Here is a 72089-nt window from a genome sequence, read left to right on the forward strand (position 1 = left end):
CAGCAGGGCGCACTTTCTGAGTTCTCCTCCGGATCTTGTTGCAAACGGGACCTATAACCCATCAAAGAACTTTTCGCTCATCACACAGAATAGCGGGGAGATTCGTGGATTACTTGAAGCTAAGAAGTACTTGAAGGTGCGCTAATTGGGTGAGCAGGGGAAGGAAAAAGAGGAGCGGAGTGAAAACGCCCGGCCAGCAGCGGCGGGAGAGCCCAGCCCCCAACGGAGCCTCAGCTGGCGGGGGCGAAAACCGAAAACCACTGTGCCAGGCACGCACAGGATCCCAGGGCGGAGCGGAGAGCGCGGGGACAAGGAGGTGGGCTCTTTCCCTGTGTTCCACGGATGATTTCTCCCGCCGGGAGGGCAGCTAGAGGGCCGTAGCGCAGACAAAGAACATAGCCTCCATACCTGGGCCCCTCCCCCACCCCGCTCTTCCAATCCTACCCCGCCCGTCCAGAGACTTAAACAGGAAGTCGCCGTGGAGCGCCACTGTGCCGGGCACGCACGGGATCCCAGGGCGGAGCGGAGAGCGCAGAGACCGGGGGTGGGCTCTTTCCCTGCGTCCCACGGCTGATTTCTCCCACCGGGAAGGCGGCGCGCCCTGCAGCTGACAGGTGGCACAGACTCCATTCCTGGGCCCCTCCCCCACCCCGCTCTCCCAATCCTACCCCGCCCGTCCAGAGACTTAAATGGGAAACCGCGGTGGAGCCCCACTGTGCCGGGCACACATGGGATCCCAGGGCGGAGCGGAGCGGAGAGCACAGAGACCGGGGGTGGGCTCTTTCCCTGCGTCCCACGGCTGATTTCTCCCGCCGCGAGTGAGGCCAGAGGGCCCTAGCGCAAAGAACATAGCCTCCATACCTGGGCCCCTGCCCCGCCCCGCTCTTCCAATCCTACTCCGCCCTTCCAGAGACTTAAACCGGCCCCTGAACTGAGGAGTGGTGTCAGATTACAGAGGAGCCTTAATGCTCAGGCTTTGGGAAGCCTGAAGGGCAGCCCTGATCCAGGGAGACTGGAAAGTGTGTGTGATTTTGGCTGCGCTAGGAGAGAAGAGACACCTCCACCCCCAGCCACCACCTTTTCTGGCCTGCGGGAAGAGGGCGACGCGCGGCTGGGCTGGGAGAGTGAAGACCCCTCCATCCCCAGCCCCCACCCTTCCTGGCTTGCCTAGGGCGGGGTGGATGCAGCTGCAGAGACACACCCGGAGATCAGCAGTGAGGCAGGCACAGCTCTGGGCTTTCAGCAGATCAGAAATCTCCCGCCCGCACTCACACACACACACACTGAAGAAGTGCCTTAAGTCTCAAGAGTACTGGACACGGATCTGGTGGTGCCACTCTCAGTGTGCATATGTGCAGGCAAGGGCAGAAACTGCACTGACATTGTAAAAACTATCATCCAGACCCCTCAGGCCCACTCATTTAAGTCTACAGTCCCAAAGTCTCTCTGGGCACCAGGTGACCGGCTCTGCCTGCGCAATAAGCAGGGGGGTCTTTGGTACAGCAGAGAACAACCTGGACATTGCTTGGTGGGCTTAGGCCGAGACTGTCACTGCTTTTTGTATTGCTTTGTTTTATTTTGTTTTGCTTTGTCTTTATATCTTTGATATCTTTGCCTCTGTCGAGTGGGGGTTATCAGATGGTTTTGCATGTGAACGTATTTGATATTTTTCTTTGTTGTTGTTGTTGCTGTTGTGCTTGGTGATTTGCTTTGTTCTGAAACTGCCCTGCCGGGGCCCAGCTTGTGAGGCACGGTCAGCAGATCAGAAATCTCCCGCCCGCACACATACACACACATTGAAGAAGTGCCCTAGGACTCTGGAGTTCTGGACAAGGGGCTGGTGGTGCTACTCTCAGTGTGCATACGTGCAGACAAGGGCAGAAACTGCACTGACTTTGTAAAAACTATCATCCAGACCCCTCAGTCCCACGCATTTAAGTCTGCAGTCCCAAAGTCTCTCTGCACACCAGGTGACCGGCTCTGCCTGCGCAATAAGCAGGGGGCTCTTTGGTACAGCAGAGGACAACCTGGTCATTGCTTGGTGGGCTCAGGCCGAGACGATCGCTGCTTTTTGTTTTGCTTTGTTTTGCTTTGCTTTGTTTTGTTTTGCTTTGTCTTTATATCTTTGATATCTTTGCCTGTGTCGAGCGGGGGTTATCAGCTGTTTTTTTTGCATGTGAATGTACTTGATTTTTTTCTTTGCTGTTGTCGTTGCTGTTGTGCTTGGTGATTTCCTTTGTTCTGAAACTGCCCTGCCGGGGCCCAGCTTGAGAGGCACGGGACTCAGCATATCCAGGGGCCAACTCCAGACCAAATCGGAGTGCAGCCGGGTATGACCTACAGGTCACACACCTAGAGGGGGTTCTCGGCAGGCTCTGGAGCCCATAGAGGCCAAATCACATTGGGGTGGTAAACCCTCACGCAGCAGAGTGCCCTGCGGGGGGCAGAGCCAAGTCTCACGGCAGGTCAGCCCAGGAGGTGACCCCACCTGCTCATTAGCGGGAAGCAATTAAAGATCTTCTTGAACGGGACAGTGTACACAACACAAGACTCACCTTTGGAGCACACGCAGAGGAGGACGACGTGGTGCGAGTCAAATATAAAGGACACATACTACATAAGATAACCTAGCAAGAACTAAGAACTCTAGGGGATCTACCTAATATATCAAAATAAACACAGTCAGCCAGAATGGGGAAACAAAGATACACGTCCCAAATAAAAGAACAGAAGAAGCTTCCACAACTGGAACCAAATGAAGCAGACGTAACCAACCTCTCAGAGACAGAGTTCAGAACACTGGTGATAAGAATGTTTAAGGAGCTTAGAGAAGACATAAAGAAGGATGTAGAAATCATAACAAACGAGCTTAGAGAAAACATAAAGAAGGATGTAGAAATCATAACGAAAAACCAGTTGGAACTAAAGAACACAATTACCAAAATTAAGAACTCACTTGAAGGAATTACCAGCAGGCTAGATGAAGCAGAGGATCGAATCAGCGACTTAGAAGACAAGGTAGCAGAGATCACCCAAACGGAACAACAAAAAGAAAAAAGAATAAAAAACAATGAAGATGGCCTAAGAGACCTCTGGGATAACATCAAGCGCAACAACATGCGCATCATAGGAATACCAGAAGGTGAAGAGAGCAAGCAAGGGATTGAGAACATATTTGAACTAATAATGTCTGAAAACTTCCCCAACCTGATGAAGGAAACCAACATACAAGTCCAGGAAGTGCAGAGAGTTCCAACCAGGATTAACCCAAACAGGTCCACACCAAGACACATTATAGTTAAAATGGCAAAGCTTAAAGACAAAGAGAGAATCCTAAAAGCAGCAAGAGAAAGACGGAGGGTTACATACAAGGGAACTCCCATAAGACTATCAAATGATTTTTCTACAGAAACATTGAAGGCCAGGAGGGAGTGGCAGGAGATACTTAAAGTGATGGAAAACAAAGGCCTACAACCTAGATTGCTTTATCCAGCAAGGCTATCATTTAAAGTTGATGGAGAGATAAAGAGCTTTCCAGAAAAAAATAAGCTAAAGGAATTTATTACCACCAAGCCAGCATTGCAAGAAATACTAAAAGGACTTCTGTAAATAGAAGAAAGATCAAAACAACCTAACTACAAATTTAAAAATGGCAATATCTATGTACCTATCAATAATCACTTTAAATGTAAATGGATTAAATGCTCCAATCAAGAGACATAGGGTGGCTGACTGGATAAGACAGCAAGACCCTTGTATATGCTGTATACAAGAGACTCACCTCAGAACAAAAGACACACACAGGCTGAAAGTGAAGGGTTGGAGTAAGATATTTCATGCAAATGGAAACGAGAAAAAAGCTGGAGTTGCAATACTTATTTCTGACAAAATAGACTTTAAAATGAAGAACATACTAAAAGATAAAGATGGGCACTATATAATAATAAAGGGATCGATCCGACAAGAGGACATAACCCTAGTAAACATCTATGCACCCAACATAGGAGCACCTAAATATATAAAACAGGTACTGACTGACATAAAGGCAGAGATCAACAGTAACACTATTATAGTCGGGGACTTCAACACACCTCTGACCACAAGGGACAGGTCTTCCAGACAGAAAATCAATATGGAAACAACAGCCTTAAATGATACATTGGACCACTTGGATTTAATCGATATTTTCAGAACATTTCACCCCAATGCTGCAAAATACACCTTCTTCTCAAGCGCACATGGAACATTTTCCAAGATAGATCATATGTTAGGCCACAAAACAAGTCTTGATAAATTTAAGAAAATTGAAATCATACCAATTGTCTTCTCTGATCACAATGCTATGAAATTAGAAATGAACTACAGGAAAATAACTGGAAGACACACCAATTCATGGAGGCTGAATAACTTATTACTAAATAATGAATGGGTCAAGCAGGAGATCGAGGAAGAAATCAAAAGATATTTCGAGATAAATGAAAATGAAAACACGACGACCCAAAATCTATGGGATGCCGCGAAAGCAGTCCTAAGAGGGAAATTCATAGCTTTGCAGGCCTACCTAAAGAAACAAGAAACATCACTAATCAACAGTTTATCTTCACATTTAAGGGATTTGGAAAAAGAACAGCAAAATAAGCCCAAAGGGAACACAAGGAAGGAGATAATAAAGATCAGAGCAGAAATAAATGAAATAGAAACCAGAAAAACAATACAAAAGATCAATGAATCCAAGAGTTGGTTCTTAGAGAAGATAAACAAAATCGACAAACCTTTAGCCAGACTCATTAAAAAAAAGAGAGAGAGGACCCAAATTAATAAAATCAGAAACGAAAGAGGAGAAGTGACAACGGACACTGCAGAAATACAAAGAGTTTTAAGAAGTTACTATGAGCAACTATATGCCAACAAATTTGACAATTTGGAAGAAATGGACAATTTTCTAGAGGCGTACAACCTTCCAAGGCTAACTCAAGAAGAAACAGAAAACCTGAATAGACTGATTACCACCACGGAAATTGAATCAGTAATCAACAGTCTCCCAACAAACAAAAGCCCTGGACCAGATGGCTTTACAGGTGAATTTTACAAAGCGTTCAAAAAAGAATTATCACCAATTCTCCTCAAGCTCTTCCAAAAAATCCAGAAGGAGGGAAGACTCCCAAACACTTTTTACGAAGCCACTATCACCCTGATCCCAAAATCAGACAAAGACACCACAAAAAAAGAAAACTACAGGCCGATATCTTTAATGAACATAGATGCAAAAATCCTCAACAAAATATTAGCAAACAGAATTCAGCAATACATTAAAAAGATCATTCACCACGATCAAGTGGGATTCATCTCTGGTATGCAGGGGTGGTTCAACATCCGCAAATCTATTAATGTGATACACCACATTAACAAAATGAAAAATAAAAATCACATGATCATATCAATAGATGCAGAAAAAGCATTTGATAAAATCCAACAGCCATTTATGATAAAAACCCTTAAGAAAGTGGGAATAGAGGGATCTTATCTCAACATAATAAAGGCCATATATGACAAACCCACAGCTAACATCATACTCAATGGGGAAAAGCTAAAACCATTCCCCCTAAGATCAGGAACAAGGCAAGGATGCCCACTGTCTCCGCTTCTATTCAACATAGTTCTGGAAATTCTTGCCACAGCAATCAGACAAGAAAAAGAAATAAAAGGCATCCAGATTGGTAAGGAGGAAGTAAAGTTATCATTGTATGCAGATGATATGATACTATATATAGAGAACCCTAAAGACTCCACCAAGAAGCTATTAGAGCTGATAGATGAATTTAGTAAAGTGGCAGGATACAAAATTAATATTCAGAAATCAGTTGCATTTGTATATACCAATAATAAAACATCAGAAGGAGAAATTAAAAAAACAATCCCATTTACAATCGCTCCAAAGACTATAAAATACCTGGGAATAAATTTAACCAAAGAAGTAAAAGATCTATACTCAGAAAATTATAAGACACTGAAGAAAGGAATGAAGAAAGATATAAATAGATGGAAACACATATCATGTTCATGGATAGGAAGAATTAATATAGTTAAAATGTCCATACTGCCTAAGGCAATATACATATTCAATGCAATTCCTATCAAACTGCCAACGTCGTTTTTCACAGAAATAGAACATATAATCCTAAAATTTATATGGGACCATAAAAGACCCCGAATAGCAAAGGCAATCTTGAGAAATAAGAACAAAGTGGGAGGTATAACAATACCTGACTTCAAATTATACTACAAGGCTACAGTAATCAAAACAGCATGGTACTGGCATAAAAACAGACACATAGATCAATGGAACAGAATAGAGAGTCCAGAAATAAATCCACGCCTATATGGCCATTTAATCTACGACAATGGAAGCAAGAATGTACGATGGAGTAATGACAGTCTATTCAATAAATGGTGCTGGGAAACCTGGACAGACACATGCAAAAAAATGAAGTTGGACCACCTCCTTACACCATATACAAAAATAAATTCAAAATGGCTTAAAGACTTAAATGTAAGGTCTGAAACCATAAAATACCTAGAAGAAAATATAGGAAGAAACTTCTCAGACATTACCCGGAGTAAGATTTTTACTGATATACACCCTCGCGCGAGGGAACTAAGAGAAAGAATAAACATGTGGGATTATATCAAACTAAAAAGTTTTTTCACAGCAAAGGAAACCATCAATAAAACAAGAAGGGATCCTACTGAATGGGAAAAGATATTTGCCAATGATATATCTGATAAGGGATTAATATCACAAATCTATGGAAAACTTACTCAACCCAACTCCAAAAAAACAAACGATCCAATTAAAAAATGGGCAGAGGACTTGAAGAGACATTTCTCTGAAAAGGACATACAGATGGCAAATAGACATATGAAGAAATGCTCAACCTCACTAACCATCAGAGAAATGCAAATAAAAACCACAATGAGATACCACCTCACCCCAGTCAGAATGGCTATCATCAATAAATCAACAAACAACAAGTGCTGGCGCGGATGTGGAGAAAAGGGAACGCTTGTGCACTGTTGGTGGGATTGCAGACTGGTGCAGCCGCTATGGAAAACAGTATGGAGGTATCTCAAAATTCTGAAAATGGAACTACCTTATGATCCAGTAATTCCACTCCTAGGTATCTATCCGGAGAAATCCAGAACTTCAATTCAAAAATCTCTGTGCACTCCTATGTTTATTGCAGCACTATACACAATAGCTAAGACATGGAAACAACCAAAATGCCCATCGGTAGATGACTGGATTAAGAAACTGTGGTACATTTATACAATGGAGTATTATACAGCCATAAGGAAGAAAGAAATCTTACCATTTGCAACAACATGGATGGATCTAGAGAACATTATGTTAAGTGAAATAAGTCAGACAGAGAAAGATAAGTACCATATGATCTCACTTATTTGCTGATTGTAAAGAAAAGAATAAGTGAATGAACTAATCAGAAACAGTTTGGGAGACAATGAGGAAAAACTGAGGGTTGCTAGATGGGCGGGGGGGGGGTGGGGGGTGCGGGGAGGGTGAGGGGATTGGAGGGCAGTCGGTGACCACAGGATGGCCACGGGGTTTGAAAATTAATCTGGGGAACGTAATTTGGTGGTTACCAGAGCGTAAGGGAGTTGGGGGGTGGGGGATGAGGGTGAGGGGGATCAAATGTACGGTGATGGAAGGGGAGCTGACTCTGGGTGGTGAACACACAGTGTGATTTATGGATGATGTGATACAGAATTGCACAACTGAAATCTATATAATTCTACTAACAATTGTCACCCCCAATAAATTAAAAATAAATTTAAAAAAAAAAAAAACTATCAATACATGGTCAATCTGTATTGATAGTGGTCCAGCTTCTTTCATCTATATCACCCCCCATTTTCCTCTCTGTGACAATTTTGAAGCAAATTCCAAACATCACATTTCATCTATAATATTTTTTTATATGTCTCTAAAAGAAAAGTACTCTTTTAAACCAAGCCACAATAGCATTACTATACAGAAAAAATTAACAGAAATCCTTTAATATCATCAAATATCCAGTCAATGTTTGCACTTTCCTGATTGTCTTATGATTTTTGAAAGTTTTTTCAAATAGGGATCCAAATAAAGCCTATAAATTGTGATTGATTCAAAAAAAAAAAAAAAGAAGAAGAAGAAAGAAATCTTACCATTTGCAACAACATGGATGGATCTAGAGAACATTATGTTAAGTGAAATAAGTCAGACAGAGAAAGATAAGTACCATATGATCTCACTTATTTGCGGATTCTAAAGAAAAGAATAAGTGAATGAACTAATCAGAAACAGTTTTGGAGACAATGAGGAAAAACAGGGTTGCTAGATGGGCGGGAGGGGTGGGGTGTGGGGGGGAGGGTGAGGGGATTGGAGGGCAGTCGGTGACCACAGGATGGCCACGGTTTTGAAAATTAATCTGGGGAACGTAATTTGGTGGTTACCAGAAGGTAAAGGGGTTGGGGGGTGGGGGATGAGGGTGAGGGGGATCAAATGTATGGTGATGGAAGGGGAGCTGACTCTGGGTGGTGAACGCACAGTGTGATTTATGGATGATGTGATACAGAATTGCACACCTGAAATCTATGTAATTTTACTAACAATTGTCACCCCAATGAATTAAAAAAAAAACCCACTTTTAGTCCAGTGGAGGCAATATATTGTTGTGAGGATTTGGGGAAACCAAGTTCAAACTAAGGCAATTATTTTCTAGGAAATAAGCACCAGAAAGAAAAAGCCTTTTTAGAATGTAGTTAGAGCCAGAAGTGTCATAAAGGAAAGAGAGGGGGGAAAAGGGGAAGAGAGAGAGAGAGAGAGAATTTATCTTGTCTAAGATCAAGTTTCACATAACGGCAGTTAGATTAGCATATACTGGTAGGATTATCTTTCTCCACCTACAAATAGTCTAACTACCCCCAAATCATAAAAATCAGAAAGAACTAAGCTGGACAGAGTATACTCCTTCCTGCTTCCCATCTCAGATCAGCTGTGTGATTTCCTTAGGATTTTGTTCCTGGAGCTAGGGATCAAAGCTCATTTATACACACAACAATCTGCAAGTCTCCAGTTTCTATTCTTCCTCCATTCCTCTGCTGTCCCCTCCCCCACTTGGCACCAGAGAAGCTAAACTTATGCGTGCTTTAAACAGTTTGAGGACTAATCCAAAAGAGGAAGAAGAATCTGTATACATTGGCTAGCGTATGTGCCCTGCCCTCTGACCTCTTAAAAATAGCAGCAACCCATCATTTCCAAGAAGCTTGCCTGAAGAGCAAGCACCCTGTGAATGGAGTGCACTTTCAGGACCCTCCAGAGTGTTCAGATTTACTGTGCAGCTCACTAACAACGGTTTGGCTCTCCAAGAAACAGGGAATTGGATTTACCGAAAACTTGGTGTTTGCTTCTGAGAGTGAATGTCAAAGGACCCTAAAGTGCCAGCCTTGAAGGTAGCAGGTAAGGAGATTCAATGCTAAGATGATTTTAGCAAATTCCCAGGAGTTTGGGTATCTGCCCTACCTGCTTTAATTTAGGCTGCTGGTATGAATTCGTTCTGCTTTATTTGTTGGCTAGTAAGTCTGTCAACAAGTATTGCTCAGTGCTTCTGCTAAGGGCTCAATGTGGCAAAATACAGAGGGGACATTCCCCCAAGCCTCCAGCACCTTTGTAATTAAGTTGGAATTGTAGGGCATATTTTAAAATCCTATTTTAAGGGCTTCATGTAGTTTCTCTAATCTGTAGTGGCAGTTTACTTCAATATGGAAAGAAAATATATAGTGACTGCTGAAGGTAAACCAGTGAAGAATAATCTGGTATTTTTACAAGGTAGTTTCACATTCATTATGCCACTTGAACCTGTCAATATCCTGCAATTTAGACAGGGTAAGTGTTAATATCCTTGTTTTGCAAATAAGGAAATAGACTCAAAGAGGTTAAGAAATTTTCTGGAAACATACCACACAACTAGAAATTGGAAAATTATGATTAGAGACTGCAAATAGAAAGCTCTCAGAACTATAAATAAATATAAAGGAATTGCATGATCTATTTAATAACTTAGACATATCTGACATAGATCAGGTTTACACAGAATCAACACTTTACACATTTTATTCAAAATATTTGGCGAGGAGCATTCTTCTATTTAGCAGCAAAGAAACTGTTTTCAAGGGTAAACAAATGGTTTGGTGGATTCCATCTCTAGCTAAAAAAAGAAAAATCCTTGAATCTTGAATTCAGTTGTTCTGCCTTCCCAGTGTTCTGATTGTCTTGAAACCTAGAGATAGGCCATGACACCATACATCTATCAGGTGATTATTCAAAAACAAAATGTAACTAAACCCGGACTTGGGACTGCGTTGTATGCCAAGCAGTCCCTGCAAATGAAATAAATCAGCCTGGGAGCCAGTGAAACCAAATAGAATGGTAGATTAAAGAAAGTTGGTAGATTGAATCTAGTCTGAATCCAGCATTTCAGTGTCTTCCTAACCCAGAGTCATCAATTTCATTTTTTACTACATTTTCCCTCCTACCCTTAATCAAACTTTTGATGTGTTTAGGAACTATTTATCTGGGCTAAACACAAATTTTTCCATGGTGCGGAAATTATAAATTTGCATTTGCTTTATCATTAGTTGATAATAAAGGATGAAAGGAACAACACCGATCCTTGAGGTATACATACCAGCCTTGTGAATTTAATGCCATGAAGGATAACTATAATAATCTCTCAAATAACATAGCTCTGCTTGGACTTCTACTTGGATCCATTTTGTTATTTCTTATGTTCTTGTTAAAATCTCTCAAATATGTTGTAATCCAGTTAAGCAAATGTGATTAAACTCAATATAGTATGTGAACAAAGCAAGGTAAGATATAGTTCCTGCCCTTGGGGAACTTACAGGTGTACCTGCAGGGTACACCAAGGAGCCTGATCTGGCTAGGATAAAGGGATTGAGTTGAGGAGTAACAGAAAATGAATTTGGATAGAAATTTAAGGCAAGATTATTAGACATTGAATTCCAGGCATTTTAATGGGAAATCTTATGAACAAACTTTGAATAAGCAAGGACATTGATGAAAAAAACATTTTAAGGAAATGAATCTGTCAGTTTCATAGTCCTGACTACATTTGGAAAAAACTGGAAAAAGGGAGACCACTTAAAGAGTAGAATAGAAGTTTAGGCTGTGAGCTAACAAGGTTAGTAACAAGAGACATGTAAATGGAATAATAAATAGAAGTTGGTGAGTGATTAGATACAGGCAGCATAGGAAAAGAATGTCAGAGACATCTCTAAAATTTTGAACCTATGAGGTTTGCGCAGTGATGCTAGTACTATTCATAGAAATAGGTAATATGGGGATACAAGTGGAAATGTAGGACATGATTAGTACTGTTTTTGACCTATTGAGTTTGAGGAGATGGCAAAAATTCCAAGAAGCAATGTCTGATGGGTGATTAGAAATAATGGCCCTGAATGTGAGTGTTGGATAAGAGGTGGAGGCTGAAGTTCAATATGGAGAGTGTAGTAGATAGCCAAGGCCATAAGAATGACTCAGCTTCAAGAAAGCAAATGTAAGAGATGACCAAGGACTGAAACTTGTGCAGTGCCTACATTTTCAGGCACGAGAAAGAAGAGGGTCTTAAGAAATAAGAGCCACAGAAATATACTTCTCCTCAAAAGATACCAAGAGTCTTGAGGGAAGTTATCAGGTTCTTTTAAAGCTTCACTGCCTAACAATAACCAGCACAGTGCCTCATACACACCATGAACACTCAATAAATATTAAGTTATTATAACATAAGCAAGGATAGAGATTTCTTACTTTGAGCAATCTTCTAGTTTGAACTCTGTCATAAACTCTGCAACCTAATAGTGGCTGCTCTAAACTACCTTGATGTATGGATTTCAAGGGAAAGGAAACTGGGCCTGGATAACTGGGAGGTCATCCTAGTTTTGCCTTTTAATCAGCTGTTTGTTCTTTAGCAAGTTACTGAACATCAGTATTTCTTGGTTTCCTCATGTATCAAATGTAGTAATGAGCTTATAAGAATATTTTGCAGATCTGTTAAAATAATAAATATAAATATGAAAGCAACTTGAAAATACAAACCACCATCCAAAGGGTTTTGTTTAAAGTCCATTCCAGGTAAATAAAATACACAACAAACTTGATTACATGTGGAAGAAGTAAGACCAGTTACTTTCTTCTCCCAATACTATACCTCTAGACCAGGGGCTTTAATCTAAGCATCAGTAATCTCATCCTCATTCTACTCCTAGGACCTGTCAGTAAGATCCAGTTTTCTGGTTACCACTAACTGTATAATTCCTGTGCAAGCCTCAATGTGAATTCTGGAAGGAATAAAATATTTAAGTAGTATTTAATAAATATTTCTGTGAAAACACTTTCTACCTTTTTTCATTAGCTATTAATTCCATTAAGTCCATTGTTCTAATGATTAAATGCTAAGTATCAAAACAATTTTTTACACCAAATTCTGAATGTAAAAAAATTTCCATTATTCTGTCCTAAAGCCACTTCTCCAATCGCAGATTTGGTTATAATGTAAATCATGCTCCCAAAACATATAAGTAGGTATAGTACATGTGTCTCTCCATAAAATACAAAGACCTAAGTCATTTTTATCTCTCACACCAATGTTATTTGGGTTTCAGGCTACAGAGATGTCTACATGGTAATGATTTAAAAGCCAGTGAGAAACAGCTTTTCCAGTTCTATCAGGCATGAGCAAACTCCAGGGAGACAGATTCACGCTGACTAATCCTACAAAAGCAATTCATGAGTCAGAATACCAATTTGTTGATTTGCATTGAGGAAATACAACTGTTAAGAAGTCTGGATAGACTCATAGCAGGTAGTGGCCCATCCTTTTCCTTACAGAAAAGGCAAGAGAGAAAGCCATTTAACTAGATTATAAATCCAAATACCTTAGGTCCATTAATTCATGTCACAATACTGGTGCTAAAACACTAGCAACTGACAATTACTTTTGCCCTCAATTGAGAATTCTTCATAGGTTTGTAGAGAAGACCACTGTTTAAATATAAGTTGTGCACCACAAAACTCTTCTATCTTGCTTCCTCATTCCATCCTATCCTACCATGATTCTTCTCTTCTTTGTGCCCCACAAGTTTGGCTTCTGGATTTAGGGGAGGAGTACATATGAGAGAAAAAAGAAAGAAAAATCTTTAAACGTTTGGGAGAAGCTAGAGAAGGGCCCTGGTAGAAATAGATAGGAGGAAAGAGACAAAACAGAAGAGTAGACATAGAGCCTTGAGCACTTAAACACAGAGTTAATTTTCCTTTTGATTAATAAAATGTCATTATCTTATTTAGAATGTTTATGGAATCAATACCTCCCTAACATTTGAGCTCCTACTGAAATGTAGCTGATAGAAAAGGAAAATGAGCTGAGATATAGAATGTGTCCCCTGGTAAATCCAGGCTTTCTTCTATTTTCCATCAATCCTTTTTCCCTAAAAAGGAAAAAAAAAATCCAGTTTGAAATCACATCTTGAGATGTCTAATATATGACTTGTTAAACTCTGGGTGGTGAACCCACAATGTGATATATAGATAATGTATTACAGAATTGTACACCCGAAACCTATGTAACTTTACTAACAATTGTCACCCCAATAAACTTTAATTTAAAAAAAAGATTAAAAAAATATTCCCTAGGTAACTTCATATCTCGTAAGTTTTCAGTCTCTTAGAACTCTTCAAAAAAGTCATCCTGCTATTCTAAAAAAAAAAAAAAAAAATCTCATCTATTTCATATGAACAGCCTTTGTTTTTATATATGTTGTCATGGATTCAACATTATACATGGAATTAAGCTAACAATTACAAAGCTCAAATATCTCTGACACATCTCTTGTACTTGTTCCAAAGTTCCTAGGAAGTTCAGGCCTCACAAGATATTAAAAGCTTCTTTTCATTCCAGATTGGTTACCCATTGTGTTTAACCTAAATTTGAATTCTTATTTAAGATGAAGGACTTCAATAGAAAGCAATCTCCCAGAGAATAACTATCTTGCTTCCAGGATCCAGGCATCTAAATACCAAGAAGTTAGAGGCTGAACTCAGAGTCAGCTGTGAGCATTGGCCTGAGAACTTAAAGGGATTCCGAGTTTCTGGTAATTAGAAACTTATACAGGTATCCCTGTGAAAATGTAGCCCCTCTAATTAGTGCTTCACAACAAGTTCAAATATAGGTAATCTGTCTGTAAAATGTTTCTACCACCCAGACCAAAAGTAGAGCTCTTCTCCCACTGTGCACCCCCACCCACATTCATGCACTACTCAGGATCCCTCTTGCCATTTTGTGACTTGCATTTCCCTTCAGGTGTGTTTTTATGAATTATTTTATTCTAATTACACAGGATAAACATCTGTGTCACAGTACTATGCAAGGGGCAGAATGTGCTATTGGCTCTGAATGCCACAGTCTAAGTTCCTTTTGGACTTGACAATATTCTGTGTTTGGAATTCAACTGTCTGACAACAGAGTGGCCCAATTTGATTAGTGTGCCATTCTCCTCTTAAGGACAAATAAGTTTCTGGAGAAGAAACATCTTAGAGCTGTCAGCAATGCAGTATCATCTCCCCCATAGTTTCTAATACCAGTGAGAATGCTGCTAAGCATATCTCTGAAAATACCAAGTAAAAAAGCTATTTATTGTGATAATAAGGCTACAGTGATGACAGGAGATCTTTCTACTCATTTCCCTGAGATTTTTTATTACCATAGAGGAAAGCCACTGGGATCATTAACACAAGCCTGGCTGTTTATAGATTAAAACCCCATGGAGGATGTGTAGCTTTGCTCCACTCGATCAACAACCAATCATTCAGTTAACATTTATTGCACATTTTTCCATGTGCCAAACATTGTGGTAGGTTAGGCTTTGGGTTCACAGAGCTTAAGGAAAAAAAAGAAGGCTAGATTTTTTTTTCTCTCCTGCCCTAGGGGAATTCACAATCTACCTAGGGGGACAAGATTCCTATACATTAAAAGATATAATATAAGGTCGTAGATGCTGACTGCCATATCATTGGTATAGACAATAAACATAATACAAGTTCAAAGAAGAGAGATATGAGGGTGGGGTATTCAAAGGTCAAAGTTGGTGTCAGGAAGTGGAACCTGAGCTCAGCCTAGTATGAGCAGGAAAGAGAACCATAAATATTTGCATTTGTATAGTGCTTTATAGTTTACAAAATACTCCTATTTGCTGATTTTTCAATTAATTCATGTATCCATTCAACAAACACCTGCTGTACCAAAAGATTAATAAAACATTTTATTAACAAGTTAACAGTTAGTTAGTTAACTTGGGGAGAATCCCTTCACAATGTAGACACATATGAAATCACATTGTACACTTTGAATATCTTATAATTTTGTATGTTGATTATACCTCAATAAAGTTGTAGGGGAAAAACATTGACCCTCACCTCCCTGAGTTCAGCTGTATAGGATGAACAGCACAGGTAACGTTTCTCGTTTGACAATAATTGGATATATGGAAGGGTCTCACTGAGCTGCCTAATGAAAACTAAGTTTCCTGCATCTTGCCACTGCTCAGCAGAAGTGGAGGAACTATCTGCCTTAGAAAGCTGAGCCCTGAGTTGCAACCTCCCCCACTTCCTCTTCTGCTTTGGCCCTGCCCTCATCACCCCACCCATGTTGGCAGTCCTCCAATACATGTAGACCATCCGGTAAAGTACTAACATTTACTGGAAAGGTAAAGGACGTCCTGGGGAGGCATTGAACTATTAAAATCATAAAACTATACCCAAATACTGATTTAATCTTTCAGTCTCTCCTTTTGGCTAAATTCAAAAATACCCATCATCAGTTTCACCCAGACCTTATAGTCAGACACATCCTTGGGTTGGGTGGTTGGAGTCTCATCAATCTCCGACCTGGGCCACATTTGAACTCTCCTTCAGCATCAGCAGAACACTTTTGCCTTTTTGTTTTAGTTTGTTTTAAGCTCTTTACCTTCTGTTTTTTCCTAAATGTGTGGATTCATCTACCCCACCTCCATTCCTTTCTTCACCAGTGATTTGTGAAGTGTCAATTCATGAGTGATGGTCCTCTATACGCTTTTTGATTTTTAAGTTTTCCTTTTAATAGACTCTACCCTCCTAGAGGTGTCCAAATTTCACTTCCACTTTACGCCATTATCTAGATTCTTGCACAACAGCCTCTGCATTTCCACATGAAAAAGATGCTCCTTCCTCCACCCCCTAGACCCCCACCCTTGGGAGTTAAATACTCTATTACTCAAAAGCACCTAATACTACACAGTTACTCTTCCAAAGTTGCTCAATTAGGAGAGGAAAAGAGCAAATCTGAATAAAGCAGACTCGTTGTCATTGAAGGGATCATCACCTAAATGGATATGACAGCCATGTAAGCAAAAAGAGTAACTACAGCACTGTAATAAGTAAGATAATAGAACCAAGAACAAGGAAGCATTTTAGAGAAACAAAGTAGAAAGAGAAAACTGAATTCTAATTGAACCATCAACCTGTGTTCAAGTGCTCTCCAAGGTTCTAACATCCTGAGAATATCCTGTACTTAGAATATCCTGCCTTACTAATTCTTCCTTCCATATCTAACCTTTCTACTAACCCTTTCCTCGTTGTGCCCTCTGGAATCCCCTTTCCATTATGAATAAGTTCCCTTACATCTTAAGCCTCTTCAAATAATTCTCCCACCACCTACTTGCCTTAAAAGAAACTTTGTCCTCCCCATCAAAAGTAAGCTGCTTATTTTTCTGCATCCCATGTATTCTAAGACCTAAAGAAAGAGTCTGTTTTATATCTTCTAGTTCCCGGTGACACTTCAAACCATTACTCTTCTGCCATTATGCAAAAAGCCATTTATCTATGCTACCCTCTAATCCTCCTTAGTAATGTCATCATCTATTGACCTCCTACTTCTTCCCTTATTCACTGAATATTTTGGCATTTGTCTTGCAATCTTCCTTTCTACCCCAAATCCTGCTATTACCTTGGTAACTTCATCTTCTATATGAACAACCAACCCAGGAAACTGACTTCAAATTTTTCTTGATCACCTTATCTGGAACAACATTCATTCACATTCTACCTTGGTTATTCATTCCATGGCCACACTTGGGGCTTTATTTATCATCACAGAGCTGAAATTTTAAACTCTTATGTACCTACCATACTCTAACCACAAGCTCCTATATCCTTTATTGCTACGACACCAGTTCTTAAATCTCAATGAATCTTTGTCCCTTGGCCCCTCCTTTTTCTCCCAATCTGTTAAACTTCTTCATGGTTTTACTTTTAACCATTATTTTGGTAGCATTCTCAACTTCCTTACCCCAGTGTCTTTCCATAACATTTGTTCTATGACCCCCAACCTTACACCAATTTAAGCATTTGTATTTTTTCTGTCTTGCACCCAGGCTGCTGAACACTATTGAAATAAATCACATAATAGTGCAGACTGGGGCCATTAAAAATCCACATTCTCCAACCTCAGTTAGGCCTTCGGTCTCGTCTTGGTCATATTTCTCTTCAATTTCCCAGAGCCGCCATTCAAAACTTCACCAGTTTTTAGAAGACCTGAACCCAAGTGTAGCCCTCTTTTTCTCAACAGACAACATTGTCTCATACTTAACTAATAAAATTAAGCCTCTCAGGTACGAACAACCATTATCTTTGCTTCTCCACTTCCTCTTTCCCTTACATGTCAATATTTTCTTTTCTCAATCTGCACCCTCTAGTAGCTCCTCATTCCCTAGAGAATAAAATCAAATTCTCTAAAATGGTATACAAGACCCATTGTTTTCTAGTTCCTGCGTTTCTTTCCGACATATTTTCTCACTTTTAAGCCCCGTAATCCAATCACATACAGATACATACATCCAAACACACTCACCTGTACACATACACCGTTCACATCTCTATCACACTGTTAGCTGTTCCCTAAACATGTCAGTCTATTTCACTCCTCCAAGACTTTGTTCATTCTACTTTCTAACTCCTGCCTAGAATGCTCTTCTCCACCTTCCATATCCTTCTATCTTTTATGAAGCCTTTACTAACATACACACACCATTTACTATTCCCATTTTCTGAGTTCCTTATGTATTTGTATTGATGCAGCTGTAATGGTACAGTGAATTAACTTGTTAATACATCTATGTCTCCGTCTAGTACAGTTTAAGCTTTTGTGGGCAGGGCTTGTGTCTTACTTTCCAAAGGATCTAGCATAGAATGGACACATAGCAAGTAGCTAATACATATCTTTTAATATAACTAGCATATCACAGTAGTACAGAGGATCAAGAAAGCTTTTATGGAGGAGATTTTAAAGATGGTTAGAATTATATCTGATAGCAATGAGGATAAAAGGCATTTCGGATGGCAAAATGGCCTGAGCAAAGGAAGAGACCAAGTAAGAGATAGAGCTGGTCATAAGGTCACATTTATATAATATACATATAGTAAACCATGGAAAGTGACTCTATAAGGTTAAGACAAAATATTATTGTGGTCTTCAATGATGCTTTGAGCTTAGCTTAATAGGTCACTGAAGCCCTTTGAAAGGGAAGTGATAAGATCACAACTGTGCTTTAAGATGAATAGTTCGGTATAAGCGATAAGGAAAGACTCAAGAGAAGAGAAACAAGAAAATTAAAAACAAAGTTGTAATTTCTAATATTCAGTAAACAGTACTCCCATATTATAACCAAAGAAAGATAAAAGAAAGGGATCAATCCTTGGCTTTTGTGCAGTCCTTTACATAACAGTTTGTTCAACTGCCATGATTCATACCAGTGTATGAGTTTGTCTCATGTCAGTGTTTAGTGATAGGTCTTGTAAAATCTGAAACTTAATAGTAGGGTATAATGAAAATAGCACTGGACTGTGAGTCAGGCATTCTGGCTCTGTCACTAATTCTGTGTGTTAGTTCCAGCAATCATTTTATCTTTCTAGGTCATAAAGGAAGTGGGGTTGGATTAGATGTTTTCTAAGTTCTCTTCTGGCTCTGACATTTAAAACTAGGTCATTCAATCCCAAACAGAGACTTCATAGCAACTTCTGGTAACTTCCTTTAATGAGGTAGCTCTGTTTAAGAATTGTTTTTGATGAAATATTGCCATTTGTGACAATATGGATGGATCTTGAGATTATCATGCTAAGTGAAATAAGTCAGACAAAAAAAGTCAAGAACCATATGACTTCACCCATGTGTGGGATATAAAACTGAAAGCAACAAAGGAACAAGGCAAACAAACAAACAAAAACTCATAGACACAAACAATAATTCCTTCCTTCCTTTTTTATTTCCTTCCTTCTTTTCTTCCTTCCTTCTTTGTTTCCTTCCTTCCTTCCTTCTTTCCTTCCTTCCTTCCTTCCTTCCTTTCTTTCTTTTTAGCTCTAATTGCAACAAAAACCATACTTTTTCTGACTAGTATTTAACGAACTTACTGAGCATTCACATTACATCTCCCAACTCATTTAATTTTCCAGTTATTCAGAATTGCAATCCCCACCCAACAGTTGGTAACATCTGCATAAAATAATAATTCTGTTTCCTTGCCTATTATCGAAGTTATTAAAAACAATGGAAAGCCAATACCAACCCTGTGAAATATGCTATATCAGTACCAGACCAACACAGATCAGTTACCATTCTCAAACATAAGCCTGTCACCAATTCAATGCCAGTCAGTAGGGTTTCCAGGAGGGAATTCTCGCCTTTTCTCAGGAATTTTTTTCGCTTTCCCCTTCCCGAATCCCGAGAAAAGTTGGTCAGGAAATCCGGAAAATCTGCTCCTTGAAGCCAGGTGGTTGGTAGTATCGGTTGTCACTTTGTGGAAACTATTCATCATGGAGAACAGAAAACACTTTATATCTCGGGATTTGGGAAGGGGAAAGCGGAAAAAAATTCCTGAGAACAGGCAGGAATTCCCACCTGGAAACCCTACCAGTCAGTAACATCTTTAAGGGCTTACTATGTCTCATGCCCGGGGCTAAGCTTGCTGAGAACACAAAGATGAACGAGACATGCTACCTGCCCTATGGAGCGTTAGGTGAAAAGAGTTAAGGCCAGTACATAAATAGAAATAATAGAGGCTTAGAAAATATTTTTTGAATAAATGAATATAATACTAGGTATAAATTAGTAAATTCCATAGTTATACCATATTTTTCTGCTTTATTATTGAGTATGTTATGAAGGCTAGAATTTAAATTTTTAAATTTTTAAATCAGACTCTTCCCTTTACAAAGACAATTTAATTTCTTCTCAATACTTCTTAGTACTTAATATAAACTGATCTTGTATCTTTACCAATATCTTTCTAGATATAGAAGTTAAACTTAGAGATTCAGTTTTCAGCCTTATCCTTATAAATTTTCAGTGTTAACTTCAGTAAGTTTAGATGAATATTTACTAATTTTAGGTAATTTAGACAAGACTCAGCAAACATTTCATTTTATTCTATTTATGACAAAATAAAAACCATTATTCATGTAATCAAAACCAGAAGAGGTTCGTTCAATTAAATTAAATTAATTTCATGTGCCATTTATTTACATAGTCATAGGTCACTTCCAATTCACTCCATTCACTAAGAATAGATACCTGGGGAGGTACTTGTCAAAGTGTCAAAAATGTATGTATTCCTGAGAAGAATGTAACTGTGTTACTGTTTTTTGTAAAGCTCAGGGAAATAAGGTGCAGTTTGCTCCTCCACACTAAAGGATACTCAATATCAGGCAAATGGATGGTCTTCTGTTTCTCCATTGGGTCCTTCTTTAATGGCATCATATGCCTTTTTAAAGAGCTTCTTTCAGCATTGCAAAACTCTGCCTTTCCCTGGAAACCTTCAGCTGCAATCCCAGCTTTTGCTATAATTTAGCCAGGAGATCTCACCTGGACTTAAAGCAAAGATTTCTGACAATCCCTTTCTGTTGGGGCATTTATATGCCAAATACACTATTTCAATTCCATGTTGCCAAAAAAAGTCTCAGATGAAATGAACATCCACCTGAAGCACCTTAACCAATGATCCTTACATTTCTATTTATAAGTCCACATTTCCACCGCTGCTACATTTTTGCAGATTTTTCTAGCTTGGCTTTGCACCATATTTCCTCCCTAGAAAAATCCCTTTTTTCATAGGTGGAATTCAAAGGTGGCTCTCAGGATTCTTATCTCCTTGTGTACCTGTCCTGTATAATCTCTTCCCCTTGAGTGCAGGTGGAGCCTGTGAATGTGAGGAGGTTTCATTTCTGTGTTAGGGTACTAATCTGTTGGTTTGCAGTTAACCAAACAGAATATTATTTTGGGCATGGCTACGGAGTCAGGTGAGCCCTTTAAAAGAAGGTCTAGAAGTCAGAAAGAAGTCAGAAAGATTTGAAGAGAAAGATCTCTCTCCTGATGGCCTGGGAAAAAGCAAACAGTCATGATGTGAGAGAATGAGGTCATGTGTTAAGTGCCTGAGGGTGGCTTATAGGAGCTAAAAGTGGTTCCTGGCCAACAGCCAGCAAGAAAATGGGACCTCAATCACACAGACACAAGGAATCAATTCTGCTAACAACCAGTGATCTTGGAAAAGGATCCCTAGCCTCAGATGCAGTCACAGTTCTGGCTGACTTTATTGCATCCCTGTGAGACACTAAACAGAGGACCCAGCTGACTTGTACCTGAACTCCTGACCCGTGGAAACTATGAGAAAATAAGTGGGTGTTATTTTAAGTTTGGGATAATTTGTTACACAAAAAATAGAAAATTAATATACCTTCTTTCATCCTTTGTCTCTTCTTATTGATGATGACTGTCTAAATGGATACCAAAAGAGTTTGATTAAAAATATCAATGCTTGTAGAATGGATATTATTATGTCTGGCTGGGGACACTTTCCCTACCTACTATTGTGTAACCAATACCTATGGATGAATTCCTAGTAGAGAATACAGTTAGGAATGTAAAGGTTTATGGAATTACAATAAAAGTTTGTAGGGGGATTGGTATATTTGAACAGACTTTATGTAAAGTGGTTGTATCTCTGTTACATGATTATGTTATGTGGATGAACACTGTATCTAGCTGGATAACAATCCCCCTACCTAGTTTTATAAAATAAGAAGCATGTAGATCTGCCCTCCTAGCTAAATGGGAACCAGGAAGATTGCCTGAGCCCACATGGTGTAGAATAGAAGCTGGCATGCTTGTAGACACACACACACACACACACACACACACACACACACACACACACAAACACTTCTATTTTAGTTATAAACTCAATATTTTATTGAAAATGTTTTCTCCAAGGTCACCACTGGCCTCCTAATTACCAAATCCAATTGCCATTTATATAAACTTCCTTCTCTTCGGTCTTTTGGAAAACTTTGAGATCAGTGACAACCACATTCTTTCCTAAAACTGCTCTTTTGACTTGTACAATACTACAGATTTTTTAATTTTGTTTTCTTCTTGTCTCTCTTTGGTACTCTTTTGCTGTATCCTTTCCTTTATCATCTTCATTTTACAGATAAGAAAATTGAGAATCAGCAAGTTTAAGTAATGCCCAAGGTCACACAGCTAGTAAGTGAAGAAACCATGATTCAAACTCACACTTGTCCTGACTCAAAAGCTATTGCGTTTTTGCCACTATATCCACATTGACATTCTCTCAGTAGAAAATTAAGCTGAGTTTTTCCTCCTCTCTTGAAGAAGGAGTAGTTTAATATAACCAACAATCTTTATTTATAAAACAAAGAAATTGCTGTAAATAAAAGATGGCATAGACTAGAACTAAAATTAATCTCCAAGTTAAATACAGGGATTATGGGCCCGTCGGGGAAAGCAGAGTTGTTTGACTTCATTCTTCATCAAGTTCTACCATTCCCATACAAGGCCATTCTTAAGTTCTTCTCTATCACCACTCAACGAGAGCTTGTTTCAGAATACCTCAGTCTATATGTATCTCTCAGATTGAAAATTTAAATGACTTGCAAGAATTATGAGAAAAGAAAGAGCACAGGCAATCACAAATCATTAGACAGACAGTCAATAAACAGGACAAAAAAAAACAAGCTCTATTTCCCTTTGCAACATATTACAGAAGCAATTTGACTTAAGATATAATATGTCTTCTTCAACTTGCATGGGTCTCATTCCCATATTAAAAATTTAAAATAAGGATTTTCTATTTGGACACTTTTTTCAAATCCTAAACTTTATTTTTGCTTTTTCTTTTAATTTTGAATGTGTAGGACATTTGCATTTTTCCAAAGTCAAAAGGTATTCTCAAAGAAGTCTTGCTCCCATTCCAACCCCCTTCACCCTGTTACTCCCTCCCCAACTCTTTTCATTAGTTTCTAGTTTATCCTAGTGTTTGAAATGGTGATATCACTGGTGAACTTTTAAAGCAGTGGAAACCAAAAACTTATAAGTTGTAGAGGTCATTGCAAATCCTAAACTTTAAAATAACTAAAGTTTACAATCTCACCAGAACTTTGGGTGTAAACAAGAGATTTTTCTGCCACTCCCTCAACACCACAACCCATATCTACCTTTCAAAACTGTACATTTTTTTACAACCATCAAACTGACCTTAAAATAAACCATGTTCCTTTTCCTCCAATTTTGAATTTTTCCCCTATCTTCCTATATTTTAGGAAACAAAGTAGGATCACTGTGAATTTTCACTTATCCCCTTGCTTCTTGTAGAAAGTATATTTCTCCCCTATGTGGAGTGTTTTGGTTCCTTGCACCCTTAATAACGCACATAAGTGAGTCCTTTTTCCCAAGTAAAAATATCTCTAGTTTGTTTTACTCCAACAAAGTGCAATCAGTAATGTGAACTCCCCAAATTTAGACTAATGCAGCTATTCTTATTTGTATATTTCTGGAACTTTTCTCACAACCACATGGGAACCGACTTCCAAATTAAGGTTATCCCCTAAGATCAGATTAGTGTCCAAACGTTAGAAGCAAACAAACTCCCACCTCCAGCCCTGCTGATCAAAGTTGGCCCTGGCATCTCCCCTGATTAGAATTGTTAGAAACATCAGATATACTTGACTACCTCTTAACGTCTTACTTTTAAAGAAACAAAAATGTTCATTATTTTTTTATATTGGATAAATAACAATGTCAAAATACATGTTTCATTATTCAAAAGATAACACAAGTGGGGCGAGGCTGGAAGTGGGCCTGGGGGTGATGGGTTGGGTGGAAACCATGGATAATTTTAAATGATGGCAGGATAACATTAAAAGAAGTTAAACTTTGGTACTACAAGAAATGGTCTCAGGAAAAAAGTCAGTGATATGAACAGCAAAAGTATTAGCTTAATTTTTTTTTAATTTATTGGGGTGACAATTGTTACTAAAATTACATAGATTTCAGGTGTACAATTCTGTATTACATCATCTATAAATCCCATTTTGTGTTCACCACCCAGAGACAGTTCTCCTTCCATCACCATATATTTGATCCCCCTTACCCTCATCACCCACCCCCCACCCCACTTACCCTCTGGTAACCACTAAACTATTGTCTGTGTCTATGAGTTTTTGTTTCTCATTTGTTTGTCGTGTTCTTTTGTTGTTTTTGGTTTATATACCACATATCAGTGAAATCATATGGTTCTCTGCTTTTTCTGTCTGACTTATTTCGCTTAGCATTATACTCTCATGATCCATCCATGTTTTTACAAATGTTCCTATATCATCTTTTCTTACCGCCGAATAGCATTCCATTGTGTATATATACCACAACTTCTTTATCCATTCATCTATCGAAGGACGTTTTGGTAGGTTAAGTTTATTCCTAGGTATTTTATTCTTTTTGCTGCAATCGCAAAAGGAATTGTTTTTTGTATTTCTTTTTCTGAGATTTCGTTGTTAGTATATAGGAATGCAATGGACTTTTGTACGTTGATTTTGTAGCCGGCAACTTTACTGTATTCATTGATTGTTTCTAATAGCTTTTTGGTGGAGTCTTTAGGATTTTCTATATGTAGCATCATGTCATCGCAAAGATTGACAATTTAACTTCTCCATTCCCAATTTGGATGCCTTTTATTTCTTTTTCTTGCCTGATTGCTATGGCAAGGACTTCCAGCACTATGTTGAAAAGCAGAGGTGATTGGGGACAGCGCTGTTGCATTCCTGATTGTAGAGCAAAGGGCTTCAGTTTTCCACCATTAATTATGAGATTAGCTGAGGGTTTGTCATATACGGCCTTTATTATGTTAAGGTATTTTCCTTCTATACCTATTTTATTAAGTGTTTTAATCATAAATGGATGTTGTATCTTGTAAATGCTTTTTTCTGCATCAATTGATATAATCATATTATTTTTGTCCTTTGTTTTATGTGATGTATCACATTGATGGATTTGAGTATCTTGAACCATCTTAGTGCCCCTTGGATGAACCCCACTTGGTCATGATGAATAATCTTTTTAATGCATTGTTTCATTCGATTAGCTAGAATTTTGTTTAGGATTTTTGCATCTGTATTCATCAGAGATATTGGTCTGTAGTCTTTTTTTTTGTGCTGTCCTTACCAGGTTTTGGTATCAGGGTAATGTTGGCCTCATCAAATGAGTTAGGGAGTACTGCCCCTTCTTCGATTTTTTGGAAGAGTTTCACCAGGACTGGTATTAGATCCTCTTTGAAGGTTTGGCAGAATTCACTAGCGAAGCCATCTGGTCCAGGACTTTTGCTTTTGGAAAGGTTTTGGATGACTGATTCAATTTCGTTACTGGTGATCGGTCTCTTTAGATTTTCCAGTTCTACATGGCTGAGCATGGGAAGGCTATATGTTTCTAAAAACTTGTCCATTTCTTCTAGGTTATTGAATTTGGTGGCATAGAGTACTTCATAGCATACTTGGATGATCCGTTGTATTTCTGTGGTGTCCGTGATAACTTCCCCTTTTTCATTTTTTTTTTTTTTGTTAATTAGTGTCTTCTCTTTATCTCAGTGAGTCTAGCCAAGGGTTTGTCAATTTTGTTAATCTTTTCAAAGCACCAGCTCTTTGTCACATTAATTTTTTCTATTGTCTTTTTGTTCTCTATTTCATTTAGTTCTACTCTGATTTTTGTTATTTCCTTTCTTCTGCTGACCTTCAGTTTCATTTGTTCTTCTTTTTCTAGTTCTTTAAGGTGTAACATGAGGTTATTTATTTGGGATTTTTCTTGTTTCTTGAGATAGGCCTGTAATGATATAAATTTCCGTCTTAAAACTGCTTTCGCTGCATCCCCAAAATTTTGGTAAGATGTATTTCCATTGCCATTTGTTTCTATGTATCTTTTGATCTCTCCTCTAATTCTTCTTTGACCTGGTCGTTCTTTAAAAGTATGTTGTTTAATCTCTATGAATTTGTGTTTTTTCCTGCTTTCTTTTTGCAGTTGATATCCAATTTCAAAGCCTTGTGATCAGAGAATAAGCTTGGTATGATTTCAATCATCTTAAATTTGCTGAGGCTGACTTTACGTCTCAATATATATGGTCTATCCTTGAGAATGTTCCATGTACACTAGAAAAAAATGTATAGTCTGATGTTTTAGGATGAAGTGTTCTATATATGTCAATTATGTCTATTTTATCTATGTGTCATTTAGGACTGCTATTTCATTACTTATTTTCTGTTTGGATGATCTATCCATAGCTGTCAATGATGTATTTAAGTCCCCTAGTATAATTGTGTTTTGGTCAATTTCTCCCTTTTGTTCTGTTAGTAGTTGCTTGGTATATTTCGATGCTCCCTGATTGGGGGCATAAATAGTGATGCCTCTTATGTCTTCTTGTTGTATAGTCCCCTTTACCATTATGAAATGTCCATCTGTGTCTCTTGTTTCCTTTTTCACCCTGAAGTCTGTTTCATCTGATATCAGTATGTCTATACCTGATTTTCTCTGGATACCATTTGCTTGGAGAGTCAATTTCCACCCTTTCACTTTGAGTCTATGCTTGTCCTTGTAGCTGAGATGTGTCTCTTGGAGACAGCATATGGTTGAGTTTAGTTTTTTAATCCAATCTGCTACTCTGTGCTTTTTTATTGGTGAGTTCAGTCCATTTACATTTAGGGGGATTATTGATATGTGAGGATTTCCTGTCATTCTATGTTTAGTTTTCTGGTAAGGCTCTGTCTCCATTTTTTCTTTCCCTTTTTGTTGTTGGCTATTATTTCTGTGTGGTGGTATTTTATGATGTTTCCGTCTGTTTCTTCTTTTATTACAGTATATATTTCAGTTCTGGATTTTTTTTTTGAGTGGTTACCCTTAAGTTTATGTAAAAGAAAGTTTGATATTTAGAGTATTCTTTTTCTTCAGCACACTTACTTTCTCCATTCCAATATTCCGGTTCAGGCCTTTACTCTCCCCCTTTTTATGTTTTGGTTGCTACAAATTGTCCCTGTTGATGGTTGTAGAATAGCCTCCTAGTATTTCTTGTAGTGCAGGTCGTGTATTAGAAAATTCCCTCAGCTTCTGTATGTCTGGAAAGGTCTTTATTCCTCCTTCGTATCTAAAGGATATGTTTTCTAGATATATTATCCTTGGCTCATAATTTCTCTCTTTCAATAGTTTGAATATTTGGTTCCACTCCCTCCTGTCTTGTAGAGTTTCTGCTGAGAAATCTAATGATAATCTAATGGGCTTTCCTATGTAGGTTACCGTCTTCTTTTGCCTGGCTGCCTTAAGGATTCTTTCTTTGCCGTTGATTTTAGACAGCTTCAATACAATGTGCCTTGGAGAACACCGGTTGGGATTGAGGTAATTAGGTGTTCTATTTGCTTTTTGGATTTGAGGATGCGGTTCTTTCCACAAGTTTGGAAAGTTCTCATCAACAATTTGTTTGAATATGTTCTCTGTTCCCTTCTCTCTTTCTTCTCCTTCTGGTATGCCCATTATTCTTATATTGCTCTTTCTGATGGAGTCAGAAAGCTCTTGTAGAGTTCTTTCATTTCTTTTAAGTCTCAAGTCTCTTTCTTCTTCCATCCGTGTAATTTCCAGGTTTCTATCTTCTATGTCACTGATTGTTTCCTCCATCTGGTCAACTCCACTACCTAAGCTGGCTATTTCATTCTTAATTTGTTCTACTGAGTTCTTAATCTCCAGAAATTGTATTTGGTTCTTTTTAAAAATTTCAATCTCTTTCGTAAAATGCTCATGTTTTTCTTTGATTGTGTTTCTGAGTTCACTAAACTGCCTTTCTGTGTTTTCTTGCATCTCGTTGAGTTTTTTCGGAACTGCAATCTTGAATTCTCTGTCGTTTAAGGCACATTTTGCCATACCTTTAAGTTTGTTTTCTGGAGACTTTTCACTTTCTTCTGAGCTGTCTTGTTGTCTTGGTTATTCATGGCAATTACTGATTTATTCCCTCCCTTCCTAGATAGCTACAGGAGTGGCTTCTGCAACAGGTTGATAGGAAGAGGTCTTTCTTTTGTTTTCCAGTACTTGTTGATAGAATGTTTTATTTTCTCTCCAACTGCAGCCTTTTTTTCTCTCTCACACGGTAGTGCTATGTTTTCTCTGCACTATTCCAGCTTCTCACAAAATGGGGGAATTCCCTGGAAGATGGGCTTCTCCTCTGTTAATAGTTCACCTGGGTCACAGGGTGCAGTGTCCGTGTGGGTATGCAGAGAGCTTTTGAAGTTCCAAAGCTCTTCCTGCACCAGATTCAGAGCCCATATGTTTCAGCAGTTCTGTTTACTCCTGCAGGGATCTGCCCAGATAGGTGGGGTGAGTTGTAAGAGGTGGCCCAGAGCGATGGCGGCAACCATCACCACAGCCGTTCTTTCTTCCACAGCTCCCTTCCCTTTGCCGGAACTACTTGGTCTGCAAATCTGTGTCTGCGGTCCACAGTTCTCAGAACAGCAAATATTCTGTTCCTTTGATCTGACACTGCTACTGTTCCACTTCTAGCACCGGGCAGGTCGGGGTGGAGCGAGCTGTGGGAGGGTAGAGAGGGGTCGGCTGCTCTCAGTGCCCAAGGCTTCTGTTCTCCGCTAGGCAGTGAGGGCTTAAACCACCGTTTTCAGCCTTCTTCCCTCAGTCTTTTCTCCGAGGTCTCTGCTGTGAGCGTTGGATTCAGCCGTGTTATATGCTGTCCCCTCAGGCTTGTGCACCATAAACTGAGCCCTAGCAGTCTGAGTTTTTCCCTCTCCTGCAGCTGCAGTAGCTCCGGGATGCAGCAAGCTCGGAACACTGAGCTACGTCTGCGTCCTGTGCCCATGCGGCTCCATCTCTGCACTTCTCCCTTCGCTCGTCCCTCGCTGGTGTGATTTGCCCACCTTTAGGTGAATTCAGTAGTGGGCCTTTTCGTCTTGCCTGTCTGCTGTACAGGGAGTCCTTTGTGGAGTTATAGTTGTTCGATTAGTTATAAATTCCAGGGGAGATTTACAGAGGCTCACCTCACGCCACCATTTTGATATACCCTGATTTCAAAACCAGAAAAGGACATTACAAAAAAAGAAAATTATGAACCGATATCTCTTATGAACATTGATCCAAAAATCCTCAACTATGATTGGATGGCCATCAGCTGTGGCTTGTTGGCTGTCAGCTGTAACCAGTGAGCCATTGGCCACTAATATAACTGCCTGGCTACGCTAGCAGAAAATGGGAGCTAGCAAGAAGATGGTGGCTGAGCTAGCAAGAGTGGATTGCAGTTAGCACGGTGGATTGCAGCTAGCAAGTGAGGTGGTTTAGCAGAGAGAAGTGGACGGCAGGTTGTGGATAGTGTGGCTCCTGCTTCCTGTGTCTCCAACCCAGCCACCAGCAAGAATATAGTGACTCCCCTATCTATGGCTCCATAGGTGTTCCTTTTTGAACTCACCATATCCTGTGTTCTTAAATGGGGAGCGGGACTAAAGATCCCGCATGCCGCCCTGCATGACACAGTCTATTCAATAAACAATGTTGAGGAAACTGGACAGATACATGCAAAAACAAAAACAAACAAACAAACAAAAAAAACAATGAAATGGTGCCACCTTCTTACACCATATACAAGAATATACTCAAAATGTATTAAAATCTTAAATGTAAGACCCAAAACCACAGAACTCCTAGAATAAAACATAGGCAGTGAACTCTCTGACATTGATTGTAGTAATATTTTTTTCTGATCTATCTTCGTGGGGAAAGAAAATAAAAGAAAAAAATAAACAAATGGGACTATGTAAAACTAAAAAGTTTTTCACAGCAAAGAAAACCACCAACAAAAGAAAAGAGAGCCTCCTGAAAAGGAAAAGATATTCACCAATGATACATCTGATAAAGGATTAATATCCAAAATGTATGAAGAACTCATACAACTCAACACCAAAAAAAACAAACAATCCATTATAAAAATAAGGGCAGAGAACCTGATGAGACATTTCTCCAAAGGGGACATACAGATGGCCAATAGACATACCAAAAGATATTCAATGTCACTAATCATCAGAAAATGCAAATTAAAACCACAATGAGATATCATCTCACACCTGTCAGAATGGCTATCATCAATAAATCAACAAGGGTTGGCGAAGATGTGGAGAAAAGGGAAACCTCGTGAACTGTTGGTGGGATTGCAAATTGGTACAGCCACTATGGAAAACAGTTTGGAGGTTCCTTAAAAAACTGAAAATAGAACCACTTTATGACCCGGCAATTCCATTTCTTGTTATTTATCTTTTGAAATCCAAAACACTAATTTGAAAAGATATATGATGCATGCCTGTCTTCACTACAGTGCCATTTACAATAGCCAAGATACGGAAGGAACCTGAGTACCCAGCAATAGACAATTGGATAAAGAAGAAGTGGTACATATATACAATGGAATATTACTCGGCCATAAAAAATAATGAAATCTTGCCATTTGCCACAACATGGATGGACCTAGAGAGTATTGTGCTAAGTGAAATAAGTCAGACAGAGAAAGACAAATACCATATGATCTCATTTATATGTGAAATCTAAAGAATAAAATAAACAAATACACAAAACAGAAACAGACTCACAGATACAGAAAACAAATTGATGGTGGCCAGAGTGTAGGAGGGTTTGAGGACTGGGTGAAAAAGGTGAACAGGATTAAGAAATACAAATTGATAGTTACAGAACAGTCACAGGGATGTAAAGTACAGCATAGAGAACATAGTCAATAATGTTGCAACAGTTATGCATAGTGCCAGGTGGGTCCTAGACTAATCGTGGGGATCACTACATAAATTGTATAATTGTCTAACCACTATGCTATACACCTGAAACTAATATAAAACAATATTTAATTGTAACAAATAAATAATTCATAATTCGTTTTTTAAAAAGGAAAGTACAAACAAAATCCTACTGAACTTCAAAGGAGAGACATATTAAATTAGGTTGAGAGGCTCAGGAATGGCTTTTTGTTTGACTAGAAACAAACAAACAAGCACACAAAGAGGCACTGCTATCTTCACTTAATAGAAGACATGGCCTGGGGACTACCTTGGGTCACTTGTAGATCATGAGCTCTACTTAGAGTGCACAACAGTCATTCACATTCATAGGTAGTTCTAGTGCAGCAAGAATAAAGAGCACTGTATAAGAACTGGGACGTTATATTCTTAGATTGTCTCAGGGCTCTCTTAGTACCTCATTCACTGGAATCCAAGCCAGGTTACAACCCATACCAGGTTACACGTTCAATGGAGGATAAGGGCTGAGGGAAAGAGAATATATATAATATGATACAATATGATACAATACAATACATTATATAATTATATATACTGTTTCCCTGAAAATAAGACCTAACCAGAAAATAAGCCCTAGTATGATTTTTCAGGATGACATCCCTTGAACATAAGCCCTAATGTGCTTTTGGAGCACAACTTAGTATAAGTCCTGCTCTTATTTTCGGGGAAACACGGTAGTGTTATATTATATTGTACTATAATATGATATGATATATATAATCAAATAAAAGTTCTGAGTAACTCCTGAATTAAATAATTGAAATAAAAAGTCATATGCATATATGTACACTTTCAGTTTAACACTTCTCCTTCACCCACCCAATCACCGATATAAGAATAGTGGAATCCTACTGAAGCTGCTGTTAGAAACAAGAGTTCTCAAACTGAAAAGGAAAGAGAGGCAAGTAGTGAAAGTTTTGATTACTTGCTAAGTGAAAAGTTCATACCACTAAAACAAGCATAGAAGACACCTCAGAATCCCAAACTTGAGAAAACACTACACTGTTACACAGCCAATGCAACATTTACTCACTTGTGCATGTAACAAGTGGGCTAATTTTTTTTAATTTATTGGGGTGACACTTGTTACTAAAATTACATAGATTTCAGGTGTACAATTCTGTATTACATCATCTATAAATCCCATTGTGTGTTCACCACCCAGAGTCAGTTCTCCTTCCATCACCATATATTTGATCCCCCTTACCCTCATCTCACACCCCCCACCCCCCTTACCCTCTGGTAACCACTAAACTATTGCCTGTGTCTATGAGTTCTTGTTTCTCATTGGTTTGTCTTGTTCTTTTGTTGTTTTTGGTTTATATACCACATATCAGTGAAATCATGTGGTTCTCTGCTTTTTCTGTCTGACTTATTTCGCTTAGCATTATACTCTCAAGATGCATCCATGTTGTGACAAATGGTCTTATATCATCTTTTCTTACCGCCTAATATTATTCCATTGTGTATATATACCACAACTTCTTTATCGATTCATCTACCGAAGGACATTTTGGTTATTTCCATGTCTTGGCCACCGTAAACAAAGCTGCAATGAACATTGGAGCACATGTGTCTTTATGTATAAATGTTTTCAGATTTTTTGGGTAGATACCCAGGAGAGGGATTGCTGGGTCATATGGTAATTTTCTTCATAATTTTTTGAGGAACCTTCACACTGCCTTCCATAATGGCTGCACCAGTCTGTATTCCTACCAACAGTGTATGAGGGTTCCTTTTTCTCCACAGCCTCTCCAACACTTGTTACTATTTGTCTTGTTGATGATAGCCATTCTGACTGGGGTGAGGTGATATCTTATTGTGGTATTTATTTGCATTTCTCTGACGATTAGTGATGTTGAGCATTTTTTCAGATGTCTATTTGCCATTTGTATGTCCTCTTTGGAGAAATGTCTCTTCAGGTCCTCTGCCCATTTTTCAATTGGGATGTTTGTTTTTTGTTGTTGAGTTTCATGAGTCCCTTGTATATTTTGGATATTAGCCCCTTATCGGAGGCACTGTTTGCAAAAATCTTCTCCCATTCAGTTGGTTGCCTCTTTATTTTGTTGATGGTTTCTTTTGCTGTGCAAAAGCTTTTAAGTTTCATATAGTCCCGTTCATTTATTTTAGCTTTTACTTCCATTGCCTTTGGAATCAAATTCATAAAATGCTCTTGGAACCCAAGGTCCACAAGTTTAGTACCTATGTTTTCTTCTATGCAGTTTATTGTGTCAGGTCATATGCTTAAGTCTTTGGTCCATTTTTAATTAATTTTGGTACATGGTAACAAATAGCTGTCCAGTTTCATTCTTTTGCATGTGGCTTTCCAATTCTCCCAGCACCATTTATTGAAGAGACTGTCTTTCCTCCATTGTATGTTTTTAGCTTCTTTGTCAAAAATGATCTGTCCATATTTATGTGGTTTTATTTCTGGGTTCTCAATTCTATTCCATTGGTCTATGTGTCTGTTTTTCTGCCAACACCCTGCTGTTTTGATTATTGTAGCCCTGTAGTACAAGCTAAAGTCAGGGAGTGTGATACCTCCAGTATTGTTCTTTTTTCTTAAGATTGCTTTGGCTATTCGGGGTCTTTTGTGGTTCCAAACAAATCTGATGATTTTTTGTTCTATTTATTTCTTTAAAAAATGCCATAGGGATCTTGATGGGGATGGCATTAAATCTGTATATTGCTTTGGGTAATATGGCCATTTTAACTATGTTGATTCTTCCAATCCATGAGCACGGAATGTCTTTCCATTTTTTTGTGTCTTCTTCAATTTCTTTCAAAAATGTCTTATAGTTTTCAGCATATAGGTCCTTCACATCCTTGGTTAAGTTTATTCCTAGGTATTTTATTCTTTTTGCTGCAATTGCAAAAGGAATTGTTTTTTTGTATTTCTTTTTCCGAGATTTCATTGCTAGTATATAGGAATGCAATGGACTTTTGTACGTTGATTTTGTAGCCAGCACCTTTCCTGTATTCATTGATTGTTTCTAATAGCTTTTTGGTGGAGTCTTTAGGGTTTTCTATATATAGCATCATGTCATCTGCAAAGAGTGATAATTTAACTTCTTCATTCCCTATGTGGATGCCTTTTATTTCTTTCTCTTGCCTGATTGCTCTGGCAAGGACTTCCAACACTACATTGAAAAGCAGAGGTGATAGGGGACAGCCCTGTCGTGTTCCTGAACGTAGAGCAAAGGGCCTCAGTTTTTCACCATTAATTATGAGATTAGCTGAGGGTTTGTCATGTATGGCCTTTATTATGTTAAGATATTTTCCTTCTATACCTATTTTATTAAGTGTTTTAATCATAAATGGATGTTGTATCTTGTCAAATGCTTTTTCTGCATGAATTGATATAATCATATGATTTTCGTCCTTTATTTTGTTTATGTGATGTAGCACATTGAATGATTTGCGGATGTTGAACCATCCTTGTGCCCCGGGGATAAACCCCACTTGGTCGTGATGAATGATCATTTTAACGCATTCTTGTATTCGATTTGCTACAATTTTGTTTAGGATTTTTGCGTCTGTATTCATAAGAGATATTGGTCTGTAGTTTTCGTTTTTTGTGTTGTCCTTACCAGGTTTTGGTATCAGTGTAATGTTGGCCTCATAAAATGAGTTAGGGAGTACTGTCTCTTCTTTGATTTTTTGGAAGAGTTTGAGCAGGATTGGTATTAGATCCTCTTTGAAGGTTTGGTAGAATTAACTAGTGAAGCCATCTGGTCCCAGGACTTTTGCTTTTGAGAAGGTTTTGGATCACTGATTCAATTTCATTACTGGTGATCGGTCTGTTTAGATTTTCTAGTTTTTCATGGTTCAACCTTGGAAGGCTATATGTTTCTAAGAACTTGTCCATTTATTCTAGGTTATTGAATTTGGTGGCATATAGTCCTTCCTAGTATTCTTGGATGATCCTTTGTATTTCTGTGGTGTCCGTGATAACTTCCCCTTTTTAATTTATGATTTTGTTAATTAGTGTCTGCTCTCTTTTTATCTCAGTGAGTCTTGCCAAGGGTTTGTCAATTTTGTTAATCTTTTCAAAGCACCAGCTCTTTGTCACATTAATTTTTTCTATTGTCTTTTTGTTCTCTATTTCATTTAGTTCTGCTCTGATTTTTGTTATTTCCTTTCTTCTGCTGACCTTGGGTTTTACTTGGTCTTCTTTTTCTAGTTCTTTAAGGTGTAACATGAGGTTGTTTACTTGGGATTTTTCCTGTTTCTTGAGATAGGCCTATAATGATATAAATTTCCCTCTTAAAACTGCTTTTGCCATATCCCAAAAATTTTGGTAGGATGTATTTTCATTGTCATTTGTTTCTATGTATCTTTTGATCTCTCCTCTAATTTCTTCTCTGACCCAGTCGTTCTTTAAAAGTATGTTGTTTAATCTCCATGAATTTGTGTTATTTCCTGCTTTCTTTTTGCAGTTGATATCCAATTTCAAAGCCTTGTGATCAGAGAATATGCTTGGTATGATTTCAATCTTCTTAAATTTGCTGAGGCTGATTTTATGTCCCAATATATGGTCTATCCTTGAGAATGTTCCATGTACACTAGAAAAGAATGTATAGTCTGATGTTTTAGGATGAAGTGCTCTATATATGTCAATTATGTCCATTTCATCTAACGTGTCATTTAAGACTGCTATTTCGTTATTTATTTTCTGCTTGGATGATCTATCCATAGCTTTCAATGATGTATTTAAGTCCCCTAGTATAATTGTATTTTGGTCAATTTCTCCCTTTAGTTCTGTTAGTAGTTGCTTAGTATATTTCGATGCTCCCTGATTGGGGGCAAAAATATTGATGACTGTTATGTCTTCTTGTTGTATAGTCGAGTGCGCTAAATTTTAATTGCACAGCTGCTGTGGAAATGGATAACTAGTATATTAGTCTGATAATATTAAACTTTTCCTAGATGGGTCTTAGAAATTCATTAACTTGCTTTCTCTTTCCACATGAGGGAGAAGTGTAAGTTTTGTTTAAGCACAAAACTGAAAAAGCCAAAGTTAGTTTTCTCCATATATAAGATGAGTATGATCATAATTTCAGGATTAGAACAGATTCTTTTTAACTGCATGCAAAAGTGTTGAAATCTGAATAATGTCTATGGATTGTACCAGTCAATTTCCTGGTTTTAATAGTGTACTACAGTTATGTAATATACTACAATTGGGGGGAACTGGGTGAAATCTCCCTCCATACTAACTTTCTATGAATCTATAATTATTTTAAAATAAAAACAATACTATTGTGTAAAGTGGTAAAAAGAAAGGATTTTTTTCATTCAATATTCAGTTAAAATATCTTTATTGATTAGAGACCTAGGACAAGCCAAACCAAAAAAAAAGTTTACTGCTTGAATAACAAAATCTAAAAGCCAAGTCTGTCTGAGTAATTCCCCACCTGCCACGCATACTTCACCCAGACTGCTAGTAATAGGCTATCTTTGTCAACTCCTTACCTGTAGAAAAAGGGGAAATTCAGAGAGTGAGAATAAATTGAAGAAGATCTGAAAAATGATTATGTGAATACAGGGTGGACCAAAACAGCAATATCGTAGCTGTAGGTTTAGGTTCTTACTTTTAAAACTTGTCTGTTTTATTTCCTTTTTTTCAGTAGAGTTCCTTTGGAAAGTTCCAGCCTATTTGGATTTGTTAAGAATAAACTGGAAGAATGTGTTTATTTTGTTGGCACTTAGACCACAGATAAATGAAAAGTGGCAAGCCTCTGGGATCTTTGCAGACAGCGATGAAAGTTGCCATAGGGCAACACAAATTTAGAACAAAAGTGTTCAAGTTGCTACTGGTCCAAGAAAGCTCTTCTTTGCTCATTTCTTGAAGATTTGTTATACTTTGGTAGATTTTTCTGATATAGTTTAATTGAAGAGAAGAGATATACAGTCATGAAAAGTTAACTATACAAACTACAAAACAGTTGATCTCCAATGGTATGTATGCCAAATTAGTGATGTAAACAATAACTGCTATTATGAATTTTTAGGGAGAAGAGTCCAAGGTCCTCTAAGCCATCCTTCCTTCAGGGAAAACTGTTCCTAATCTATCCCAGACAGATATAGTTGATATTTTTAATGTTGTAACTCTTCTTCCTAGTAAACTAGATCCTTGGATATGATCTTCCAAATTATTTCCCCTTTGAACTTTGTAACAAACTGTTTAGAAGAGAAAATGGAAAATACGGTTTCATAGAGAAAGAAGTATTTTTATAATAATGTTTTCCTCTTTAGATACAGAAGCTACGTGCAAACATCTGTGATCAGCCCTGGTCTGTATTCCCAGTTTCGCCCCTGGGGATGTAAACATGAATGGAGAGAAAAGAATGAGGCACAGAATGCAATAACTATTCCTAGGTCTGTCAGTAGAGCTTTGATATTCCATCACACACCCTGGATCTGTGCTGAAGGCTGTTAAGCTCCCATGACCCTTCTGGACTTCTTCTAAGGTCATTAACTTCCTTTTCAATCTTATGATTTCAGCTTAGGCTTCATCTGCTATTACATAAGAGGAACTGACCACTAACCAGAATATTTGTGAAGAGTACTGCAGCACCACAAGGAGGTATGGCTCCATTTTCTAAATGATTCTTATTTTTATCAACTTGCAAATTATCTTAACAAATTAACTTTCTTCATCATCTGCACTAAAAATTAATTTCATTTATGTTTATGGCTTCTTTATATTAATCAATTAATAACCAATTTCTTTTGGGTTAAGATGGCTCTTACCATATTGTATTGTAACGTCTCCACACTTCTGAGACATCATTCCTTTCCCCACCAGACTGTGAGCTGCTTAAACACAGGGATGAGATCTTAGCCATCTCCATATAGCGTAGGTCTCATTATTGGAAGATCACAGTAAATTCTATAAACATGCATTAAATGCTGTTTGAGATAAGTAAGGCCATCATCTGTAAAATGACTGGCTGAACTAAATGATCCCTACCCCAGGATTTATTATTTGTGTGAAAGTCTTACAGTCTTGTTTTTAATAGCCTAATATAGGTCATTGACTTGACTTAGTTATAAATAAACAATTGAACCTAAATACAGAAATTACTAGGAAGGCTTATTTTGGTCTGGAAGGACTGGTAACTTTATTAATGGGACTAAAGATCATCTGTTTTGTTTTGTTTGTTTGTTTTTGTCTGTTTTTATAATCAGTTTTATTTGACATCTTTCACTCAGAGGTATGGGAATTTCAAGTTTATTTATTTATGCTATTTAACAGACAAATAAATAAATGATTAATTTGTGTCAAGATACAGATTTTTTAAATCTGACAATCTTAAGGTTGATTTAGTGCCTTCCTTAATACTTTGGGAAGCAATTTAACAGAGCCACTTTAGGCTCTGAGTCTGGAAAAGTTTTTTGTTTGTTTTGTTTTGTTTAATTTTATTGGGGAATATTAGGGGACAGTGTGTTTCTCCAGGGCCAATCAGCTCCAAGTAGTAGTCCTTCAATCTAGTTGTGGAGGGCGCAGCTCAGCTCCAAGTCCAGTCGCCATCTTCATTCTTTAGTTAGTTGCAAGAGGCACAGCCCACCATCCCATGAGGGAATTGAACCGGCAACCTTGTTGTTGCCAACTTCCGCTCTAACTGACTGAGTCATCCGGCCACGCCTCCAGAAGCTCAGCAGCAGCTTGTTGTCTTCAATCTAGTTGTGGAGGGCACAGCTCACTGGCCCATGTGGGAATTGAACCGGCAACTCTTGTTCAGAGCTCACGCTCTATCCAACTGAGCCATTCAGCTGCCCCTGGAAAGGTTTTTAATTATATCGGAATGGAAAAATAACTCTAAGTGATTTTGAATGATAAACAATACTTTCAAATGATAAACTTTTTCCATCATTCATTTACTCATTGACTCAATTAATATTTATGACTACTTATGGGCAAAGTACATATGTGTTATCCCTGTGTGTGACACCTTCTTATATATCAACCAGATAGTCTGTGAGGGAAGATAACATATACATACAAAATATTTATCTGCAAGATATATTTAAAGTTCCCTAGAAGGGAAAATAATAGAAATTACTTTGGATGGAGGCTGAGAAGGCTGAAGGATGGGTAGTTTTCACACATAGATGGAGGAAAGGGTATTTTAGGAAGAAGAAATCCATTTTAAAAGACAGGCAGGTGGGAAAACAAGCCCCTGGTATAGTAAAATAGTTGTTTCATTGAACTTTAAGGTGTGCAAAGAGGAGAAATGAGAAAGAAGCTAGGAAACTTCAGCTGCAACCAGACTGTTGAGAGCCTTAAATATCAAGCCAAGAAATCCGGATTTTACTCTGAAGCCTCTCAGGAAACATTGAAGGTTTTAGAGCAAGGACATGACATAATTGGAAGCTATAATGTATGCAAAATTATTCTGGAAAGAGTTTGTGGCAGGGTATAGTGAGGGTTGGTGATGGTAAGCAGGACAGATGGTAATTACCTAATACCTTTCAAGTGTAGGTCTTAAAACAAAGGCTGTATCAAAAATCTCAACAGCACCATCTAGTGCCTCACAACATAACACTGCCCGATTTGGGGAAAACCCAAGACAAGGCTAACAAAAAAGACTAAGTAATTTTACTAACAATTGTCACCCCAATAAATAAATAAATAAATAAATAAATAAATAAATAAATAAATAAATAAATAAATAAAATGGTAATACTAGAAGCTAAAAAAAAAAGACTAGGTTAAGTTTAGGTGGTTCCCTTTCTTGCGCAATTTCACCTGCGTTCAGAGAACAAATGGTGAAAGAGGCAGGTAACAGGAAAGCAAACTAAGAAATAATGCAGAGGTTGGGAATAGTGAACTAATTTTTCTCTATAATCCTAGATATACTCTCAGAATGATTCATCTTCATTTTTTTTTTATCATATACCAACAGTTCTTATGAAAATAATGGCATTTTTTTCAATGAAAGGGAAAAAAAAGGAACAACTAGCCGGGATGGATGAATGAAACCTCTTCACAGCAAATATAATTGCTAGTAGTACTAAGCCTAGGAAGTTACATCCCAACTACAATCACTACCATAGCTATCTGTTTCTATGTCCCTAAGGCAGAGACAAGATGAGTCCCCTCCATTTCTGACAGTTGTTGCACGTTCAGTGTTCTCACTTTACAAATCCCAACTCCTCTCTTACTAGGGAACAAGAGCTGTGTTAAAGGCCAAAAAATTCAGACTTCAATCAAAGGTTGTTCATCATATTATATGTGGATGAGTTGCTCCCCCCTTCATATAGAATAAAGGGAAAGAATCTGGAGGAATACTAAAGATATCACTACTTTCACACTATCTTATTCACATTTCTCTCTGATCAGAGCTTGTTGGGTGCCCTAATTGACTGACCTGATATAGTTGAACTAGGCTAGACCAAGTGACACCTTCTTGCTATAAGAGAAATGGACATGTAGTGTTGAACAGTAAGGATTTGAGTATGAGTCTAGGAAGAGAACAAAGATGAACAGCTACAATATCTTCACCCCGAAAGTATATTCCAACTAGTTATGCTCCATTTTTCCTCAGAGCCTTAACTTATGGCACAGATTTTAGAAACGCATTTCACCTCTTTGTACTATTTTCCTCATTAAAATAACTGGATGACTTCTATAATTAGGCCAGCCTTGGTGTTCTGTGGTTCTAAATAAAGTCAACCATGTTCTAGATTAAGATTATGTCTTAGGAGAGTGAGTTCCATTGATAACAAATCCGATTATTTTCCCTAGGTAGGAGTATCATCCAACAAACATTACCTAGGAGGCCCTCTTTTTAGGGGAACCATGCATTCTCACCCAGATTTCATTTTCCAAGAGAATTCAGTGCTCTGCCAATAGATAGATAGATAGATAGATAGATAGATAGATAGATAGATAGATAGATAAATAGATAGATAGATTCACATTTATGAAACTACTATCTTAATAGTAACAATGGTTTAAATGACAAAGAAGAGGATCTGGGACCTTTCAGGAAAATTCATATAAAAGTATAAATTGTATAAATCTATATCATTTTGGTTACACAGATTGGCTCTCTTTTTCTGGCTATTTCCCTTCAATTTAATTCATTAGACCTTTTTAAATCTTTTTTTGTTATATTTTTCATTATTAAAAACATTTTTTCTTCAAAAACAAAAAACACTATTATCTTTAGAGCTTTTCTCTCATCAAAAAACAAACTCAATTAAAAGGAAGATTTACAGAATAGTACTGGAGAGATATGACTTAAAATAAGGCAACGCTGTTTTAGCTAGGTCTTAAAGATTAAAAGGAAGTGTATCAGCAAACATGGGTGGAAATGGAGGGATAAAAGAGTGCCTGTAGGACCCAAACCCTTCTAGAGACAAGGTGCACCTGAATCCCTCCTCATTGCCACACCATCCTTGCTTTCTGCTGTGGTCAAAAAAGTATACATAGTGACACTATAAAATGAAACCTTAGTACCTCCTGTAATTTATGGTCTGGTAAAAATTGACAAAATTTTTTAATATATATTGTAGGCACCAAGCAGACATTCCTAGAGAAACATGGATGGAGTTGGAAATCTGACAGTATCTTCTGCCAGTAATAACACATGCAATGACACTATTGATGACTTCCGCAATCAAGTATATTCCACCTTGTACTCTATGATCTCTGTTGTGGGTTTCTTTGGTAATGGCTTTGTGCTCTATGTCCTCATAAAAACATATCATGAGAAGTCAGCCTTCCAAATATACATGATTAATTTAGCAGTTGCAGATCTACTGTGCGTGTGTACACTGCCTCTCCGCGTGGTCTACTATGTTCACAAAGGCATTTGGCTCTTTGGTGACTTTTTGTGCCGCCTTAGCACCTATGCCTTGTATGTCAACCTCTATTGTAGCATCTTCTTTATGACAGCCATGAGCTTTTTCCGGTGCATTGCAATTGTTTTCCCAGTCCAGAACATTAATGTGGTTACACAGAAAAAAGCCAGATTTGTGTGTGCTGGCATTTGGATTTTTGTGATTTTGACCAGTTCTCCATTTTTAATGTCCACATCTTACAAAGATGAGAGAAACAACACCAAGTGCTTTGAGCCTCCACAGGACAATCAAGCTAAAAATCATGTTTTAATCTTGCATTATGTTTCATTGTTTGTCGGATTTATCATCCCTTTTATTATTATAATTGTCTGTTACACAATGATCATTTTGACCTTACTGAAAAATTCAATGAAGAAAAATCTGTCAAGTCGTAAAAAGGCGATAGGGATGATTATAGTCGTGACAGCTGCCTTTTTGATCAGCTTCATGCCATATCATATTCAACGCACCATCCACCTTCACTTTTTACACAATGAAACTAAACCCTGTGATTCTGTCCTTAGAATGCAAAAGTCAGTGGTCATAACCTTGTCTCTGGCTGCATCAAATTGTTGCTTTGATCCTCTCTTATACTTCTTTTCAGGGGGAAACTTTAGGAGAAGGCTGTCTACATTTAGAAAGCATTCATTGTCCAGCATGATTTATGTACCCAAGAAGAAGACCTCTTTGCCAGAAAAAGGAGAGGAAATATTAAAAGAATAGTGTAAACCCATCTCCAATGTAAATCAATGAGAGTTTCCCAAGCATTATCTCAAATCATTTACAACAAAAATAAGAATTTCTATTAATAATTTATAAGTACTTAACTGAAGGTGTGCTTACAAATCTATCTTATTTATGCATCCACATTATTAGAGGTCCTAAAGATATTTTTTAAGCATTAAAAATTCAGTCCACAACTATTAAATAAATTATAAATGTTTTTTGACCATTCACCAAAAGGTGGAGAATAATTGTGTATTGTCACTGTAAAAAAAATAAGTCCAAGATCAAGGTTTTCACCTTCAAACAAAAACTATAAAAGGATAAGAACTAGCCTTTTAAGATATAAAATTAGTAAATAGTTCTCAATCATACTAGCATATCCCTTTGTATACATGTCATCAGATGAGAACTAGAATGACCCAGGAGCTACATAAAATGTACCATTACCCTCTTCCTTTGTAGTATTGACTGGGTAGGCAAAGTAGGGCTATTTCTTCCAGAAGAGAATGTGCAAGTGCTAGAACAGCCTAGTATTCATCCAAATGGCCCTAAAGGCTCCATGCAATGTATAGTCTGGAAACTGAGGAAGATAACCCTGGTCAAAGTTCAGTTTGTGTCCAATTTTTTTCTGCTCCTGACTCAGGCCCCCAAAAGAGAATGGTGGAATTTTTCTTGCTTATTGAGGTTCTCGTAGGGAATTCTCTCCCTACATGACACACCGACCTTCCTTAGGAAACCAGACAACTGGCATTCCTATATTTGAACAGAAGTAATTAAAAATTAACCTAAAGAAGATAAAAAAGGGTCTACTTTTCTACATGCTTATTTCTGGGATCAAAATTAATTAAAATGGGTTTCTAAATAAAAATTGAATATTGATATTAAAAATTATTTTTAAAAGTACTTGTATTTATGCATATGTGTATAGCTATATGTAAGATATTTTGCTCTATGATATACATTTATGAATGGAAGTTACTTACAAACTTTTTTGTTGTTTTATACTTTGTACTTTTGTATTGGCATGTTGACAGGAATATCAAAGATATGTTTACAATGGATTATATATTACAGTGTTAGCTTTGTTCTTAAAACAACAAAAACAACTTGATTATGACTAAAATATAATATTCATGGACAAGCTTTTGCTGAAGTGTGGTCTGTTCCTTAATTCTGTATTTCAAAAGGCACATTACCTCAGAGGAAATAAATGATAATAGTGAAGAAAAAGGAAAGTTATGAAAGAAGTTATTTCTGAATCTGCCATGTGTATGTTATTTCTATTTCACCTCAAATGTTGCAAACCTTTAGGGGAGAAATACTCAGAACATAAAGAGAGAAGACTTCTAAGGCATAGTAATAACTGACGTCCATTTATTTTTAACATACCTAAAATTTGGCAGTACCTATACTTTTACCCTATACCGTTTTTTCCTTGCTTGAGACAAAGATCAAATGTAATATTCATCATAAAAGTCAGTCCTCATTTCTCATTTACTAATCTTTCTGCTATTCAGTAAGAATAGTGTGGTAAAAGAGCCAGAAGACCTGGATGCTAATCTAGTCTATATTATTTACTAGCAGTATAACTTTAAGCATGTGACATAAACTCTGATCCTCAGCTTCTATTTGTAAAATGGTAATAATAATACTTGTCCTGCGTTTCTTACAGGGCAGTTTTGAAATTCAAATGTGATCATAATATACATAAATATGTTAACATACATATGTTAAAGTTTTACCTTAAAATGTATGTGTATAATTTTAAAGTATTTAGAGATGGTTTTGTTACTTAAATATACCAATTCATATTTCCTACATGAATTCTCAATTTTGAAAGAATTAGGACAAAAATATGGCTATAATTAAATTCTATTCCACAGTAAAGAATCTCGTTGCTTATTTATTCCTACCTCCAGAATTTTGCCTACATTCTCACTTCCACTCACCATCCCACTTCTTCCCACACAAAAACATACCATACTTCAATCACCTACAAGCTCACCATGAAGTTGTTCTTTAATGTCATATGAATTTATAACCAATACCGCACTTGTTAGTACTTACTTTTTTCCCCAACTTTTCTATATGTGTTAGTATTTTTCTCCCAAAGTGGAATCATCACTTCGCAGAATTCCTTGAAGTTGAAAAGTATACATCTAAATTTTTAAGTATATATTTGCCTAATATTTATTGAGCTTTTACTCTGTTTTAAGGGCTTTATCTGTATCAATTCATTTAATGCTTAAAATTGCCCTGTGAGGTAGGTATCATTATTATCCCTGTTTTGCTGATTTAAAAACTGAGGTGCAAAGAAGTTAAGTAATTTGTCAAATGTCAGACACATGGTAAGCATGAGAACCAGGGTTCAAATCTAGGCAGTCCGACTCCAGAATGAAATTTCTTAATTTGCTATTCTGTCCTTCTGGACCATTTTCCACCTTCAAAATATAAGGAGTAGAAGCAAAGATTTTTTTAAATTGTTTATTTTTTTCACTTTAAAAACCAGGTTTATTTAAACTACATCCTTAAAGTTTTTAATGAACACATGAATCATGACCTAAACCTTACGATTTTATTTGGAAGAACATCTTATGAATATTATATACTATCCTAGAACATTGACATTAGAAAATCCTTCATGTTTACAATTCCTAACAACTATATAGTAACCTGTGGTATTAACATGCCACAGTCATCATACACATTCCTCTAGTCTTTAACAGTCCTTCAAACTGCATTAGCTATGAAAGCTGTCTTTCATTATACACTTGGCTTTTTATTTTGTTCAGTCAATATGATTTCTGTATCTCAAAAAATAATTGCAGATCTTAAATCAATGCTTTGTATTTTAGTCTCCAGATTAAACATAAATTGTTTTCTGAACTCATCTCAGAATATAAACTTTGGGTTTTTTGTTGTTGTTGTTGTCAAAATTTCCTGGCTTTTCACTCTAGTGACATGACTTTTTATGTTTAATTGACTTTTGAATGGCCTTTTGAGATTTTTAAATATATCTCTCTGTATTTTCCTCTTATAACCCTTAATGACTCTAGTGATGGAAAATTTAGAAGCTTGAAAGGTGAGATTAGATCTCAAAACAGTGTAAATTTCTGGGCCTTTTTTAGTAAAGAGGTAGGAAACAAAGCTCACTTATTCTATTCTACTTCATGGGCACAACCTGTTAGATTGCCTTTGCTTGATCAAAAACAGCAGAATATCTCTGAAAGGCCAAATCTAAAACATTTTCTTTGATCCATTCTAGAGCTCTGTTACCCCAGATAAATCACAAGACAAATTCTAACTCCTCATTCATCTGTTCACTACATCTCTTTTTTCTGAACTATACATAATCCCTTCATATAATCCCCTTCATAATAATTTTATTGAATCCAAGAATATATTCCTATTCTAAATTACAAAAGCATAACTTAAATTTTATCAAACAGATTTACATGTATCTCTTGCTCAATTGACATTTAAATTTGTATTCCCAAGCATCTGACCTTTACAGTTTCTCTTGATAGCTAGTTACTTAATCTAGGAAATGTTTTGCATCTCACTAGCACTACCTTAAAAATTTAACACAACTAACTTATCCTTATGGAAAACTGTCCTTTGGCAAAGAAAGTCATATTATTAACTATACAAAATGGGAAACAAAGGTTTTCTATTTTCTCATTTGTCTCATTGCCCTCTAGGTAGAGAAATGACAATTTTCAGTCCTCCTAAATATAACTACTTTTGTTTTGGTGTGGTTGCTTTTTTTTACCTTGCTAACTTGAAAGAAACTGACAAACATGAAAATTAAAGATTAAAAAATAATGTCTAAGGGAATCCAAGATGGCGAAGTAGATAAACACTGTGCCTGATTCCTTCCAAGAACAAATTAAAATTATAACTAAATTTATAGAACAATCAACCTGGGGAACCATCTGAAATCTGGCTGAACAGAAGTTTTTGAACTAAGGATATAAAGAAGAAGCCATGTTGAGACTTGTAGGAGTGGTGCAGACATAGTACTGGCTAACCCCAAACCTCCCTGTGGTGGTTGAGAACTGGGAGGGATATCTTGGCCACAGAGATTGCCCCCAGAGGAGTGACAAACCCCAGCCCAACACTGACCTCCCCAGCCCAGAGTACTGGTGCCAGGAAGAGGACCCCACACAACATCTGGCTGTGAAAAACTGGGGATTCTGACAATCTGGGTAGGATGGAAGACTGCGGGAAACCCAGGCATCCTCTTAAAGGGCCTGCAAACAGACTCTCTAACACCCAGACACTCACCTTGGGCTCCAGCTGAGAGAGAGTAACTTGGGGAGTGTCAGAGACATACATGGGGGCAGATTGAAATGTGTGGCTTCAAGATGAGGGCTGGAGGACAGTTGGCATTGGCTCTATGAAGAGTCCTTCTCCAGTGCAGCAGGTAGGCTGGTGCCATCTTTCCTGTGTTGAGCCCGCCCCCTACGCTTATGGCAAAATCTGAATCTGATTGGTCTGGTGAGCTCTGCAGCTCCACCCTGCTGACTCACTGCAGCCCTGCCACACCCAACTCCCCCAGTGATACAGGAACTTTCTCCAAGAGCATCCAGCCCCACGCACAGTGCACTCTTCCTTGGAAAACAAACACCAGGCAGGTGGCAACTGGCCTCAGCGTACTCTGACACTTTTGCTGAGTAGCTTCAGGCTTAGCACTGGCACCAAACAAGAATTTACATTAACCTGGTGACCATAACTCTTCCCACTATACTGACTCCCTGAGACTGCCTCACCCACTTGCATACCGCACAAGGCTTTACCAGTGACTGAACCTTAAAGAAAATTGGCAGGTGGCAGCAGGCCTCAGGATGTTCTGACCTTTTGCAGAGCTACCCCAGGCCCAATACTGGTGGCAGACTTCCTTGATTCACAGCCTGGCCTCTCCCACCCACCTCCAGGAATAGCACAGGCATTGAACAACAGCCGACCACCTTGTAACTTTTACCAGGTAGTCCTCAGCTGGTCACAGGCAGTGGGTGACCTGGGTCTGCACCAGAGACCCTAGCAAGAGGCCCCAAAACCGACATACTTGGAGGTTGGCTTCAGACCACAGCAGAGCACTGCCCAAATAACCCAATTAGTGGTACACCCAAAGGACAGTCTCAACAGGCAGGCACCAAAGACCACTGGGATGAATCCTACTCAGTGAGGTAAGACCCACTCCCCCCATGCAGCACTCCATAAGCTGTGGACTTGGCCAAACCTCACAGACACTCAGCCTGAGGGTCAATCCGACCCACTAACATGCCAATAAAAAGGAGGCTCAACTATTTTTACTTTTTATTTATTTTTTATTTTTTAATTTTTCAAATTAAATTTATTGGGGTGACAATGATAAGTAAAACTACATAGGTTTCAAGTGTACAATTCTACAATACATCATCTATATATAACATTGTGTGCTCACCACCCAGTCAGTTCTTCCATCACCATATATTTTACCCCTTTACCTCTTCTACAATCCTCCTTCTCCCCATACCATATGGTAATCACTAAACTCTTCTCTGGTCAATGACTTTTTGTTTCTTTATTTGTCTTGTACATTGTTTATTTCAGTTTTATATCCCACATATGAGTAAAGTCATATGGCTCTTGACCCTTTCTGTGTGACTTATTTCACTTAGCATAATAATCTCAAGATCCATCCATGTTGTAACAAATGGCAGCATTTCATCTTTTCTGATGACGGAGTAGTATTCCATTGTGTATATATACCACAACTTCTTTATCCAATCATCTATCAAACAACACTGGTTACTTCCGTGTCTTGACCACTCTAAATAATGCGACAATGAACATCGCAAAGAGGACATACATCTTTACGGATAAATGTTTCCAGATTTTGGGGGTACACACTCAGCAGAGAGATTGCTGGGTCATATGGTACATCTATTCTTAATTTTGTAGGATTATCCATACTGTTTTCCATAGCAGCTGCACCAACCTGCATTCCCACCATCAGTGTATGAGGGATCTTTCTTCTCCACAGCCTCTCCAAAACATATTATTATTTATCTTGTTGATGATAGCCATTCTAACAGGTGTGAGGTGACAGCTCATGAACATTTTCTTTATACCAGGAAAATACCGGCAGTGCCAAAAAAAATGTATACAAGTGGACACTTTGGTCAACGTTGTTCAAGCAGCAGTTTGCCATAATCAGAAGTGTCTGGGGACTCTGGTCACCAAAATGGTGGAGTGAGGTGAGCCTCTGTAAAACTCCCCTGGAATTTAAAACAAATGGAACAACTATAACTCCACAAAGGAATCCCTGCACAGAAGACAGGCAAAAAACAGAGGCCCCCTACTGAATTCACCTAAAGGTAGGCGAATCAGGCAAGTGGTGAACGAAGGAAGGGAGAAGTGCAGAGACGGTGCCCCGAGGGCTCAGGACACAGACCTAGCTCAGTGCTCCAAGTGTGCTCGCTGCATCCCGGAGCTACTGCAACTGCGGGAGAGGGAAGAACTCGGACTGTTTATGGCACACAGGGCTGAGGGGACAGCATATAACACGGCTCACAGCAGAGTACCTTGGAGAAAAGACTGAGGAAAGAAGGCTGAAAATGGTGAGTTAGGCCCTCACCACAGTGAAGAACGGAAGCATTAGGCAAGGAGACCACCCCGCTCCCACCTGCACGGTGCCAGAAGAGGAACAGTAGCAGAGTCAGATCAAAAGAAAAGAATATTAGCTGTTCTGAGAACTGTGGACCACAGACACAGATTTGCACCCCAACTAGTTACAGCAAAGATGAGGGAGCTGTGGAAGCAGGACTAGCTGTGGTGGTGGTCGCCACCATTGCTCTGGACCACCTCTCACAACTCACCCCTCCACTGACCCCACCTATCTGGGCAGATCCCTGCAGGAGTAAACAGAACTGCTGAAACACAAGGGCTATGAATCTGGTGCAGGAATAACTTTGGAACTTCAAAAGCTCTCTGAATATCCACACGGACACTGTGCCCTGTGACCCTGGAGAACTATTAACAGAGGAGAACTCCGTCTCCCAGGGAATCCTCCCATTGTGTGAGAAGCTGGAATAGTGCAGACAAAACATAGCACTACCGTGTGAGGGAGAAAAAAAGGCTACAGTCGGAGAGAAAATAAAACATTCTACCAACAAGTACTGGAAAACAAAAGAAACACCTCTTCCTATCAACCTGTTGCAGAAGCCACTCCTGTAGAAGTCTAGGAAGAGAAATAATAGATCAGTAATTGCAATGAATAACCAAGACAACAAGACAACTCAGAAAGAAAGTGAAAAGTCTCCAGAAAAGGAACTTAAAGATATGGAAATATGTGACTTAAATGACAGAGAATTCAACATTGCAGTTCTGAAATACTCAACGAGATGCAAGAAAACACAGAAAGGCAGTTAAATGAACTCAGAAACACGATCTAAGAACAACATGAGCATTTCACAAAAGAGATTGAAATTTTTAAAAGGAACTAAATAGAATTTCTGGAGATTAAGAACTCAATTGAATAAATTAAGAATGAAATAGCCATCTTACGTAGTAAAGTTGACCAGATGGAGGAAACAACCAGTGACATCGAACATAGAAATCAGGAAATGACACAAATGGAAGAAGAAAGAGACTTGAAACTTAAAAGAAATGAAAGAACTCTACAAGAACTTTCTGACTCCATTACAAAGAGCAATATAAGAATAATGGGCATCCCAGAAGGAGAAGAAAGAGAGAAGGGAACAGAGAATATATTCAAACAAATTGTTGATGAGAACTTCCCAAAATTGTGGACAGAACTGGATCCTCAAATTCAAGAAGCAAATAGAACACCTAATTACCTCAATCCCAACAGGACTTCTCCAAGGCGCATTGTACTGAAGCTGTCTAAAATCAACAACAAAGAAAGAATCCTCCAGGCAGCCAGGGAAAAGAAGACGGTAACCTACAAAGGAAAGCCCATTAGACTATTATCAGTTTTTTTCAGCAGAAACTCTACAAGCCAGCACGGAGTGGAACCAAATATTCAAAATATTGAAAGAGAGAAATTATGAGCCAAGAATAATGTATCCAGCAAAGATATACTTTAGATATGAAGGAGGAATAAAGACCTTTCCAGACATACAGAAGCTGAGGGAATTTTCTAATACACGACCTGCACTACAAGAAATACTAAAGGAGGCTATTCGACCACCATCAACTGGGACAATTTGTGGCAACCAAAACATAAAAAGGGGAAGAGTAAAGGCCTGAAACGGAATATGGAAATGGAGAAAGTAAGCGTGCTGAAGAAAATGGAATACACTAAATATCAAACTTTTTTTACATAAACTTAAGGGTAACCACTCAAAAAAAATCCGGAACTGAAATATATACTGTGATAAAAGAAGAAACAGAGGGAAACATCATAGAATACCACCACACAGAAATAGTAGACAACAACAACAAGGCAAAGAAACAATGGAGACACAGCCTTACCAGAAAACTAAAGATAGAATGACAGAAAATCCTCACATATCAATAATCACCCTAAATGTAAATGGACTGAACTCACCAATAAAAAGGCACAGAGTAGCAGATTGGATCAAAAAACTAAACCCAACCATATGCTGTCTCCAAGAGACACATCTGAGCTAGAAGGACACGCAAAAACTCAAAGTGAAATGGTGGAAATTGACTCTCCAAGCAAATGGTATCCAGAGAAAATTAGGTGTAGCCATACTGATATCAGATGAAACAGACTTCAGGGTGAAAAAGGTAACAAGAGACAAACATGGACATTTCATAATGGTAAAGGGGACTATACAACAAGAAGACATAACAGTCATCAATATTTCTGCCCCCAATCAGGGAACACCGAAATATACCAAGCAACTACTAACAGAAATAAAGGGAGAAATTGACCAAAACACAATTACACTAGGGGACTTCAGTAAATCATTGACAGCTATGGATAAATCATCCAAACAGAAAATAAATAATGAAATAGCAACCCTAAATGACACATTAGATGAAATGAACATAACTGACATATATAGAGCACTTCATCCTAAAACATCAGACTATACCTTGTTTTCAAGTGTGCATGGAACATTCTCAAGGATAGAACACATATTGGGACATAAAATCAGCCTCAGCCAATTTAAGAAGATTGAAATCATACCAAGCATATTCTCTGATCACAAGGCTTTGAAATTAGATATCAACTGCAAAAAGAAAGCAGGAAAAAACACAAATATATGAAGATTACACAACATACTTTTAAAGAACCACCAGGTCAAAGAAGAAATTACAAGAGAGATCAAAAGATACATAGAAGCAAAAGAAAATGAAAATACATCCTACCAAAATTTTTGGGATGCACCGAAAGCAGCTTTAAGAGGGAAATATATATCATTACAGACTTATATCAAGAAACAAGAAAACTCCCAAATAAATAACCTCACATTACATCTTAAGGAACTAGAAAAAGAAGAACAAATGAAACCGAAGGTCAGCAGAAGAAAGGAAATAACAAAAATCACAGCAAAACTAAATGAAATAGAGAACAAAAAGACAATGGAAAAAATTAATGTGACCAAGAGCTGGTTCTTTGAAAAGATTAACAAAATTGACAAACCCTTGGCTAGACTCACAAAGATGAAAGGCGAGAAGAAACTAATTAACAAAATCATAAATGAAAAAGGGGAAGTTATCACGGATGCCACAGAAATACAAAGGATCATCCAAGAATACTATGAAGGACTATATGCCACCAAATTCAATAACCTAGAAGAAATGGACAAATTCTTAGAAACATACAGTCTTCCTAGGGTGAACCATGAAGAACTGGAAAATCTAAACAGACCGATCACCAGTAACAAAATTGAATCAGTCATCCAAAACCTTCCCAAGAGCAAAAGTCCGGGACCAGATAGCTTCACTAGTTAATTCTACCAAACCTTCAAAGAGGATCTAATACGATTCCTGCTCAAACTCTTCCAAATAATTAAAGAAGAGACAGTACTCCCTAACTCATTTTATGAGGCCTACATTACCCTGATACCAAAACTTGTAAGGACAACACAAAAAAAGAAAATTACAGACCAATATCTCTGATGAATACAAATGCAAAAATCCTAAACAAAATTGTAGCAAATCGAATACAAGAATGCGTTAAAATGATCATTCATCACGACCAAGTGGAGTTCATCCCCGGGGCACAAGGATGGTTCAACATCCGCAAATCCATCAATGTGATATACATCACATAAACAAAATAAAGGACGAAAATCATATGATTATATCAATTGATGCAGAAAAAGCTTTTGACAAGATACAGCATCCATTTATGATTAAAACACTTAATAAAATAGGTATAGAAGGAAAATACCTTAACATAATAAAGGCCATATATGACAAACCCTCAGCTAATCTCATAATTAATGGTGAAAAACTGAAGCCCTTTGCTCTACCTTCAGGAACAGGACAGGGCTGTCCCTATCACCTCTGCATTTCAACATAGGGTTGAAGACCTTGCCAGAGCAATCAGGCAAGGGAAAGAAATAAAAGGCATCCAAATTGGTAATGAAGAAGTTAAATTGTCACTCTTTGCAGATGTCATGATGCTGTGTATAGAAAACCCTAAAGACTCCACCAAAAAGCTGTTAGAAACAATCAACGAATAGAGTAAAGTTGCCGGCTACAAAATCAACATACAAAAGTCCATTGCATTCCTATATACTAACAATGAAATCTAAGAAAAAGAAATACAAAAAAACAATTCCATTTGCAATTGCAGCAAAAAGAATAAAATACCTAGGAATCAACTTAACCAAGGATGTGAAAGACCTCTATGCTGAAAACTATAAGACATTTTTAAAAGAAATTGAAGAAGACACAAAGAAATGGAAAGACATTCTGTGCTCATGGATTGGAAGAATCAACATAGTTAAAATGGCCATAATACCAAAGCAATATACAGATTTAATGCAATCCCCATCAAAATCCCAATGGCGTTTTTTAAAGAAATAGAACAAAAAATCATCATATATGTTTGGAACCACAAAAGACCCCAAATGGCAAAACAATCTTAAGAAAAAAGAACAGTACTGGAGGTATCACACTCCCTGCCTTTAGCTTTTACTACAGGGCTACAATAATCAAAACAGCATGGTATTGCCAGAAAAACAGACACATAGACCAATGGAATAGAATTGAGAACCCAGAAATAAAACCATGTAAATACGGATATGCAATTTTTGACAAAGCTAAAAACATACAATGGAGGAAAGACAGTCTCTTCAATAAATGGTGCTGGGAAACTTGTATAGCCACGTGCAAAAGAATGAAACTGGACTGCTATCTGTCACCATGTATCAAAATTAATTCAAAATGGATCAGCGACTTAAGCATAAGACCTGACACAATAAACTGCATAGAAGAAAACATAGGTACTAAACTTATGGACCTTGGGTTCAAAGAGTATTTTATGAATTTGACTCCAAAGGCAAGGGAAGTAAAAGCTAAAATAAATGAATGGGACTATATGAAACTTAAAAGCTTCTGCACAGCAAAAGAAACCATCAATAAAATAAAGAGGTAACCAACTGAATGGGAGAAGATTTTTGGAAACAGTGCCTCCAGTAAAGGGCTAATATCCAAAATATACAAGGAGCTCATGCAACTCAACAACAAAAAAACAAACAACCCAATTGAAAAATGGGCAGAGGACCTGAAGAGACATTTCTCCAAAGAGGACATACAAATGGCAAATAGACATGTGAAAAAATGCTCAACATCTCTAACCACCAGAGAAATGCAAATAAAAACCACAATGAGATATCACCTCACCCCTGTCAGAATGGCGACCATGAACAAGACAAACAGTAATAAGTGTTGGAGAGGCTGTGGAGAAAAAGGAACCCTCATACATTGTTGGTGGGAATGCAGACTGGTGCAGTCACTATGGAAGGCAGTGTGGAGGTTCCTCAAAAAATTATGAATAGAATTACCACATGACCCAGCAATCCCTCCCCTGGGTATCTACCCAAAAAATCTGAAAACATTTATCCATAAAGACACGTGTGCGCGAATGTTCATTGAAGCTTGTTTACTGTGGCCAAGACATGGAAACAACCAAAATGTCCTTCGATAGATGAATGGATAAAGAAGTCGTGGTATATATACAGAGTGGAATACTATTCAGCGATAAGAAAAGATGAAACAGGACTATTTGTGACAATATGGATGGATCTTGAGAGTATAATGCTAAGCGAAATAAGTCAGACAGAAAAAGCAGAGATCCATATGATTTCACTGGTGTGTGGTATATAAATCAAAAACAACAGAAGAACAAGATAAACAAATGAAGAAACAAAAATTCATAGACACAGATAATAGTTTAGTCGTTACCAGAGGGTAACGAGGAGGGTGGTCGTAGATGAGGGTAAAGGGTATCCAATATGTGGTGAAGGAAAGAGAACGGACTCTGGATGGTGAACATACAATGGGATTTATAGATGATGTAAAACAGAATTGTACACCTAAAGTCTATGTAATTTGACTAATAATTGTCACCCCAATAAACTTAAAAAAAAAAAAAAGTGTCTGGACACTGATGGTAGCCACTCTGAACACTTCTTGTCATTGCAGAAGTCAAATGTGACATGTATTCTTTTTTTGTTATCTGTATATATTGAGTATTACAATTTTAATAGTTTTTTTTCCTTTCTTAAAATGTGTACACATTTTTTGTACACTTAATTGGATGAGAAATTAATGTTTATTTTGTGTTCAGGGACTCACACTGATCACTTTTGTCACATTTCTTAACATACAGCCTGAGGTATTGTTTTTCAAGTTCTCATTGTTGATTAAATGAGGTCAAGCACTTTGAAAATGGGAATGCATTATAAATGTCTGAGATCATTACTTGTTATTAGCTTAGTGTTGGTTGTGAAATGCTCTTGTTGGAGAATGTTGAACTTTCTCTTTTATATGAAGATATTATTGGTGTCCTCCCTTCTCTGAAATGATTCTAACACTCACTTTGATTTCTAGATGAAGCACATTTTTGAACCTGATAACTATTCAATCTCCAGGCTGCCTTGTGTCCAGTATTCTTCAAACAAACAAACAAACAAACAAAAAGCAAAGTAAAACAGTCATCAGGAGCAGTCAAAATGGTAGCTGTAGTCTGTCTTTTTGTTTCTGAGATAAGGAGTCCTCCTCATTTTACTCATTTTGGGTAAACTGTCAGTCCTTTTCTTCCTGTTTTAAGCAGGAAGTGCTGATAGCATTATATATAAATAAGTACTCCACGTTGCATAACTGTTGCCTCCTTTCAAATTTTAAGAGTGTGTCAAACAGTCTTGTTGTATTTAATAGGTACTCAGGAGAGCCAGTCAGAGGCTAGAAATCTAGAAAGCCCTTTCCACACTGTGTATGTTTTCTTGGGAGAATGGTTTATCTGCCAAACATGTAAAATTGAAACTAAACTTGTCAGTCTAGCAGTGTCAGCCTTGAAGAAAATTAGAGAATAAATGAAGTGAGTCCTTCTTGACTTATCTTTTAATTACAGATCTCTTTTTTTCTTTCTTTTCTGCTGTCCAGACATCCAGTACTTCTCTTCTTACGCTGACAAGTTTCAACTACTTGAAGAAAAGTGAATTGGAGAAATCACTAACATTTCAGTGTAAATGAATTTAAATTGTTTTTTTTTATTTCTGAAGTGACTTTCTTTTATTTTAGTTATGAAACTACAAAATATCACTAAGCAAAAATAAAATCAATAAAAAATCATCTGTGATCCCACCATGCTGAATTAACCCACTCTTAACATTTATGTGTATGGCCTTTTTTGCTTTTTTCTTTACATATATACATGGATATATTCATCAACATGGATTATATTACACATGCTGTTTATCAACCTGTTCATTCTATTTTTAGTGATTTTTTTCTTCTAATTAAAGTTTGTTGGGGAGATATTGTTAGTACAGTTACATGGATTTCAGGTATACAATTCTGTAATACATCATCTATATCTCACATTGTGTGTTCACCACCCAGAGTGAATTCTCTTTCCATCACCATACATTGGATCCCCTTTACTCTCATCTACCATGCCCATCCCCTCTTACCCCTTGGTAACCACTAAACCACTGTCTACATCTATGAGTTTTTGTTTCTTCATTTGTTTGCCTTGTTCTTTTGTTGTTTTCAGTTTTATATACCACATATCAGTGAAATCGTATGGTTTTCGACTTTTTCTGTCTGACTTATTTAGCTCAGTATAAAAATCTCAAGATCCATCCATGTTGTTGCAAATGGTGCTATTTCAACTTTTGTTATGGCAGAATAGTATTTCATTGGGTATATATATACCACAACTTCTTTATCCATTCATCTATCGAAGGACACTTTGGTTGTTTCCATGTGTTGGCCACTATAAATAAAGCTGCAATGAACATTAGAGCACATATGTCTTAATGAAAAAATATTTTCAGATTTTCTGGGGAGATACCCAAGAGAGGGATTGCTGGGACATCTGGTAATTCTATTCTTAATTTTTTGAGGAACTTCCACACTGCCTTCCATAGCAGTGCACCAGTCTGCATTCCCACCAACAATGTATGAGGGTTCCTTTTTCTCCACAGCCTCTCCAACACTTGTTACAATTTGTCATGTTGATGATAGCCATTCTAACTGGGGTGAGGTGATACCTCATTGTAGTTTTTATTTGCATTTCTCTGATGATTAGTTATATTGACCATATTTTCAAATGTCTCTTGGCCATTTGTATGTCCTCTTTGAAGAAATGTCTCTTCAGGCCCATTATTTAATTGGATTGTTTTTTTCTTCTTGAGTTATATGAGTTCCTTATATATTTTGGATATTAGCCCCTTATCGGAGGCATTGTTTGCAAAAATATTCTCCCTTTAAGTTAGTTGACTCATCGCTTTGTTGATAGTGTCTGTTGCTGTGCAGAAGCTTTTTAGTTTGATATAGTTCCATTCATTTATTTTACCTTTTACTTTCCTTGCCTTTGGAGTAAAATTCATAAAATGCTCTTTGAACCCTAGGTCCATAAGTCTAGTGCCTATGTTTTCTTCTATGCAGTTTTTTGTTTCAGGTCTTGTTTAGGTCTTTAATCTATTTTGGGTTAATTTTGGTACATGGTGACAGATAGCTGTCTAGTTTCATTATTTTGCATGTGGCTTTCCAATTCTCCCAGCCCCATTTTTTGAAGAGGCTGTCTTTTCTCCATTGTATGTTTTTGTTTTTTGTCAAAAATTCTCTGTCCATATTCATGTGGGTTTATTTCTGTGTCCTCAATTCTATTCCATTGGTCTATGTGTCTGTTTTTCTGCCAACACCATATTGTTTTAATGATAGTTGTCCTGTAGTAGAAGGTGAAGTCTTCATGGAGGGAGTGTGATACCTCCATCATTGTTCTTTTTTCTTAGGATTGCTTTACTATTTGGGGTCTTTTGTGGTTCCATGCAAATCTGATGACTTTTTGTTCCACTTCTTTAAAAACTGCCCTCGGGATCTTACTGGGGATTGCATTAAATCTGTATATTGCTTTAGGTAATATAGCCATTTTAACTATGTTGATTCTTCAAATCTGTGAACCTGGAATGTCTTTCCATTTCTTTGTGCCTTTTTCAATTTCTTTAAAAATGTTGTACAATTTTCAGCATATAGGTCTTTCATATCCTTGGTTTATACCTAGGTATTTTATTTTTTTTGTTGCCATCGCAAAAGGAATTTTTTTCACACTCTTTTCCTGAGGTTTCATTTTTAGGATATAGGAATGCAATGGACTTTTGTAGGTTGATTTTGTAGCCGGCAACTTTACTATATTTGTTTATTGTTTCTAGTAACTTTTTGGTGAAGTATTTCAGGTTTTCCATATAAAGCATCATGTCATCTGCAAAAAGTGACAATTTAACTTCTTTGTTCCAATTTGGATGCCTTTTATTTCTTTATTTATTTCCCTTGCATGATTGCTCTGGCTAGGACTTCCAATACTATCTTGAAAAGTAGAGGTGATACGGGACAGCCCTGTCATGTTCCTGAACATAGAGCAAAGTGCTTCAGTTTTTCACCATTAATTATGATATTAGGGTTTGTCATATATGGTCTCTTATGTCAAGGTATTTTCCTTCTGTATCTATTTTAGTAAGTGTTTTAATCATAAATGGATGTTGTATCTTGTCAAACCCCTTTTCTGCATGTATTGATATTATCATATGATCTTTGTCCTTTATTTTGTTTTTGTGGTGTATCACATTGAACAATTTCCCTATGTTGAACCATCCTTAGGCCCCTTGGATGAACCCCACTTGGTCGTGATGTATAATAATTTTAATTTATTGTTGCATTCGATTTGCTAGAATTTTGTTTAGGAATTTTACATCTGTATTCATAAGAGATATTGGTCTGCAGTTTTCTTTTTTTGTGTTATTCTTACCAGATTTTGGTATCAGGGTAATGCTGGCCTCATAAAATGAGTTAGGGAGTATTGTCTCGTCTTCAATTTTTTTGAAGAGTTTGAGTAGCATGGCTATTAGGTTCTCTTTGAATGTTTTGTAAAATTCACTAGTGAAGCCATCTGGTCCTGGATTTTTATTTTGAAAAGATTTCAGATTACTGATTCAATGTCCTTACTCTTGATTGGTCTATTTACATTTCTCAATTTATTGTGATTCAACCTAGGAAGGCTATATGTTTCTAAGAACTTGTCCATTTCTTCTCAGTTATTGACTTTGCTGGCATATAATCCATCATAGTATTCTTGGATGATCCTTTGTATTTCTGTGACATCCGTGGTAACTTCCCCTCTTTCATCTGATTTTGTTTATTTGTGTCTTTTCTCTTTTTATCTTAGTGAGTCTATCCAAGGGTTTGTCAACTTCATTAATCTTTTCAAAGAGCCAGCTTTTTGTGGCATTAATTTTTTCTGTTGTCTTTTTGCTCTCTGTTTCATTTAGTTCTCCTCTGATTTTTTTTTTTTTCTAAGCCAAGAAATTGTAATATTTATGCAGTTTTGGAGGGCGAGGGGCTTACTTGTTCTTACTTGTAGAAATGATAAGCAGTGTGTTATAGGAATGATTTGCTGGAAGGACATCAGAGAGCTGTAGAAATAGAGCTTCATTTAAATATCTTAAATAAGCACCTTTATGTTTAGTGACTTATGTAGAAATAAGCTAGAATGGGCTAGAAATGTAGCTGGCTAACCAGACTTGGTTTAAGATAGTTCCTGGTAAAACCACCTTGTAGCATTTTGTCAGGTTCTAGTGAAAATATTAGGAGAAACAGAGGTTCCTTTTATGGAATCTGTTCATATTATTCAGCAATTCTTCTAGGTTAAGATAGATTCTTCCCTACCCTTTTTCATCAACTCCTATTCCAATCTTAGCAATAAGGCTCCTCTTTTTCTTTGGTCTTTGAAAAATAATTCTCTTCCGACATTACCCTTTCAAGTATGCAATCTTGGTGTATCTCTCCTACCTCAACCCAGGCCGATTAAGTTATATATGTGTACAGTATACATTTATAGATTAATAAATCCGTGCAAATAGTATCTCATTTTGGTGGCCTACCAGGTACAACAGTCAGTTGGGTCCCGGATCCAAAGGTCAGTTGCCAGCCTGAACCAGAAGAAACACTGTGATATGCCCAACAACAAAAACCAGACTGGCAGAGCACCGTGTACAAAGTTGGCAATTGCTTTATGAATTAGGCTTGTATCACTGTCAATCTAGATTTGATCTGGAGTAACCAAATTGCTTGTCTACAGATCCTAAGTAAATCCTTCTTTGTCTTTACATTCCCACTTTCTCTTTTTTTTTTTAATTTATTTTTAATTTATTGGGGTAACAATTGTTAGTAGAATTACATAGATTTCAGTTGTGCAATTCTGTATCACATCATCCATAAATCACACTGTGTGTTCACCACCCAGAGTCAGCTCCCCTTCCATCACCATACATTTGATCCCCCTCACCCTCATCCCCCACCCCCCAACCTCCTTACGCTCTGGTAACCACCAAATTACGTTCCCCAGATTAATTTTCAAACCCCGTGGCCATCCTGTGGTCACCGACTGGCCTCCAATCCCCTCACCCTCCCCCCCTCCTCTGATTTTTATTATTTCCTTCCTCCTGCTGACTTTGGGTTTCATTTGTTCTTCTTTTTCTAGTTCTTTACAGTGTAATGTGAGGTTTTCTATCTGGGATTTTTCTTCCTTCTTGAGATAGGCCTTTAATGATACAAATTTCCCTATTAAAACTGCTTTTGCTGCATTCCAAAAATTTTGGCAGGATGTATTTTCATTCTCATTTGTTTGTATGCATCTTTGGATCTCTCCTCTTATTTCTTCTTTGACCCAATCGTTCTTTAAAAGTATGTTGTTTAATCTCCACATATGTTTGGTTTTTCCTACTTTCTTTTTCAAACCCTTGTGATCAGAGAGTATGCTTGGGATGATTTCAATCCTCTTAAACTTGGTGAGGATAGTTTTATGTCCCAATATATGGTCTATCCTTGAGAATGTTTCATGTACACTAGAAAATAATATATAGTCTCATGTTGTTGGATGAAGTGGTCTACAAATGTCCAATATGTCCATTTCATCTAATGTGTCATTTAGGGCTGGTATTTCATTATTTTCTGATGGATGATCTATCACATAGCTGTCAATGATGTATTTAGGTCACTTACAATAACTGTTTTGCAAATTTCTCCCTTTAGTTCTGTTAGTAGTTGATTAGTATATTTCAGTGCTCCCTTAGTGGGGGGCATAAATATTGATGACTGTTATATCTTCTTGTTGTAAAGTCTCCTTTATCACTATGAAATGTCCATCTTTGTTCCCTGTTACCTTTTTTATCCTGAAGTCTGTTTCACCTGATATCAGAATAGCTACACCTGCTTTTCTCTGAATACCATTTGCTTGCAGTGTCAGTTTCCACCCTTTCACTCTGAGTCTATATTTTTCCTTGTAGCTGAGATCTGTCTCTTGCAGGCAGCATATGGTTGGATTTATTTTTTTTTAATCAGATCTGCTACTCTTTGCCTTTCTATTGGTGAGTTCAGTACATTTATGTTTAGGGTGATTATTGATATATGAGGACTTCTTATCATTCTATTTCTAGTTCTGGTAGGATGGTATCTCTATTGTTTCTTTGCCTTTTTGTTGTTGTTTATTATTTCAGTTTGGTGCTATTCTATGATTTTTCCCCCTATTTCTTCTTTTTTTATGTTATATGTTTCAGCTCTTGATTTTTTTTGAGTAGTTACCCTCAAGTTTATGTAAAAGAAAGTTTCATATTTAGAGCATTCCATTACCTTTAGTATGCTCACTTTCTCCATTCCCTTGTTCCAGTTCAGACCTTTGCTCCCTCCCTTTTTATGTTTTTGGTGTCACAAATTATTCCTGTGAGTTGATTTCTGCACTGCAGTAGCAAGTTCTCTTTTTCCTCTTTTTTTAAGTGTTTTCTTTTCCCCCTTGTTTCCCATGTATGTTATATTTAAGTGTATAGTGTCCTATTTGGTGTAGGGGTTGCAATTTCCTGTTTCTGTCTGTTCGTAATACTTCTCACGGTTTTGTGTTCTTTTCCTTTTTTTTTTTTTTTTTTTTTTGAATACTGAATAGCCTCTTCAGTATTTCTTGTAGTGCAGGTAGTGTGTTAGAAAATTCACTCAGCTTCTCTATCTCTGGAAAGCTCTTTCTATCTCCTTCATATCTAAAGGATATCTCTGTTTGATGTATTACTCTTAGCTCATAATTTCTCTCTTTCAATAGTTTGAATATTTGATTCCACTCCCTCCTTGCTTGTAGAGTTTCTGCTGAAAAATGTGACGATAATGTAATGGGCTTTCCTTTGTAGGTTACCGTCTTCTTTTCCTTGGCTGCCTTGAGGATTCTTTCTTTGTCGTTGATTTTTGACAGCTTCAGTACAATGTGCCTTGGAGAAGGCCTGTTGGGATTGAGGTAATTAGGTGTTCTATTTGCTTCTTGGATTCGAGGATCCAGTTCTGTCCACAAGTTTGGGAATTTCTCATCGACTATTTGTTTGAATATACTCTCTGTTCCCTTCTCCCTTTCTTCTCCTTCTGGTATGGCCATTATTCTTATATTGCTCTTTCTGATGGAATAAAACGTTTTTGTGGAGTTCTTTCATTTCTTTTAATTCTCAAGTCTCTCTCTTCTTCCATCCATGTCATTTCCAGGTTTCTATTTTCGATGTCATTTCCAGGTTTCCATCTTTCCCTCATCTGGTCAACTCTGCTACCTAACCTGGCTATTTCATTCTTAATTTTTTTAATGAGTTCTTAAAGTCCAGAAATTCTGTTTGGTTCTTTTCTAAAATTTCAGTCTCTTTGATGAAGTGTTCATTTTGTTCTTTGATTGTATTTCTGAGTTCATTAAACTGCCTGTGTGTGTTTTCTTACATCTTGTTCAGTTTTTTAAGAATTGCAATGTTGAATTCTCCGTTATTTATGTCAATATTTCCATGTCTTTAAGTTCATTTTCTGGAGACTTTCCATTTTATATCTGAGCTGCCTTGTTACCTTGGTTATTTATGGCAATTAATGAATTATTATTTATTTTACTAGGCATCTGCAGGAGTGGGTTCTACAACAGGTTAATAGAAAGAGGTCTTTCTTTTGTTTTCCAGTAAGTGTTGGTAGAATGTTTTATTTTCTCTCCGACTGCAGCCTTTTATCTTTTCTCATGCTGTAGTGTTATATTTTAGCTGCAGTGTTCCAGCTTCTCACACAGTGGGGGTATTCCTTTGAAAGTGGTCTTCTCCTCTGTGAACAGGTTACCTGAGTCACAAGGCACTGCTTCCGTGGGGGATGTGGAGACCTAGTGGAGTTCTAAAGCTCTTCCTGCATAAGTTTCAGAGCCTGTTTGTTTCACCTGCAGGGATTCACCCAGATAGGTGGGGACAGGGACAGGGTGTGTCGTGAGAGGTGGCCCAGAACAATGGCAGCGACCACCACCATACTCAGTCCTGTATGCAAGGCTCCCTCCCTTTCACCGGAACTAGTTAGACTGTGAGTCCCTGGTTGTGGGCCACAGTTCTCAGAACTGCAAATATTCTGTTCTTTTGACCTGACAGTGCTACCTTTCCACTTCTAGCACTGGGAGTGTGGGGGTGGGGTGAGTTCTAGGAGGGTAGGGAGGGGTCAGCTAGGCTTCATGCCTAAGCCTTCTGTCCTCTGCTTGGCAGTGAGGGCTTAAACCACCATTTTCACCCTACTTCCCTCAGTCTTTGCTCTGAGGTCTCTGCCATGAGCGTTGGGTTCAGCAGTGTTATATGCTGATATCTCAGGCGGGACTGTGGGTCATAAGCGGAGTGCTAGCAGTCCGAATTCTTCCTGTCCCAACTGTGGTAGCTCCATAATGCAGGGAGCTCGGATCGGAGTTCCCTTCTCCCCAGCTCGCCCAATTTTCCCATCTTTAGATGATTTCAATTGCGCATCTCTTAGTCTTGCCTGTCTGTTGCACAGAGAGCCCTTTGTGGAATTATAGCTGTTCAATTTGTTGTAAATTCCAGGGCAGATTTCAAGAGGCTCTCCTCACGCTGCCATTTTTATGACATAATCGCATCTTTTCTTTTTGTTGATGGTTTCCTTTACTGTTTTATGTAGTTCCATTTGTTGATTTTTCGTTTGTTTCCCTTGCCCAAGGAGATAGATCAGAAAAAAAAAAATTATGAAGAGCAATGTCAGACAGTTTACTGCCTATGTTTTATTCTAGGAGTTTTATAGTTTGGGGTCTTATATTTAAGTATTTAATTCATTTTCAATTTATTTTTGTATATGGTGTAAACAGATGGTGCTGTTTCATTTTTTGTTGCATGTATCTGTCCAATTTTCCAAACACTATTTATTGAATAGACTGTCTTCACCCCCACTGTATATTCCTACCTCCTTTGTCATAGATTAAATAACCATATGGGCATGGGATTATTTCTGGGTTCTCTATTCTTGTTTCATTGATCAATGTGTCTGTTTTTATGCCAGTACCATGTGTTTTGATTATTATAGACTTGAAGTATAGTTTCAGATCAGGTAGCAGGATACCTCCAATTTTATTCTTTTTTCTCGATTGCTGTGGCTATTCAGGGTCTTTTGTGGTTCCATATAAATTTTAAGATGCCTTCTTCTGGTTCTGTGAAAAACAGCAGTGGTGTTTTGATAGGGATTGTATTGAATCTACAAATTACTTTAGGTAGTAAGGACTTTTGAATGATGTTCTTCCTATCCATTAGCATGACATGTGCTTCCATTTATTTGTATCTTCTTTAATTTCTTTCTTCAATGTCTTATAATTCTCTGAGTATAGGTCTTTTACCCCCTTGGTTAAATTTATTTTTAGGTATTTTATTTTTTTGATGCAATTACACATGGGATTGTTTTCTTAATTTCTCCTTCTTATACTTTGTTATTAGTGTATATAGACATAACTGTTTTAATTAAACTAAACTTAAATCAGTTTTAATATTAAATAATTTCCTAGATCACATGACACTGAAAAGCATTTGGGTTAGTTTATTGTTACATTTCTTAATTTATATAAGTACTTAATTCCCTTAAGGCAATAAAACAGAGCTGTTTATATAAATGAATGCTAATAATTTCTTTCAGATGTAGACATACATACATATAGATAGATAGACACAAACTGAGAACTGAAAGCTTCATTTTAAAATTTCAGCCATAAGACAGGTATGGCAAAAAAAAAAAAAAAAAAAAAACACAAACCCTTTTAACAGTTGAAATAAGTTAAGTTTAATCATCCAGATGGCTAAGACTTTACGATTTCTATTTATCCTTGATAAACAATATTTAAGGAGACTGGAGGGTATGGTTACTTAGGCAGGGAACTTTTTAGCCACTTGTATGTTAAAATGTATTCCTTTTGCCATTTTCCCTTTGGTTTGTTTAGGCTGTTGTGGGTTATGTTCACATTTCTGATTATCAGTAGAAAGACCTTAGGGCTACTGAGGTTTAAACAATCTTATTAGACTTTTAATTTTGCCAAATTTCTGAACATAGAGTCACTAAATTTTTTGAAATATCTTGTAAGGTGTCAGGGAGAACGAACAGCAAGAAATTTTGCAGCACCTGATCCAATGGCCAACGTTTCTTTTTTTTTTTTTAATTAGTTAATTGGGGTGACAAATGTTAGTAAATTTACATAGATTTCAGGTGTACAATTCTGTATTACATCATCTATAAATCACATTACATATCTACCACCCAGAGTCAGTTCTCCTTCCATCACCATATATTTGATTCCCTTTACCCTCATCTACGACCCTCCTCTCCCCTTACCATCGGATAACCACTAAACTATTGTCTGTGTCTATGAGTTTTTGTTTCTCAATTGTTCGTCTTGTTCTTTTGTTGTTTTTGGTTTATATACCACATATCATATGGTTCTCTGCTTTTTCTGTCTGACTTATATCGCTTAGCATTATAATGTCAAGATACATCCATGTTGTCACATATGGTCCCATTTATTCTTTTCTTACTGCCGAATAGTATTCCGTTGTGTATATATACCACAACTTCTTTATCCATTCATCTATTGAAGGACGTTTTGGTTGTTTCCATGTCTTGGCCACCGGTAAATAAAGCTGCAATGAACGTTGGAGCACACTTGTCTTTATGTATAAATGTTTTCAGATTTTTTTGGTAGATACCCAGGAGAGGGATTGCTGGGTCATATGGTAATTCTATTCATAATTTTTTGAGGAACCTCCACGCCGCCTTCCATAACGGCTGCACCAGTCTGCATTCCCACCAACAGTGTATGAGGATTCCTTTTTCTCCACAGCCTCTCCAACACTTGTTACTATTTGACGTGTTGGTGATAGCCATTCTGACTGGAGTGAGGTGATATCTCATTGTGGTATTTATTTGCATTTCCCTGATGATTAGTGATGTTGAGCATTTTTTCATCTGTCTATTGGCCATTTGTATGTCCTCTTTGGAAAAATGTCTTTTCAGGTCCTCTGCCCATATTTCAATGGGTTTGTTTGTTTTTTTTGTTGTTGAGTTTCATGAGTTCCTTGTATAGTTTGGATATTAGCCCCTTATTGGAGACACTGTTTGCAAAAATCTTCTCCCATTCAGTTGGATGCCTCTTTATTTTGTCGATGGTTTCTTTTGCTGTGCAAAAGCTTTTAAGTTTGATATAATTCCAGTCATTTATTTCAGCTTTTACTTCCCTTGCCAAATTCATAGAATGCTCTTTGAACCCAAGATCCATAAGTTTAGTACCTATGTTTTCTTCTATGCAGTTTTTTGTTTCAGGTCTTATGCTTAAGTTTTTGATCCATTTTGAATTAATTTTGGTACATGCTGACAGATCGCAGTCCAGTTTCATTCTTTTGCACGTGGTTTTCCAATTCTGCCAGCGCCATTTATTGAAGAGGCTTTCTTTTCTCCATTGTATGTTTTTGGCTTCTTTCTCAAAAATTATCTGTCTAGGGGCAGGCCCAGTGGCTCAGGCAGTTGGAGCTCCATGCTCCTAAGTCCGAAGGCTGCCGGTTCGATTCCCACATGGGCCAATGGGCTCTCAATCACAAGGTTGCTAGTTCAACTCCTAGAGTCCTGCAAGGGATGGTGGGCTGCGTGTCTGCCACTAAGATGAACAGGGTACCTTGAGCTGAGCTGCCTCCAGGATGGCTCAGTGGGTTGGAGTACGGGCTCTCAAGCACGGGCTCTCAACCACAAGATTGCCAGTTCGGTTCCTCAATTCCTGCAAGGGATAGTGGGCTGTGCCCCTGCGACTAGCAACGTCAGCTGGACCTGGAGCTGAGCTGCGCCATCCACAACTAAGACTGAAAGGACTACTTGAAGCTGAACGGCACCCTTCACAACTAAGATTGAAAGGACAACTTGCCTTGGAAAAAAGGCCTAGAAGTACACACTGTTCCCCAATAAAGCCCTGTTCCCCTTCCCCAATAAAATGTTTGTAAAAAAATTATCTGGGGGTCGGCCAGTGGCTCAGGCGGTTATAGCTCCGTGCTCCTAACTCCGAAGGCTGCCAGTTCGATTCCCACGTAGGTCTGTGGGCTCTCAACCACAAGGTTGCCAGTTCAATTCCTCGAGTCCCGCAAGGGATGGTGGACAGCACCCCTGCAACTAAGATTGAACACGGCACCTTAAGCTGAGCTGCCACTGAGCTCCTGGATGGTTCGGTTGGTTGGAATGCATCCTCTCAACCACAAGGTTGCCCGTTCGACTCCCACAAGGAAAGGAGGGCTGCGCCCCCTGCAACTAGCAACGGCAACTGGACCTGGAGCTGAGCTGCGCCATCCACAACTAAGACTGAAAAGATAACAACTTGAAACTGAATGGCACCCTCCACAACTAAGATTGAAAGGACAACAACTTGACATGGAAAAAAGTCCAGGAAGTACACACTGTTCACCAATAAAGTCCTTTACCCCTTCCCCAATAAAATCTTTTAAAAAAAAATTATCTGTGCATATTTATGTGGTTTTATTTCTGGGTTCTCAATTCTATTCCATTGGTCTATGTGTCTGTTTTTCTGCCAATACCATGCTGTTTTGATTATTGCAGCCCTGTAGTAGAAGCTAAAGTCAGGGAGTGTGGTACCTCCAGCATTGTTCTTTTTTCTTAAGATTGCTTTTGCTATTCAGGGTCTTTTTTGGTTTCAAACAATTCTGATTATTTTTTTGGTCTATTTCTTTAAAAAATGCCATTGGGATTTTGATGGGGATTGCATTAAATCTGTATATTGCTTTGGGTAATATGGCCATTTTAACTATGTTGATTCTTCCTATCCATGAGCATGGAATGTTTTTCCATTTCTTTGTGTCTTCTTCAATTTTTTTTAGAAATGTCTTAAAGTTTTCAGCATAGAGGTCTTTCACATCCTTGGTTAAGTTTATTCCTATGTATTTTGTTCTTTTTGCTGTAATTGCAAAAAGATTTCTTTTTCTTTTTCTGAGATTTCTTTGTTAGTGTATAGGAATGCAATGGACTTTTGTAGGTTGATTTTGTAGCCGGCAACTTTACTGTGATCGTTGATTGTTTCTAATAGCTTTGTGGTGGAGTCTTTAGGGTTTTCCGTATATAGCATCATGTCATCTGCAAAGAGTGACAATTTAACTTCTCAATTCCCTATTTGGATGCCTTTTATTTCTTTCTCTTGCCTGATTGCTCTAGCTAGCACTTCCAATACTATTTTGAAAAGCAGAGGTGCTAGGGGACAGCCCTGTCGTGTTCCTGAATGTAGAACTAAGGGCTTCAATTTTTTACCATTAATTATGAGATTAGCTGAGGGTTTGTCATGTATGGCCTTTATTATGTTAAGATATTTTCCTTCTATACCTATTTTATTAAGTGTTTTAATCATAAATGGATGTTGTATCTTGTCAAATGCCTTTTCTGCATCAATTGATATAATCATATGTTTTTTGTCCTTTATTTTGTTTATGTGATGTATCACATTGATGGATTTGCGGATGTTGAACCACTCTTGTGCCCTTGGGATAAACCCCACCTGGTGGTGTTGAATAATGTTTTTAGTGCATTGTTGCATTTGTTTTGCTAGAATTTTGTTTAGGATTATTGCATCTGTATTCATCAGAGATATTCGTCTGTAGTTTTCTTTTTTGTGTTATCCTTGCCAGATTTTGGTATCAGGGTAATGTTGGCCTCATATAATGAGTTAGGAAGTACTGTCTCTTCTTCAAATTTTTTGAAGATTCAGCGTTTGTTTTATGATTCATTTAGGAGTTATTTTGTGAGATTTTCCATTCAAGATGGCAGAATAGGTAAACAATGTGCTCACCTCCTCTGAGTACCACATCAGTTCCAACTAAACTACAGAATAACCATCATTGAGAATTGCCTAAAGTCTAGTTGAACCAAAGCCCTACAACCAAAGACATACAGAAGAAGCCACCTCTAAAATGATAGGTGGGGCAGTGTCTGATAAAGGATTAATATCACGGATCTATAAAAAAACTCACTCAACTCAACTCCAAAAAAAAAAATGACCCTATTAAAAAATGGGCAGAGGACTTGAAGAGACATTTTTCTAAAAAGGACATACAGATGGCAAACAGACATATGAAGAAAAATGCTCAACCTTACTAACCATCAGAGAAATGCAAATAAAAACCACAATGAGATACCACCTCACCCCAGTCAAAATGGCTATCATTAATAAATCAACAAACAACAAGTGCTGGCACGGATGTGGAGAAAAGGGAACGCTTGTGCACTGTTGGTGGGATTGCAGATTGGTGCAGCCACTATGGAAAACAGTATGGAGGTATCTCAAAAATCTGAAAATGGAACTACCCTATGATCCAGTAATTCCACTCCTAGGTATCTATCCGGAGAAATCCAAAACTCCAATTCAAAAATCTTTATGTACTCCTATGTTTATTGCAGCACTATACACAATAGCTAAGACATGGAAACAACCGAAATGCCCATCGGTAGATGACTGGAGTAAGAAAATGTGGCACATTTATACAATGGAGTATTATGCAGCCATAAAGAAGAAAGAAATCTTACCATTTGCAACAACATGGGTGGACCTAGAGAACATTATGTTAAGTGAAATAAGTCAGACAGAGAAAGATAAGTACCATATGATCTCACTTATATGTGGTATCTAAAGAAAAGAATAAGTGAATGAACTAATCAGAAACAGTTTTGGAGAAAAAGAGGAAAAACTGAGGGTTGCTAGATGGGCGGGGGGGGTGGGGGTAAGGGGGAAGGTGAGGGGATTGGAAAACAATCAGTAACCACAAGATGGCCACGGGGTTTTGAAGATTAATCTGGGGAACATAATTTAGTGGTTGCCAGAGGGTAAGGGGGGTGGGGGGTGGGAGATGAGGGTAAGGGGGATCAAATATATGGTGATGGAAGGAGAACTGATTCTGGGTGGTGAACACACAATGTAATTTATAGATGATGTGATACAGAATTGTACACCTGAAATCTATGTAATTTTACTAACAATTATCACCCCAATAAATTAAAATAATAATAATAATAATAAATTTTTTTAAAAAAGGAAAATAAAATAAAATAAAATAAAATAAAATAAAATAAAATAAAATAAAATAAAATGATAGGTGGGGCAGTGTAGGGAGTGGGCTGGTCCCATACCTGAATATGATCATTACAAATTAGGAGAAATTTCTAGGCTGTGGAAGTAGTTCCCCTCAGAGAAGCAAGGGGTCCCAACCCCACACCAGGATCTCCAGCCCTGGGTTCCAGTGCTGGGGAGAGAAGTTCCCATAACTTCTGGCTGGGAAACCAACAGAGATTGTGGCTGAGTGAGCAGGCCGGCAGCTGCATTCCCTCTTTTGTGTTATTAGTTTCAGGTGTATAAAGCAACATGAAAGTTAGACATTTAAACCTCTCATATAGTGGTAACACCCTCCCCCCAAAGCTACCACCCCTCTGACATCTTGTATAGCCATTACAATGCCATCAACTATCTTCCCTATGTTGTACTCCATATCTGGTGACTATATATACCTATATATTTAGTTATAGTTGACATTAAATATGATACTACTTCAGCTCTTCAAGTGTATAGCACGTTGGTCAGGCATGTACACAGTCTATGACGTGATTCCCCCTGATAAGTCCAGTGCCCATCTGGCACCTTACATGATCTTTACAACATTGTTGATTATATTCCCCATACGGTATTAACAATCAATTTATATTTCTTAATGCCTTCAGCTTTTTCACCCTGACCCCAACCCCATTCCTATCTATCACTCTGATAGATCTAATACCTATCTGGCACCATACCTAGTTATCATAATATTGTTGACTATATTCCTTATGCTATAACCTACATCCCCATGACTACGGTATAACAACCAATTTGTTCTTCTTAATCCCTTCCCCTTTCACCCGCCCTTAACCCCCATCCCATTTTACAGAAGTTCCTCAGAGTCCTTGTAATATTGGTTTGGTGATTAACTCCTTCCGCTTTTTCTTGTCTGGGAAGCTCCTTACCTGTCCTTCAGTTCTAAATGACAGCCTTGCTGGGCAGAGCGATCTTGGTTGTATGTTGTTGCTTTTCATCACTTGGAATATTTCCCGCCACTCCTTCCTTGCCTCCAAAGTTTCTGTTGAGAAATCAGCT

General features: G+C 37.7%; 1 protein-coding gene across 1 annotated transcript; it reads left to right on the plus strand.

Annotated features, from left to right (window-relative positions):
• Positions 1-9188: 9188 nt before the first annotated feature.
• Positions 9189-43009, plus strand: CYSLTR1 (cysteinyl leukotriene receptor 1). The gene is made up of 3 exons (XM_033107656.1): positions 9189-9517; positions 37847-37928; positions 41867-43009. The coding sequence occupies exon 3, from the start codon at positions 41894-41896 to the stop codon at positions 42914-42916; it is 1023 nt and encodes a 340-aa protein (XP_032963547.1). The 5' UTR covers positions 9189-9517; positions 37847-37928; positions 41867-41893; the 3' UTR covers positions 42917-43009.
• Positions 43010-72089: the final 29080 nt, after the last annotated feature.

The sequence above is a fragment of the Rhinolophus ferrumequinum genome, chromosome X (assembly GCF_004115265.2).
Source record: "Rhinolophus ferrumequinum isolate MPI-CBG mRhiFer1 chromosome X, mRhiFer1_v1.p, whole genome shotgun sequence".
NCBI lineage: Eukaryota > Metazoa > Chordata > Mammalia > Chiroptera > Rhinolophidae > Rhinolophus > Rhinolophus ferrumequinum.

Excerpts from the sequence above, each read along its gene's own strand:
- CYSLTR1 (XM_033107656.1), top strand. The coding sequence starts at position 41,894 with ATGGATGGAGTTGGAAATCTGACAGTATCTTCTGCCAGTAATAACACA.